General features: G+C 37.0%; 1 protein-coding gene and 1 pseudogene across 5 annotated transcripts; both read right to left on the reverse strand.

Moving 5' to 3' along the window:
• Positions 1–4,440: 4,440 nt before the first annotated feature.
• Ythdf3 (YTH N6-methyladenosine RNA binding protein F3) lies at positions 4,441–42,681 on the reverse strand. 5 transcript variants are annotated; one of them, XM_020182297.2, is made up of 6 exons: positions 42,315–42,567; positions 41,845–41,869; positions 38,597–38,742; positions 35,328–35,413; positions 22,188–23,786; positions 4,441–7,400 (listed from the first exon to the last, which is right to left on the reverse strand). In XM_020182297.2, exons 3-6 carry the CDS (start codon positions 38,652–38,654, stop codon positions 7,368–7,370), a joined length of 1,776 nt encoding a protein of 591 aa, XP_020037886.1. In that variant the 5' UTR covers positions 38,655–38,742; positions 41,845–41,869; positions 42,315–42,567; the 3' UTR covers positions 4,441–7,367. The 5 variants fall into 5 exon arrangements, with proteins under 5 accessions (XP_020037886.1, XP_020037887.1, XP_073924700.1 ...); XM_020182298.2 differs by having other exon boundaries at positions 4,441–7,537; XM_074068599.1 differs by lacking the exon at positions 38,597–38,742 and having other exon boundaries at positions 42,427–42,681.
• A 6,585-nt stretch (positions 42,682–49,266) lies between these two features.
• The window catches only part of LOC109698225 (small integral membrane protein 12-like), a 30,442-nt pseudogene continuing 7,619 nt past the window's right edge, over positions 49,267–72,089 (reverse strand).

A 72,089-nucleotide genomic window follows, 5' to 3' on the forward strand; every position in this document is an offset into this window, starting at 1 on the left:
TGTCTAGATTACTATAATACCTAATGCAAAGTAAATGTTATGTAAATACTGTACTATTTAGAGAATAATGAAAAGGTCCGTACATGTGCTGTACAAATGCTTTTTTCTTTTTTTTTTTTTTTTTTTTTTTTTTCTTAAGCTGTTCTTAATGAGAGGTGTGATAGAACAATAATGCCGCCATTTTATTTTACTTATTTATTTTTGGTGGTGCTGGGGACCGAACTCAGGGTCTTGCACTTGCTAGGCAAGCGCTCTTCCACTGAGCTAAATCCCCAACCCCCACAAATGCTTTTTTCTAAACAGTTTCAATCCACAGTCGATAGAATCCTAAAATGTAGAACCCATGGATTTGGAGGCTGACTGTACTAATTGTGATCTCAGCAGTGAGTGCTCTCCAGAGGACACTGAGACAGTTAATCCGGCAAGTCCAAGTATAAATAAGCTGAATGTGTTTGTTGGGATAGTAACTTAATATTAACATGCAACAGTATTACATCAAAAGCATTTGTTTATTTCATTAAACTTATCTCAAGATATCTGCCTTAGAATACTACTAGGGCACTTAGAACTGCCATTATTTTGTGAATACTAAATACCTTTCCCATTTAAAGTTGTGCAATTTCAATACCAAAATATGAAGAGAACACATGAGCATTAGTGTTTCCACACTCTGAAATGTTATTGGTCATAGGAGGAGCTACTGATTTTTTATATATTCAAATGACATGCATTTCAAGTAAGCAAAGCAAAATGTTTCTTCCTCACCTTCCATTTTTGGTTTTTCTTCCATTGTTTATAAGTTTCTCTACACTATTGTTCCTCTATATTTGCTTCCCTTTTATTCTAATTCACCTTTCTTTTTGCCATCTGCTGTAGCAGGATAAACTAGAGTTAACACTTTACTTTGAAAAGGGAGAGCTGACAGCCTTGAAAACAATGAAAAATAAAAGTTAAAATAACAAAGATATAATGATAATTTAACAAAGCTTTATTATTCAGGCAGTGGCCCTCTGCAGGATCTCAATAAAACAATTACGAAGGCAGTCAATTTTGACTACAGCCTCTAAGATGCACATAAGCCGTAATGATTACTATAAAAAACCTTCAATGGCAATCAACAGATCTAAATTCTCCATAAGAAACAGAAGAGGATAGTTAACTAATTTTTGAGGGTTTTACATGGATCAGAGATGGTGAACAACACATGATGAATGTTACCTCACTTAATTATTCTGAAAAGTTCTATTAGCAGTTTTCTACCATTCACTTTTTTAACTGAGTAGGAAATCCAGGCTCAGAGCTAGTTAAGTAGTGAAACCAGGATTCCAGGACAATCTATCAAGACTCCAAAGCCCATGCTCTTGGCCTCTATATTACACAACAACCATAGAAGAATTTTAAAAGAATTTCACCAGCATTGTTAAGTAAAATAAGTTAGGCACAGAAAGACAGATACTGCAGAATCTCACTTGTAAGTGGAAGCTAAAAAGTTGATCTCAAATAAGAATATACAATAGTGGTTGACAGAGTCTGGGAAGGATACAGAGGACCAAAGGATGGAGAAGATGGTTAATGAGCAGAGGTGCAGATGAACAGAAAGATAACTTCAGTGAACAGTAATAATTTCAAAATAGCTAGTAGAGATTTTGATGCTCCCATCACAAAATAGTTAAATTTGAGGTGATATATCTAATCATTACACACACACATCTCTGTACCCCATAAGTATGTACAAAATGTCAACTAAAAATGTGTATATATATATATATATGAATATATATATGCATGCATATAAGAATTTGATTTTTTTAAAAAGGATGCCATGCTACTGAAAATACTTTTTATTGGGTATACCTAACCATAATATATTGTGTAGCCCCTACCTAAGTCTTTCTCCCTCAGCCAAAGCTATATACGTTAAGATCCACATTTTCCCACAAGATGTGTATCTTAGCTACTACATCTACAATCCCTTTGTTAGGATTATTCTTCTACACACAATTAATTCAAAAAGTAGGTAGGTAAAAGTCTCTATTAAAATTCCTCTAGGATTTCCACTGTCCTGTTGAAAAAGTGGAGAAAGGAAGGTGTTTCTAAAAAGGAAAAAAAAAAAAAAAAAGCAAAAGGAAATGAACTGGCACATGAGTCTGCTGGAATAAGCATAAATAAAAAAAATTCTGGTATTTGCCCTTAAAAACACAAGGTTGCAAGAGAACATAACTCTCAAGTGTGGGCTGACTTCATTAGGGAGCTAAGGCAAGGATGATCATGAATTTGAGGTCACCCTGGGCTATATAGAGAGACCCTATGTGTTAATCAGATGTCTCATTGCTATGATCAAATACTTGATTGGAAGGACAGTCTATTTTGGCTCATGGTTTCAGTCCATCATAGCAGGGAGGGCAGGGCAAATTGAGACAGCATATATCCATCATGGCAACCAAGAAGCAGAGAATAAATGCACTTAGCAGGCTTCTTCCTTCTTTCCCTTGTATTCCATCCCCCCACCCCCACCTACTGAGCAAGTCTTCCCCACTTAACCCTCTCTGCAAATGTCTTCACAGATCCAGAGGAATGCTTTACTAATCCAGGTGTTTCTCAAGTTAAAAACCAAGATTAAACACCAAAAAAAAAAAAAAAAAAAAGGACTAGCATAGTGGCTCAACCCCTAGTAATGCAAAAATAAACAAACAGTAACTTCACAGTGGAGAATTCTGACAAAAAGCCACCCCTACCAGGTGGTTAAGGTTATCAGTAGTCATATAATATTGATAGCATGTATCCTTGATATGTGATGGAAAAACCCTTTATCTATGTGGTCTCCCTCCAAAAAGCTCATATCCCATATATCTAACCATAAGAAAAGCACCAGCAATATTCCAAAAAGCATTCTGTAAAGTATCCAATCTACCTTGATATCATCGAGGTCATCAAAAACAAGTCCAAGAAACCATTACATCTCAGGAAATTAAGGAGATGACAACTAAAAGCAATGTGGTATTCTTGATGGAATCCTGGACCAGAGAAGGATTATTAGGTAAAAATGAAGACAAAATGGAAAAAATATGCATTTTAGTGACTGATGAAGTATCAATACTGGCAATTTGTAAGATGTAAGGAATAGGGAAAGCTGGATACAGGCTACATATAAACTCTACAATCTTTCCAATTTTTGTATGTGACTATTCTAAGAAATACTGCTTGTTTTCAAAAAATAAAAGGGTAATAAGAAGTGGCAGAAGAAAAAGCTGGAATTTCATGTTCTGCTTATTTACACTCTAAACAAAAGGCATGATTACTACTAAAAATCATTTACTTTCAAATGAACAATTATCATTGCTAGAATAAATTATAGCATCCAAATCTAATTATCAAAAATCATGTTAAAAAAAACAGAACACAAATAATATTAGATGCATCCTACCTCCTTACTTCCATAAGGACACTAATGGAAATGATTTGCTGGTCATTGTCAACTCATCAGTTAGATGTAACTGAAGTCTCAAATTTTTAGGTCTTTCCCCGAACAGTAAATTCAGGTCTCTTAGAAATGTATTTCTAGAATGACATTCTGATAACCTAAATCTTTCAATGTGTTTTATGGAGAGGCAAGTGGGGTGGCAGGAAAGAGTAGGGAACACACCAATGCAGTTAAATCATATCTTCCTTGTATATTTTTACAAAAAAATTTTTTTTCACTTACATTTAGTCCCAATGTTATACAGGTTGCTAAAATCATAGAGCACATGAATTCTGACTTTGGTGCACTACTATAAACAAAGCTATCACTATCATATATAGGTAATAGTATCTTGATGAAATGTAAACCTTCCCTTAGGGAGATGACAAAAGTAGGCTGATGCTGTTGTAGTGTGGGTCACCTGGGACACTTCTTTAAAGACCATGCTCTAGACACAGTCAGTAGTTCTGTATGCATACAACTGGTTTTGATAGCACAAAGTAAATTCTTTGGTTTTTTTCCCCATCTAAACAAATGCTTTAGAGAGGTAAGCAATGGTCAATGCATCAATCAGAATTGCCATGATCCTACTGATATAAACTCTATTAACCCTAAGAAGTAGATGAGAAAATCACTTCTTGGGACCAAGAGTGGGGGTTATGGTTATTAGACAGCTCATGCCAGTACTTCCTCCTACTACATAAAAATAAACAGGCTCATTTTTTTCTCTCTTATTCTAAGTTTAGTAATAAAAACATACAATTTAATACTGATTGCAGTGGATAAATATTAAGACAACCGGTTATCCTCCCTTTTCTTTAATTCATCTACTTAATTTCAATGACCAACTAAAATGAATGATGCAATCTCTTCTGTACTTGAAAAATATACCAATCAGGAAATCCATAAAAGTAGGTGAAATGTTATGATTTTTAGCAGGCAATACACATTTATATAGATAAAATGGAAAGAACACAGAAAGGAGTGAACAATTTTTATTGAAACCCTCAAAGATTAAAGAGGACCAAATGGTGAGTTTGGGTACCATAACAGAAAATCTCACCTAACTGTACCATCATTCACAGGAATGAACAAACCCAAACACGACAAAATTCAAATTTTCATGTAACTGCTACAAGTGAATGTAAATGAACTAATCATTTCATCATAACCTTCCTTTAATCATATGAAAAAGGGAATTTACATAGCATAACAAGATATGTAAAACTCAATGACAACACAATTCTCTTAAATCTCTCAAACTTATTTTCAAAGGATGCAGAATGCACTTGAAATGATTAAATGACTTAAGCTGATTCTTGTTTTTTTTTTTATTGCAAACTGTTTTGACATCAGCTTAACCCCCATGCATGGTACTCAAAAACAACACAGCTTTTGAATTAGAAAGATCACTGAAGTTAAAATGAGGAATTAAGTACTAACGAGGCTGAATTTTTTTAAGGAATTCTCAAGTACCAATATGTATAGAGAAAGAATACTAATTTTGGTTACATTTTTTCCCCAAACTGTTAAATATACAAACCATAATGCCTTTTAAAATAAAAAACCCATGAGATAACTTTATAAGAACCATTCAAATCAGAAATTGGAAAACCATTAAGCAAGAAATTTACTAGGCCAATAATGTCTTAATTTATGATTACACAAAATTTGACCATGTATCTCCTCTTGTAGAGACCAGTATTATCTATCTTTTGGTCCCCAAAAGAAACTTTCTGTTGGTTGTGCTCAAGACAACCTGTAATAATTTCATTTAGAGGAAAAACATCTTGTAATACAACTAAGTGACCAAGAAGGAAGAGGAGGTTGGTGCTTTGGGGAAAACATAAATGAGAAAACCACAAATTTACCAATTAAAAAAAATTTTGTTTGTTGTTTTTTTTCCCCCAAAGGAATGCTGCACCCATTTCATTTAAGATTAGAAATCCAGGTTAAAGGCACTGGGATGTACTCCTTACCATGAATAGACTCTCAATTACACTTGACATGTCTGAGTCTATTGAAATCAGCCTGCTTAATGAGTATTTCCATGACATTTCTTACATAGAAACCTAATGTAAATTAAACAAGTTTGAATCCATTTATAATGTAACTAGTTTTATAAAAATATCCAGAGTTGCTAATAAAGCACCAAGAAAAAGAGAACCTCCAGGGGAGGACTTAGCTTCTTCCTACAAGGTCACCCTTTTACAGTTTTCTCTAATAGGACCTCCAGAATGACAACAGTCATCTTTGACATGCCTACGTACACAATCTTAGGGATATAGAACATTGCTATGGTGACTAAACCCAAATGCCAATTTTCATTATAAATAGTTAAGAGACAAGATTTCATGGCTTACTCTCAAAAAGGTAAAATAGGTGCAATTTTCCTTGAAGAAATTCTTTATTTCATAATATACTATTAGTATTTAGATGTTCCCTTCAGTAAACATTGACATTCCTAAACTGGGACTACCAAAGAACTGTGAAGGAGCTACAGTTATCTTCAAATACTGTATCCAAGTGAAAAAAAATACAGTATTTGGACATTTTAAGAAAACATTGTACAAAAATTATATAAATGAAAGCCTCAAAGAATATCTGTCACTAGGCTTTTGAGTTGAAGTAACCAAACACCATAGCAAATGAAAACATTTCTAAACATGATGTAAACATAAATGGAGTAATGGAAAACATCAAGGTATTCAAACCTACTGTATTGCTATTTTCATCCTTAATATATCATTCTATATAGCTTTCTCCTTTTGGAACAGTAATCAGGGGGGAGGACATTATTTTCATAACCTTATGCCATCAAATCAGTTAATACAGATGCTTGACACAATCAATTATATAAAATCAATTTGTTTCAAGATACAAAATTAATATTGATATGTAATTAATGAAAAAAATAAGATGTTAAAAAGATAACTATAAGAATACCCAGATATATGCTGTATTCCCACTTATATAGATCTGATCAATAAAACATCAACACATTCACTTAGATACTGATTTAATTCATGGATCAAGGCCATATTTTCAAAGTATTTTAAAGATGCCAGGATACTGCAAAAGCTGGAGAAAAGAGGTGAGTAACAGTATATGCTTGCTAAACAAGAACTATGTTTATTTAGCTAGTGAATACTAGAGTAATAAATTTTTACTTCATGATAGCAGTCAGGCTCGCAAACACCCAGAAATAGGAATTAAGGGTTTTAAATGTAGTTATAAAGGTCATAAAAAGTCTGATTAGACTGAGGTACATTTACTCAAAATTTTGAGATTCATTAAGTGGTAGCAAACAAAATAATTCCTCAAACAAATGCACATTTCTCAGTATACATATAACTGGGGGAAAGACAGGAGAAGAATGTGCATTAACTGGTGAGGTCCACCAAGCTGCATATCAATATTCCATTACACCAAACAGTTTGAAGACAAGGGAAATGTTCTAATATAATTTCAGATTATGTTTCATTTGGCTAAAATAGAGCTTAAGGTTGCTTTGCCATATTAAAAGTTTACTACAATAATTTTCACATAAACATTTAGACTTGAACTCCAGGACTAAATATGGCATGATTATTTTGCTTTTAATCTGTCAAACAGCTATAAATTGACAATTTAAAAACTACAACAAAGAAAATTTTGAAGCAGTGTGACTCTTACATCATTGAACCACTTCTAATGGTTAACTGTTAGTATTTAACAAATTCAAAGAGTTAATGAATCCTTGCATTCATTCAGTCTTCTGTGCCTTAGCTAGGATGCATAATTACAAAAGACAGCAGATACTGGTAAAAGCTTCAGGACAGAAAGTGCTTGACGAAGTTACAGTTCTCAAGTGTGTTTGGTGAGAGTATAAGGGCAGATGCGCTGATGAAAACCATTACAAGAAGAGTCAATTTTGTGTTAAAGTGTTCCAAGATGTCACCTTAAGCAGAAAAAAAAAAAAAAAAAGCTTTAATAATGTCTTCTTTGACTTATTAGGCATTTCCAGAGTCTACATCATTAGTGTTGTAATTTTAATAGGACATCTTCATATGGTTATTGTTTGTTTCTATTTCTTTCCTGAAAGAAAAATATAAAAAGAATTAAAACAAAATACTATCATTCTTTAAAAATTTAAATTATATGCACATACATTGTAAGAATCATCTCTATACAAACTTTTTTCAGATAGTAATTCAAAGAAAAATTTACTGTACTGCTATCATAGTGGGATGATTACCACAATTTTAAGACTCCAAACATAAAGGCCTATGTTAGAAGAGTTTAGGTCCTTTCCAGAGCCCTACAGTCTTACAGGATTTGTTTAAGGTGAGAATATTATACTGTCTTTTGAGTCCTTCCAATGAATTTGATGGTGACATATAGCAATTTGAAAACCATTTGGCTGAGGTGGAAGATGAAAGGTAAAGAGTTGGATTAAAGGTGTATAAAATTAAGATCTCAGTATTAATTTAGAAATAACTATGATTAAAAATTTCCTTCAATTTTCAAATTCACCATATTGTAACTTTTTACATCATAGGATGGTCTGAGCTGGGCATCTGTTACTCATGCCTGACATTTAAACTACTTGGGAGGGTGAGAACAGAGGATCACGATTCGAGGCTAGCATAGGCAAATAATTTGAGAAATCCCAGCTCCAAAATAACCAGAGCAAAGTGGACTGAAGGTATGGCTAAAGATAAAAGCAATGGCTTTGGAATCCTCCCAATCTCTACCTTCCAAGTTTCTGGAATTATAGACTTGAGCTATCATGCTCAGCCCTCAACTCAGAATTTTCTTAAATCCTATTATAAATGATCTATAAAAAATGAATCTAAAACAAAAATACAAAAGAGTTAAAATGAAGACGTCAAAACAAACCAAATGAGAAAGACTCATAGAACTATATAATATTAAACAAAATGGTCATAAAGGCAAAAACCACTGTTGGTGATAAAAATTATCACTACACACTAAATAAGAACATTTTAGAAAAGCTATAAAATATTAAACTAAATTGGCAAGTTTAGTTATATTAAAAATTCATAGAATTACAAGGAGAAGCTGAGGTATATGTTGCAGCTGACATCAAAATTACATGCACTGGCATGCTGTTAAGAACTAACAGAAATAAAAGACTGCATAAAAAGGGTCTGTGATCCAGTACGTCTGGGGAACTAAGCCCCTAGTGACAGTTCAGAAAAAGACACTGCAGACAGATGTGTTCTCTTAGATTTCAAACTACCAAAGCAACTCACAGAATTTTTACTTTCAGGGCTAGGAGTGGCTCAAGTGGTACAATGCTTGCCTAGCAAGCATGAGCTCTAGGTTTAATCCCCAGTACTGCCAACATTTTTTTTTTACTTTAATGACTGGCACTTCAAACAATGATTTACAAAGGAATTCCTCCCCTCACCCTTTCCGATTAGTATTACTATGCCTCTACCGGCAAAGTTTAAGATTTGAAGGCTACAGTGTCTTTTGAAATGAGCAGTATAAGGTTTTTTTCCCCCACCCCAAACAAAGCAAATCACTGGAGACAACAAAGATCCCAGAGCCAGAACTTGGCCTATGGGCCAGGAGGAAATTTACTGCCAACTCCTATCTTTTTGACACAGATGAGCTAAGACTGCACTGCCCTTCAAACAAGGAAAGATGAACAATGACTTTCTTCAATGTCCTAAGAGGGACCTGAAGTTGTCTTTAACAGCAGAAGTAAATGACTTATTTTCCTTTTAATCATCTGAAGGTTTATCACCATTACCAGTATTTCAGTAACCAACCTGAGCCCACGAATGAGCCACAAGGGAAGAGTAACTAAATTTATATGGAAACACAAGAGGCCACGAATAGCCAAGGCAATACTCAGTCAAAAGAACAATGCAGGAGGTATCACAATACCTGACTTCAAACTATATTACAAAGCAATAACAATAAAAACAGCATGGTACTGGCACAAAAACAGACATGAAGACCAGTGGAACAGAATAGAGGACCCAGATATGAAGCCACACAACTATAACCAACTTGTCTTTGACAAAGGAGCTAAAAATATACGATGGAGAAATAGCAGCCGCTTCAACAAAAACTGCTGGGAAAACTGGTTAGCAGTCTGCAAAAAACTGAAACTAGATCCATGTTTATCACCCTACACCAAGATTAACTCAAAATGGATCAAGGATCTTAATATCAGACCCCAAACTCTTAAGTTGATACAGGAAAGAGTAGGAAATACTCTGGAGTTAGTAGGTATAGGTAAGAACTTTCTCAATGAAACCCCAGCAGCACAGCAACTAAGAGATAGCATAGATAAATGGGACCTCATAAAGCTAAAAAGCTTCTGTTCATCAAAAGAAATGGTCTCTAAACTGAAGAGAACACCCACAGAGTGGGAGAAAATATTTGCCAACTACACATCAGACAAAGGACTGATAACCAGAATATATAGGGAACTTAAAAAACTAAATTCTCCCAAAACTAATGAACCAATAAAGAAATGGGCAAGTGAACTAAACAGAACTTTCTCAAAAGAAGAAATTCAAATGGCCAAAAAACACATGAAAAAATGCTCACCATCTCTAGCAATAAAGGAAATGCAAATTAAAACCACGCTAAGATTCCACCTCACCCCTGTTAGAATAGCCATCATCAGCAACACCACCAACAACAGGTGTTGGCGAGGATGCGGGGAAAAAGGAACCCTCTTACACTGTTGGTGGGAATGTAAACTAGAACAACCACTCTGGAAAAAAATTTGGAGGCTACTTAAAAAGCTGGACATCGATCTACCATTTGATCCAGCAATACCACTCTTGGGGATATACCCAAAAGACTCTGACACAGGTTACTCCAGAGGCACCTGCACACCCATGTTTATTGCGGCACTATTCACAATAGCCAAGTTATGGAAACAGCCAAGATGCCCCACCACTGACGAATGGATTAAGAAAATGTGGTATCTATACACAATGGAATTTTATGCAGCCATGAAGAAGAACGAAATGTTATCATTCGCTGGTAAATGGATGGAATTGGAGAACATCATTCTGAGTGAGGTTAGCCTGGCCCAAAAGACCAAAAATCGTTATGTTCTCCCTCATATGTGGACATTAGATCAAGGGCAAACACAACAATGGGATTGGACTTTGAGCACATGATAAAAGCAAGAGCACACAAGGAAGGGGTGAGGATAGGTAAGACACCTAAAAAACTAGCTAGCATTTGTTACCCTTAACGCAGAGAAACTAAAGCAGATACCTTAAAAGCAACTGAGGCCAATAGGAAAAGGGGAACAGGTACTAGAGAAAAGGTTAAATCAAAAAGAATTAACCTAGAAGGTAATACACATGTCCTGTATAGCTATGCCCTGTATAGCTATCCTTATCTCAACCAGCAAAAACCCTTGTTCCTTCCTACTATTGCTTATACTCTCTCTACAACAAAATTAGAAATAAGGGCAAAATAGTTTCTGCTGGGTATTGAGGGGGGGGGAGAGGGAGGAGGAGGAGTGGGTGGTAAGGGAGGGGGTAGGGGCAGGGGGGAGAAATGAACCAAGCCTTGTATGCACATATGAATAATAAAAATGAAAAAAAAAAAAAGAATCCAGAGCATCCAGAAAGAAAACGAGTGGGAGCCCTGGGAATACAATGATAATAAAAGAGAAATGCTGATGGAAGTAGTGAATACTTGGAAAAAAAGGAAAGACAACAAACACTTGAGACCAAACGCACCATACACACACACACACACACACACACACACACACACACACACACACACACACACACCAAAACAAACGTTTCACAGCCTAGAAACCTGATCTTCAAATTGAAAAGTTCAGTATAGGAATTAAAGAAGCAAAGGACCACTAACCCTTATTTGTGGAGAATATAAATTCCAAGAAATATCTCAGAGTAGGAAAAAAATTGATAAGCACAAAGAAAAATGTAAACAAACAGTGGATACAAGACAAATGGAACATTCCAGAAATAAGTAAAAGAGTAAGTGAAGAAACCAGGTGTGGTAGCATAAGCCTGTAAACCCAAAGGGTGACAATTAAATTTTAAAAATTCACTAATTCTTTGACAACTCCTCCTCCCTCCAAGAGGTGAGGTTTGATTTTCTTCCTCTTGCATATATGGGCTGCACATAGTGACACAGTGACTTGCTGCTGTATACAGAGTATACAAAAGGAAAAAGAGGACACATACAGAAACTTAGCAGGCACCAACTTAAGTAATAAAAGTATCACTAATAACAAGTTAGATATGATGAAATAGATTTCTGTAGTGTTCTTTCCCAAAATCCATAAGCTTGATCTAGTCTTAACAGAGCACAAAACAAGCCGGAAGCCGGTGGCTCACACCTGTAATCCTAGCTACTTAGGAGGTATAGATCAGGAAGATCGAGGTTTGAAGCCAGCCCAGGCAAATAGTTTGAGAGACCCTATCTCAAAAGGGTTGGTGGAGTGGCTCAAGGTGTAGGACTGTGTTCAAACCCCAGCACCACACCCCCCAAAAAAAGCACGAAGCAAACTACATTTTATTTACAAAACAAAACAAATCAATAACAACAATGACAAAAAGTCAGTACTTTTCAAAGAGTTAATAAGAACAAAGAAGAAAAATTGTAACAGACCACAAGCAACTAAGAGGACAAGGCAAAGAAATATAATGCTTCGCCCAGGTTGGGTCTTGAAGAGAAAAACACACTAGTGGGAAGATGGGAAATCTGGGAAAAGAATGTAATACACTATACCAGTGTTAGATAAACATACTAGCTGGCAGAGTGACTCAAGTGGTAGAGTGCTTGTCTTGCAAGAGTGAGAATCTGCGTTTAAATTCTAGTGTCACCAAAAATTAAATGTATTATAATTATGTGTATGTTAACATTAACAGAAACTGAAAAAAGGCTACAGAGGCTTTGTTGTATCATCTTTGGGACACATCTGTAAGCCTGAAATGTTTCAAAATAAGGCTGCTAAAAAATAATAACTAAAGAAAAATATAATCCACAAACAACTCTCAAATATTTTCAAAATATGGAAACATGTACATTTTCTTTATACCATTATGTTAATGGTTGCCCTACTTTACCTCACTGTATGAGGATAAAGTGTCACTTAAATTTCAACCAAAATTTAAAACCAGTAAATGTATCAGACTATACTTTTAAATTAAAAAAAAAAAATGCTAATGTGCATGTTTCAAGAAAAGACAAAGTTTATATATGAACCATGACTAAACTTAAAACATCTAATAGATGTTAATGACTTACAAGGAATGAAATCTCTACATGTGGCTGACAAGACTAAAAAAATTCATGTCCAAGAGCAGTAACAAATGAATAAAAACCCCAGCTGCTCAAAAGCCTACACATGTGCTCACAGACTTTAAAGTGCTATCAACTAAGAAAAGCTTCTAGCATCCTTTGTCCCAATGACATGACAGGTTCTTTTGCATTAAGAAATCAATGAATATGAAGAAAACAGACATTTCTCACTATGAAACACATATTAAAACCATACAGTCATTGAGGGAAAGAACAATGATTGGAAATAGAGGTTATGTTTTTGGACATGAACTCTTCAAATGTTTTAAACTTAAATTTCTACTTAAATGAAACTATATTCTTCTTGTTCTTCTCTGCATTATTATAATACAGAGCTACTTAAAAAGGCCCCAGTGACTATGTTTGTATTTATAAAGTAAAGAAGTATTTCAGGTGTGAAAAAGAATAGATGCAGTCTGCTAATATATAAATTATTCACTTATGCCAACTAAAGATCAAACTAAAAATATACCATAGAAAAAAAAAGTGTTCAGAAGTTCAAATAGAGAAAAATTGTACAAAACAATTATGTTAGTTTAGGTGGTTCAATTAGACTAAGAACATGGTTATGCATGGTTGTGTGGTCTCTCCTGCAATCCTAGCTCCTCGGGAGGCAGAGATCAGGAGAACTACAGTTGGAAGCCAGCCTGGGCAAATAGCTCACAAAACCACATCTTGAAAATGCCCAACACAAAAAAGGGCTGGTGGAGTGGCTCAAGTGGTAGAGTGCCTGCTTAGCAAGCATGAAGCCGAGCTCAAAACTCAGTACCACTGGAAAAAGAAAAAGCCAAGACTTGGGACTAAATTCATGTTTTGAGTTGTGTTCAATAAAGTAATCGCACTTGTCGGTTTATCTGGTTACTATATATGTCTTGCTGTTTTGATTAATTCTTTATTAAGTAATACCATATTAAAAACAAAACTGCAATAAAAAAGTAAAAAAAACCCATAAACGATCAAAAGAAATAGAAGCATTTCAATATGTAGGTAACATAATTTTAAGTAGAAAATCCTAAGGGTGCTGTGTTGGAATTATAAGAACTAATAAAAGAATTTAGCAGTGTCACTGGATATAAGAACGTGTCACTGGATATAAGAACATATTAAAATTAAAGAATTCTGTATCTATAAACTGACAGTACACAATTAGAAAATAAAAACTGATAATTCCATTTACAAAAATATCAAAAGTAAAATAATAATACATCTAACAAAAAAATACTGAAGCCTATAAAACTCTCCTGGCAGGAGATATGTATTTGTCTTTGCAAGAAAACTAAGTTCTACAAAGTAAGGCCAAGTTACCTTTGATGTCTACTGGTAATCTCTAATATTTACCTGCTGAATGAATGCGGGAACACATGTTTAAGAAAAGGGGATGCAGGATCTAAACATATGATGATACAGATTGATTTTGAGGCAACTGATGCTCTTAAATCCAAGCAAAGGAATCCATATGTAATTGTATTTTGGATAGTAGACTTTGGATCCTTTACCACAAAATAAAAAGAATTAAATTATTATATTCCAGACTATCTTTTTACAAGAATTGTTTATTGGCAGCTTTCTTATATGCTAGTCATTTTCTTACAGATTCTGTAAATTTTTTCCTCCATTCCTCATTTATTTCAAATATAACAGAAACCACATCAACACTGAGTTGAGCAAATGTGTGTGATACTAGAGTCAAAACATCTTGCAATAAATTCAACATTTTCTCTCAGAAGAGAGTAACGTAAACTTCACTCAGAAATTAGGCAGCACTATAGTCAGTAAAGTTAGGTGGGGATTTTTCTACAATTAAAAGAGATTACTCAGCATCTGGTAAATGGCATCTATTAGTTAGATATCAATAAGCAGAACTGTATGCAAGCAATGGTACTTGTACTCACAAAATGGAAAAATAGTAAAATAAAGGTTTTACTAGCATACACAGAATTACACATTTAAGTAAAAACATGATGCATAGTTTATATAAATATATGAAATAGCCAGTGTGCTTGTAAATCCAAGCACTCTGGAGGCTAAGGTAGGAGGATTGAGGGTTTGATGCCAGCCTGGACTATTGTGAGTCTCAAAACAAAACAACAAAAAAACCCAAAACAACCACAAAATATGCAATGCCTAGGATTAAATTTAAAGATAGAAAAATGTAACTTCCTTGCTTAAAAACTTTTAAAATGACCCGACACTACAACACTTAAGATCCCTGAAGGGTGGAATTTTCTTAACGAGCTCTATTTCTTAGTTCAAAACTATATGCTGAATGAAGACTTCATCAACTTGTGATTTAGTTTTCAAGCTTTCTCATTTTCTGTCCTGTCCCTAAAATTTTAAATATTCTAGAGTACTTGAACATACCACAATGGTCTATGTTCCGAATACCTTTCTTTGCTTTACTATGAAATCCTACGTATCAATCGAGACCCATCTCAAAACCTCACCTTGAGTCCTTGATACTTCAAATCAAAATTACATTAAATAGGGATAAAAATGAAAGTTTTAAATTAAATAAGGCTTTCCTATAATTTTTCATTTAAGAATTAAAAATTAAATATCTGATAATCATGAAAAATATTGTCCAGAAATTCAAATCAGGTACTGTGATTCAATATAACTATATGATCTGTGAAAAGGTTTAAAAGTAGTGGTGGCTGGCAGTTTTTGACATGGCTCCCCGCAGTCTCTGCCTCTTGGTATTCATAGGCTGTTAATCAACCCTCCTCTCCCCAAGTGTGTGCTGGGCCCAATGAATGACTGCTTCTAGTCAACACAACTGGTAAGGTGATAGAATATCACTTTAGAAACTAGATTACAAAAGACTGATTCTATCCTGCTGGCTACTGCTTCTTCAGCTTGCTCACTTTGTCTATTGCCCCCTTGCCTGCTACTCTGATGAAGGAGGCCTCCTGTGTGGGAAGGTCCATGTATGTGGCAAGAACAGAGAGCAGCCTGTAGTCAAAAGCCATCACTGAGGCTCTCAGACCAATAAGCCTTCAGGAACTAAATTCTGTGAAAAACTTTCATCTGAAGGCAGATCTCTCATCAAACAAATCTTCAGATGAGACCCTAGACCTAGCTTAGGACTTGACTGCAACCTTAAGAGACTCTAAAGCTAAGAATCCACCCAAGCTGTGCCCCAATTCCCAGAAAAGAGAAATTGTAAAAAAATGTGTTTTCAAACCACAGTAACATATACACACATACAAAATGTGTTTTAATCCACTAAATTCTGTATTATCTGTTAGGCAACAATAGGTAACTAATTCACAACAGAACAGCACAATCAACACTCATCTGATACAAAAGTAGCAAAGGCCTTGAATGTGGATATTAGCATAAATTCGGAAATGTCAGGGAAAGGAGCTGTGATGCCCTTCCCTAACTTTATCAATATTCATTGTATGGGGTAAAATACACAGATGAAAAAATGTGTAAGCTACTCTAAAGAATGAGGTAACCTTTGTTAAGTACATCAATTTACCATTATAGAAGAATGAATCTAGTATTTAATAACTCTAAAATTTGTCTCCTGAAATATTTTCTTTGTTGAGACACATTTATTCAAAGTTAGGAAACTGTATATCAAATATTTAGGATAAACTATTAAGAAAAAAGGAATAAGAGTATTCCCAACACTAAGGGAGGCAGAGGTAAAGGCAAGAGGATAGTAAATCCAAGGCTAGTCTGGGCTACATAGCAAGACCCTGTCTTAATTTAAAGAAAAAGGATTAATTCAACATTTCAAATTACTTCCGAAAACCTAAGGCATTTTATATCCATATAAAAGTGAATTAAATATATGTCACCATGTATTTGCTGAAGCAAATGATAAAACTCTTAATTGAAATTCTGTTCAACTTAATGATGACTATTCACAGTTATAGTATGGCAGAAATCTCTCTCCAAGCTGTATAATTAAATTGATGAACTAAAAGTCATTCATTTACTAAAACTCATGAAATTCTCTCAATCTGAGGGAAAAAATCAAAACAGATAACATAAAATGTTAATCGAAGCATCTTTCCAACTTTGGCTCACAATGAATACTACCAAGTTTAATATACAATAAAAATGATCTTGACTACTAAAAATACCCTTTGATATTTTTATCAGACAATTATTCACTTCAATAAGTAATAGCTTATGGTATCAGTGTGTTACATCTTGGGCCTAAAACTGTTTTCCAGAGAAATGTTCTCTAATTTTAAAGTGAAGATCAAAGGGAAATTAATTTGATCTATTGAACTTGCTTTTGTTAATCATAATCAACTTATTCAGCAACAGAAAACTAAACTACAGAAAAGTTTATGAAAGGGTAATCAAAACTTCAAACCACAGTAGTAAAAATAAGTATAAAGGGCTGGAGGAGTGGCTCAAAAGGAAAAGAGTGCCTGCCTAGCAAGCGTGAGGCCAAGTTCAAACCCCAGTGCCACCAATTAAAAAAAAAAATTGTCAGAAAAACAATCATTATTGTCATAAGTGTAATTACTACTGAGGTAATTTCTTACATTTTAACATAAATTTGCATACCTTGACAAGCACCTAACATCTCACCTTAGAAACAAAGTTTTTCCAAACACAAAAAAAATATATTCTAAATGAACATTTAATCTTTGGAAAATACCCAATAATATAACAATAACACACATGACTAAAATACACAGAAGAGTCTATAGTTTAATTGTGAGTTTACTGTTAAGTATGCCTTGCTTTTTTTCTTTATAAACTGCAGGGCTTCATCTTTTTCTGGTGGACTAGGTAAATGATCTGTTTCTGAAGTTCATCTCAAAGTGATAGGCAACTGAAAAGTATGTGGAACTAAAGACTTATTAAACTAAAAACCTCACTCCAGATTACATTTCCTGGTCAATAAGGATTTATAAGAGTAAAAGAATATAGTAGAATCTAAATGATTCATTCAGTGCAATTTATTTTCAAATAAAAATTTGAGCCAGGCACCAGAGGCGCATGCCTAGCTGCTTGGGAGGCAGAGATCCAGATTGTGGTTAGCCCAGGCAAACAATTCATGAGACCCTATTGGAAAACGTCCAACACAAAAAAGGGGTGGAGAAGTAGCTCAACTTGTAGAGCACCTGCCTAGCAAGCATGAGGCCCTGAATTCAAACCCCAGTACACCACAAAAATAAATAAATAAAAATAACTATTATCTTCAGGAAGGTGAAAAAATAACTGCATGTGTTTACCCTTCCTCCCCATTCTGTACTAACTAGAATTAAATCTTTTATTACATTATTTGAATGAACAAATAAATAGTACAACGATTAAACCAATAAAGAAAAAATTGTATAACATTCAAACTTTGCAAGAGAGATCCTTCAAAGCATTCATTTCACAGTTGTTTAGTTAAAACCTCCAACGTGCTATGCGTTTTTCTAGGTGCTAAGGAACCAGCAGAGGAAAAGTTAATACTATTCTCATAAAATTTATATTCCAATGTGGACAAAGATTATCTAAAATTTTTATTTTTGTTTTTAGAGTCCCTCACTTTGCAAATGTCAACAGTTCCCAATTAAGGGCCCATTTTGTTTGTTAGGTTTGAAGGACCAGACAGACTATCAATAAGTAGACAGAGCAAGATACCAGAAGTCCTCAGAGGCAATACAAAGAATGATGTAAGAAATATTTGCTCTATTATACCAACAGTTACTAGGCACTATTATTTTTTCTTGAATTCCCTTTTCATTCTGCTAAAATACTTCTTTGACTCTTAAGACTATGTATGACAGGGCATAGTAGCACTTATCCATATCCCTGCTACTCTAAAGGTAGAGACAAGAGGACTGTGATTCAAAACCAGCCGGCAAAAGTTAGCAAGACACTATCTCAAAAACAAGGCAGGTGGGGAGGTAGGGAATAGGGGTTTTATGGGAGAGCAATGCAGGGGGTAAATCTAATTTAGATATACAGATATACTACAAGCACAAATGTAAATATCACAATGAACCCCTGCTGTACAACTATTATATGCTAATAAAAAAATTAAATTAAAAAAAGCCAGGTATGGTAACCCAGGCCTGTGCTCCCTCCCATCTACTCAGAAGGCAGTGCCTGGTCCCTAGCCCATGCAGTTAGCAAGATACCCTGTTTGGGGGTTAAAAAAAAAAAAAAATGAAAAAAGGATTGGAGATGTGGTAGAGCATCTGCTTTGCAAGTGTGAAGCTCTGAGTTCAAATCCTAGTCCTACCCCTGTCAAAAAAAAGAAAACAGAAGGTATGGCTGAAGAAGGAGAGCACTTGATAGGCAATTTAAAGACAAACTATGTAGCTAAATTCTTATAATCCTGAACTTTATTTTGCTCCTCCTTCCTCATTTCACTGGTGTAAATCAACAGATGTAATTCTATGTCCATGCTCTTCCATCTCAAAAAAGATTTTACATTTGAGTGTCCATGGTTGCAGAAATGAGAGTAGTGTTTATTCTGATTCTCCTTACTTTGTAGGTAGTTTTTTGCCTAGAAGGCTTTTAAGATTTTTCTCATTCTCTCTCTCTTTTTTTCTTTTTAATCTAAAACTACCTTGCTGATCATTTGATAAAATCACTCATCTGAAAACATGTACCTTTTGCTCTGGAAAGTTTTAGTCTTCCTACTAATCATTTTTTCCCCTGTATTTTTTAAACACTTGTTTGCAGAAATCCTAGGCCACTTCTCTTACCATATGTGCAATATGTGGATATTTCACTTTTTGTATTTTTATCTCTTTTGTTCCACATTTGGAGAACCTCTTTAATCTGAACTTCCAAATCATCAACTAGATCTAGTATATATTTTATATTTTAAATTATCTTCTGCTCCTTGATTTATTTCTTTTAATGAGTTTGGTTTTTGGTTCTTCTTTCATTAAGTTTCATTTTTAAAATATATGAAAATTATGTGTTCAAATCAAAGAATGAAGGTCAATACAAATACTAACTGGCAAGGATTTCTCCTTTAGTTTTAAATTTCACCAAAACCCTTCATTCTGAAATAGAGGTCATAATATTCTAAACTTTAGATAAGGAGGTAGGATATGTCAAATTAGCTCCTGCATAGGAGACTTTTTGGATGGATAAGCAAGCTGGAGGACTCTCATTGCCAAAATAATCAAGAGAGGGAAAAATCAATTAATTAAAACAATCAGGAAGGGAAAAAATTAGTTAATAAAAAAAAAATCCAGCAAAGATAAAAGGTGAAATTAGCCCTCAAAATCCTTGTCTATTATCATAAACAGGCTCAAAATTTTAAAGAAAAGAAAAGTCATGTGTGGCAGTATAAACATCTATAAAGCCAGCTCTCATAAGGAAGCCGAAGGATGGCAGTTGGTGGCTAGCCTAAACTACACAGTGAGTTCAAGTTCAGCAGCCAGCCACACAGGGAGACCCTATCCCAAAAAAATCAATGGATGAGGATGTAAATGCTCAGTGGTACAGTGTTTGCCTAGCATGCACAAAGCCACACAGCATTAAGTTCAACCCCTAGCACTCTCCCCTTTACCTAACCTCCCGCAAGAAAAGGTAAAAACAAAGCATGAACACAAAAATGAAAGAAAGAGTCATAATAGCCAGAAACCTAACTGTAAAATTCAAAACTATAAAACTTACATTAAAAAAAAAAAGGAAAAAAATCCTGCCCTATTTGGGGAAAGCAAAAATTTGTAGTCAGACTAGTATAAGCCTTCTAAATTTATTCCAAATCATTTTAACTACTCTAGATCCTTTGCCTGGTCACAGACTGGATCCTCTATTATGAAGAAAGGACTCTGGATCAACTATTAGAGTACTTTGGTTATATAAGAGAACATCCTTATTCTTAGGAAATACACACTATAGTGTTTTGGAGAAAAGCACCAAGATACATGGAACTTAGATTCAAGTGATTTCAAAAACAATTTGGGAAGAACAAACAGATTAACAGATTAATCTGGATAAAAGATATGAGTAAATTTAAAAACACACTTAGGAGGAAAGTGGAAGTTGTTTACAATGAATTTATATTAGCCACACAGATAAGAAGGTAGGGTGACATGCAGTGAGGAAAGTTTTGGTATCTCTGGTTGGGGTTATAAGCAGAATGTAGGGTACCCAGGACGTCATGATGTGATTTGTTTTTCCCTAACCCTTAATGCTGAGTAACTTATCAGCCACCTGTGTCTCCTCTTTCATTAAACGCCTATCCATATCTTTTGCCCATTTTTCTTTTGGGTCCTTTATTTTTCCCTTTTATTTTGGTGTGGAGGTTTTCTGTATATATATATACACATACTTTATTTTTTTTTTTTTTTTGGTGGTACTGGGGCTTGAATTCAGGGCCTCAGGTTTGCTATGCAGGTGCTTCACCACTTGACTCACTCCACCAGCCCTGTTTCATATTGGGTTTTTCCAGATAGGAACTATTTGCCTCAGGCTAGCTTCAAACTGTAATCCTGATCTCTGCCTCCTGAGTAGCTAGGGATTACAGATGTAAGCCACCAGTGACCAGCTGTATTGAGTCACAATACTAATCTTTCATCAGTTGTGTTCAAATTTTGTTCTGATCTTTTTTTTTTTTGGCCGTACTGGAGTTTGAACTCAGAGCCTACACCTTCAGCCATTCCACCAGCTCTCTGTTGTGAAGAGTTTTTTTTTTTTTTTTTTTTTTTTTGATATAAGTCAAGAACTATTTACCTGGTCTGGCTTCGAACCACGATCTTCCTCAGGAATTCTGCCTCCTGAGTAGCCAGGATTAGAGACACAAGCCACAGGTGTACTATCTATGGAAAATTCTGCTACTTGTCTATCCCCTCCATTCTCTATCCACCTAAAATCAGGACCCCCCCCCCCAATTTTATGTTAGTTTGGAACAGCAACATTCCCTGTTCTACCCTGTGATCAAATTCTAGCCAATGACACAAGGATGTATAATGTGTAATTTCAGGGATGCTCCCAGAGTTTTAAGAGGATGAAATAACAAAATGAGAAAGCAAATGCTACAAAGTCTAATTCTAAAGCTTATGCCCTACCAAATCTAACCTACTTTCTTAAAGTCAAATCTTCACTATATTTTTGTTACAAATGCCTGGATTATGCAAATTACAAAAGTACTCGTTTTATTTAAAAAAATCTATTTTCTCACAAATGTAAAATGAGGATAGTCCAACATTTATTTTAAAACTATCTGTTCAAATTTTAAATATATTTTCTCAAACAAATGATGTTCAAGATTAGTAAGCAGAAATGATTCAGATGGGGCACACTTAGACCTCAGTAAGGGTTTTTGTAGAGCTCTGTTTCTTAAGTGGCTGAGTTCCCTCAGAATGTTCTTTAACTTAGAATGTAATATCAAGAAGCATTAAAGGATACCCTCTCCATACACTCCACTCCTGAGGAAGCCCCCAAACAACAATTGCTGTGCTCTTACCCTACGCATGGCTTCCTCCTCTTCTTGACGCTTTTCGTAATGTGCAAAGTCATCAAAAATTGAGGTGGTATGCTTGAAAGTAGCAATTATTTTAAGCACTTGCTTCGCTTTTTCTAGGGGTACTTCTTGAGTGTCCCTTGAATTGGTTACTGGTTTGTTGTCATTATTTTCTAAGCGAATATGCCGTAATTGGTTATTGGGAACATCTTTGACAAAGATCCATTTAACTTCAAATTTGCCCTTCCACTTATCCTGAGACCAGACACCAGCATATGCATTATAGTCCACAACAGACTTCATTTCAGCCACTCCACAAAAATGTCCACTGCCATTCACACTGAAGAGTAAATAGAGTGGGCCTTTCCCATTTAAGGAACGGTAGGCTGCATCCAAACGCTTATTACCATGCTCAGTACTACACCAGATAGAGTACTTAATGGAACGATGTATGTCATCCTCAGAATAGCTTTTAATTATAAACACACGTCCATTCTTCAGGTTCCAATCAAAGTCTTTGGGATTATAGTTGTTTATGGCCTTTAGCTTTTCCAGCACTGGATGCACCTCTACACTAGAAGGTGAAGCGCTGACAGGTACGACACCTAAACCAAAGTTTTCACCACCCGCTCCATTGTTCTGGTTGAAGCCTGCTCCCCTGTTCCGAGGAGCTACCCAGCGATTCTGCAGCTGCTGTTGTTGGGGCTGCACTTGGTGAGGCTGGGCCTGTGGCTGAGGTCCTTGTTGCTGCTGTGGTTGTGGTAGCTGAGGCTGCTGTTGAGGCAGTTGGCTTTGCACCAATGGTGGTGGTTGAATTAATGGCTGAGGCTGCTGGATTATAGTTTGAGGAGGCAGAACTGGTTGGGTTGGTGGAGCCTTTACCACTGACCCCTTTTCATCCCAAGTTCCAATATTCATGTTGTGTTTTATAGGAGGTGGTGGCACAGCAGAACCCCCAATTCCCACATTGCCCTTGGGTTTAAGTTTCGGTTGAGGTTTGGCAGGCTTTCTGGCAATAGCAGCCCAGGAGGTTGGTTTAGGTGCTGCACTGCTAACTGGGGGCACACTATTGGTTGCAATGCTAGTCATACCACTGCTGCTCAAGGCTGTACCTACAGTTTTTGTCACTGCAGCTGTCAGGTCACCACCAATTTTCAGTCCAGTCATGCCTTGCTCAATACTGCTAATGCCAGGCACCTTACTCAAAGTATCATTGCCAAATCCAGCCTGTCCATCAGTAATAGCTCTCCCAAGAGAACTAGGTGGATAGCCATAACTGCTACTATAAGCAGAACTTTGTGTTGATTGTCCCTGAGATCCACTTGTCCCCCACGTAGAGAAATCAGCATTACCAGGAAAAAAGTTAAATCCATGTTGACCAAGAAATGGAGGGGTATTTCCTAATGCCCCAGGTTGACTAAAAACACCATCTGGTATATAATGATGTTCTCCATTACTCATTTGTCCATAGGTTGTCAGATATGGCATAGGCTGGTCTCCAGCCGTGGACCATGCTGCTTCCCCAAGTGAATATGGAAATCCAATGGATGGAGCATAGTAACTAGGCATATATGGATCTGACATTGGTGGATAGCTGTTACTCTGCAAAATAGAAGACCACAATCAGTAGTGAAATGTCTTCCTAACAGGATGGGAGAGAAAAGCATCTGAAAGACTAAAATCAGTTTTAAATAAATGAAGGCAATCTACCTATACTAGATACACAAATTAAAATTTCAAATCACATCTTATCAGCAGAAGTTTTCAGATGAGTATTCTGGGTTTTTTTGAGAAAAGGTCTCACTATGTAGCCCAGGTTGGCCTTGAATTCACAAACCTCCTGCTTGAGCACACCCCCCTGCCCAGCACTGGAATTATAGGCATGAACCACCACTCTCAGCTGCAGATGAGTATTTATATTTTTTAACACAATATAGGGATTTTTAGGAGTGAGGGATACAAGTGGAATTGATATTGAACTTGATTGCTTGAAGAATCAAGTTCAATTGAATTGAACTTGATTGCTTGAAGAATCAAGTTCTCTGCCACAATTTTACAATACTGCAATTTCTCCAAAAAAGCAGATTTATCTACAGATACAAAATTATCATTTATAGCCATCTATATTTTAAGCTACTGACATGTTAAAACACTTACATCCAAAAATTAAATAAACCTGAAAACACTATCAAATACAGAAATTAAATTGCAGTCATTCTGTGCAGTCATTTGAATTTTGTGCTTTCATTAATAAAATGGAGAAATCTACATTCGGAGAAGAAAAAAGATTCAAGATTCTGCTGATAGCATGATCCCACATTGTTTTTTTGTTTTGTTTTGGTATTTCCATTTAGAAAAGGAAATAGAGGCTGGGAGTGGCTCAAGTGGTAGAGCACCTGTCTAGCAATCTTGAGGCCCTGAGTTCAAATCCTTATCTTGGTTTCTTAAGGTTGGGTTGAGATAACAGAAGACCTTTTCTCTACTTCCCAAATTTTGTACAAAACTTACAACTTTCTTGATCAGGATGTTTTAAATTTAGAAACAGCAAGTTCTTCATTTTTTCCCAGAATTATGACAATCAAATAACATTATTTTGAATACTAAGTAAGCATGCATTGAGTAATTTCCAAAAAGACCAAGACATCAAATTCTATTACTAAAAACTGTTACAAACTAATGCAAAAATAAAATATTTCAAGGATTTCCCCTGAAAATGAGTTTATGTCAAAAAAAAAATCTGATTAAGATTTTTTTTCAATTTTTGCTTTAGGTGTGATTTTTAGACCTTGGACAGTTCTTTAGAATTTGCAGAATGGTGCAAGGTAAAAAAAAAAAAATTGAATAGGACAATCAGTACCCGCCCCCCAATGGTCAATACTGTTATGGTTGACTATCTACTAAATTTATATATACATTCTAAGTTTCCTGGAATCAAGTTCTTAGCTCAATTATTTTCTGCTGCTACATTTTGGAGGACTATTCTGTACCTACTTTTTCCAAAAGAAAGTACTGATGTACCTTCGATAAGGCTGAAGGTGTTCCTCAGTGGTAGAACATTTGCCTAGTTAATATGCATGAGGCCAAGTTTAACCCTCAGTCCCACACAAAAACAAAGGTAGTGTATCAATATAAATGTGTGACAACATTGCAATATGCTACATGGAACTCACAAACATCATTAAAAACTGAAATGTTTTATTATTACTACTTTTCTCTTAGTGCTGGGGATTAATTCAGGGCTGGTCTACCATTGAGCTATACCCCCCCCCCGCCCTTATTACAAATACTAAGTTACTTGTAACACTTCAACTATTGCAACTATTGCAGAACAGTGCAAGGTAAAAAACCACTGTCTCTATTGAGAAAGTTAATGTAATATGGTGTCTTTTGAAGTGATTCTTTGATCCTCTAACTAAAACTAAAATAACTTCAGAATCAAACAGAGGTTACATTTAAGTTAACAACTCTGGCCAGGGACAGTGGCTCAAGTCTATAACTCTATAATCACAGAGGCCAGTCCAGGCAAAAAGTTTGCTATACCCCATCACAACCAATGGCTACATGCTGTGGTATGCCTGTTATCATACCTATACAGGGCAGCATGAACAAGAAGATCTAGTCAAGGCCAGCCAGGGCCTAAGGCAAGATCCTATCTCAAAAACAACTAACAACAGGGCTGGTAGAGTGGCTCAGTGGTAAGAGCACCTACCTACTAAGCATGAAACCCTGGACTAAACGCCCAGTGCTGCTCAAAAAAATGACAACAACAACAAAAACTCTGAAGATCTACTGGGTATTACTTATAAAACTGACTTTAAAAGGACCAATTTTATAATCCTAGTACTCAAGACAATTCCAAGGTCAAGGCCAGCCTGGGTTTCATAACTCTCTCAAATCCAAGACAAAAAAAAAAGTGGGGGGTAGCAGGTAAATAAGGGAGAAAGATGAAAGGGTGAACTTAACGAAGATACATTGTAAGCATATAAGGAAGTGTCACAAATCCCCTCAAACACTAATAAAAATGTTGGGTTTTTTTTTTTTTTTTAAATAAAGAAAAATTCACGGACTGGGGCATGATTCATGTGGTAGAGTACCTGCCAAACTACCAAATACTTAGTTCAAACCCCAATACTACAAAAAAGAAAAATAAAAAACCCAAATCTGTCACTTGTTATTGTGTAAAGAAAAACAAAAAAATCATAAAATGATTTTTCAAATACATTTCATATTAAGAATATATTACTGCATTCAAAACTATAAATTCATGTGTTACAATTTGCTAATTTAGTTACATACATTCTTCAGCTTTACTGAGTAACTGTGATTCAAAATATACTCAAATAAAAAAGATACATATAGTCAAAGAAAACTCACAATATTAATATGAAGTGAACCACTACAATAGCATCATTTCAGGAATACTGACAGTTATATTTAAATATGCCTACAAAGAGAAGCCTGAGGGGAGCTCAACTATATAAGGAATGGTTTTTAAAGGGAAAAAAAAATCTTGAAATTAATGAGTAGGCTTTTCATAACTATTTGAAAGTAATTTAAGCAATTTCCTTTCAAAAGTCAAGGCTTTGGTTTTGGCTTTACTAAGAACAGAGTTGCAGGGGCTGGGATGCAGCTGGGTTGGTAGAGCACTTACCTAGCATGTACCGGCCCTGGATTTGATCCCCAGCATAGCAAAAATAAATAAAATTTTTTTTTAAAGTTTTAGTAGAGCTTACATTGTAATCTCTGTATTAAATGCAAATTAATGTATGTTTTGCTGAATGTAAGACAGGTTTTTTCAACTGCCAACTAAGTGAAATGAGAGGAATGCACCTGAGTATTTATTGAAGAGGAACAAAATTTCTACTCAGTGATAACGGAAATTAACTCAAAACTTAATCCTACCTTTTCACTCCAAGTTAGTTATGAGATAAAATTTATATCCAGTCCATCTATTCATCATTTGGAAATTGTTCAGTAAGTGAAATCTTATTATGTCTTTGAAAGGTATACTACCTTTAAACACAGTGATGTGAAATGTCTCACATTTTCTCCATACTCAAAGAGCTAAATTAGAAGAGGAAAACGAACAGTAACATGCAAATGTTAAAATGGTACAATAAGCCAGGTCCATGCCTATAGTCCCAACACTCAGGAGGATGAGGTGGAAAGACCTTTCACATCCAGGAGTTTAAGATCAGCCTGATCAACATAGTGAGACCTCCATCTCCAAAAGAAGAAAAGAAAGGTACTACTCACTGGTTATAATTAAACATATTCGTTAGAACAGATCCATAAACCCTTTACCTATAGCACAAATACTGAAAAACAATCTGGAGAGGCCATCTAATGTAAGGTTTAAGTGGAGTTATAAGAATCCAGGTTCTATTGTCAGCCCAGATACTTACAGCCTATGTGGAAGGTAACAGGTAACTTAAACTATAAATTGTTTTCCCATCTCTTAAAATAAAGATATCACACAATCTCACTTCTGGATATTTACCCTCAAAACTTTTAATCACTATGTTGAAGAAATGTCTACAATCTCGGGCTGGGATGTAGTTCGGTGGTACAGCACTTGCCTAGCATGCGTGAGGCCCTGGGTTCGATCCCAACACCAAAAAAGAAAAAGACAGAAAAAAAAAAAAATGTCTACAATCTCATGTTCACTGCAGTACTGTTTTGATACCCAAGGTAAAGAATCAACCTAAATGTCCATCAACAACTGAATGGATAGTCTGGCACCGGTGGCTTACACCTGCAATCCTAGCTACTCAGGAGGCAGAGATCAGGAAAATCTCATTTAGAAGCCAGCCCCAGGCAAACAGTTCTCAAGACCCTATCTCGGAAAAAAAAAAAAAAACCATGATATAAAAAGGGGTGGCAAAATGGCTCAAGCAGTTAAGAGCACCTGCCTAGCAAGCATGAGGCCCTGAGTTCAAACACCAAAAAAAATAAAATAAAATAAAATAAAAGTGTGGTATATACATACAATTGACTAATACTCAAAACTGAAAAGGACATCTAATATGCATTGAATTAGAAAACATTATATTAAGCGAAAAGTCTGGCACAGATCACAAATTCTCATTAAAAGCAAACTACTCACAGAAACAGAGAATAGTGGTTAGAGAGACTGGGAAGTACAGATGATGGTCAAAGGGTATAAAATCTCAGGAGGAATATGTTATGTGTGGTTTTTTTTACTTACACAAAATATAATTAATATAGTTAATAGTTAACATAATTTGATATCTTTCAAAATTACTAACAAATTTCAAGTTCTCTCCTCACCAAAAAAATGCTAAAATATTTGGGGTGTGTGACAGATTAACTAGCTTGATTTAATTATTTTACATGGGAAATCATAACATTACTTTGACTCCCATGAAGTTTTGCAATTACAAATAATCCAAATTGCCCCTGAAGGTCAACACAAAAGTAAACTCAAGAACAGAAAAACTTACAAGTGAAACACGTATCCTCTATCTGCAAGTTGACTTGGGTTACACAGATATGTGTATTTGTCAAATCATCAACAGAATTCTTGTGTTTGTACATTTTATCATGTAAAAAATTTACTTCAAAAGAAAAACAGTGTGCTGGCAGAATGGCACAAGTGGCTAGCAAGTGAAAGGCCGAGTTCAAACCCCACTAACACACACACACACACACACACACACACACACACACACACACACAAATTTAACACTACTCAATATGAACTACTTAGGGGAGTTTATCAAGTTTGTAATTCATTTTGAAATGCATAAAAGAAAAACATTAACAAAAGATAGAAGGAGGGAGAAATATTTGATAAAACATGATTAAATGTTAATGGCAGAATCTAGAATATATATACATGTGTTCACTATAAGTATCATACATTATTTCTTAACATTTGAAAATCTTTGCAATAACCTCCTAAAAAGGGAAATAAAAATACACTGTCTAGGACACATGTCTAGTTTTACTTATTAATGCAGTTAAATTTATCTTATACCATGTTTGTCTGGTTTTTTTTTTAATCAGTAATGGTTTGATAGTCTTAAAGACAGAGGCTCAATTCTTCACACTCCAACTTCCTATCTGAGTGATCTCATCAGATCATTTAATTACTTCTTTGTTTATAAAATGAGTATATGCCTTCTGCTCTATTTGTGAAGATTTTCTTGATGGTGGGGACTGAACCCAGGGTCTTGTGTATGCCAAGCCCTTGTCTACAACTGAATTATACACCCCCAGCCTATGAAGATTTTTTAAAAACTTCTTTGCTAATTGCAAAGCACTGTAAGCAAAATACAGTATTCTACAGTATTCAAGTCTAGTCTTTTACCTTAAGGAATTTTCCCCAGTATAAACAGCAAAATTTTTTTAATGATTAAAATAATTATGATTCTTTAGCTTTGTTATTCAAAACAATTCTTTTTGCTTTTTGCAGGGGGGAAGGTACTGGAATTTGAACTCAGGGCCACACACTTGCTAGACAGGCCCTCTACCACTTGAGCCACTCTACCAGCCCTTTTTGTGATGGGTTTTTACAAGATAGACTCTCTAGTACTATTTGCCCAGGCTGACTTCAAACCTGGATCCTCCTGATCTCTGCCTCTGGAATAGCCAGGATTATAGGCATGAGCCATGGCATCCAACAAAACAATTCTTTTCCTTTTAAAGAAAACTTAAAAATAATAATAAAAAAAAGTTCATGGATATTGTTCTGACCTTAGAACATTTTAATACAACTCAATTATAACTTAATTGAGTTTTTCAGTTATAACAACTTAATATACATTTTTATTTCATATATATCCAATAAAACATTTGGAAGGCGGGAGATGGCTCAAGTGGTGAAGAGCTGGCCTAGCATGCACAAGGCACTGGGGTTCCATCCCCAGTACTACCCAACCTCCCCAAAAATTAGATGTTTTAAAAGATCAACAACAGCATTTCGGCACAGAGAAAAATGAAGACTGTTTGCAATTAAGAAACTTCGAAACTTCTGTGGCACAGTCTGTAATCCCAGCACACGAGAGAATGAAACAAGTTTTCCAGGACAACCTGGGCTGCACAGCAAGACCCTTTGCCTCAAATAAACCAAAATAAAACAAACAAATGAACAAACAAAAAAGCTAATTTAATTTTAAATTAAAATTTTAAGTAGTGTTCAGTCTGTTTTTAATGACTGTATGATTTCTTCTATTACTGTACTTTTCAAATAGTATAACTTATGATGGGTTTGCTGGTATATGCCTGAGATGTAAGCACTCAGGAAGTTAAGGCAAGAGGATTGTGAGTTCAAAACCAGTATAGGTGCTAAAGTGAGATCTAGTCTCAAAAAGGAAAAAAGATTTTAAAAAGGGCAATTTTTACAATTAGTCATAAACATGTTATAAGAAAAAAAAATGTGTCATATATAATAGAATCTGAATGCTTCATCAAATATAATACGCTGTTCTCTAATTCTATCAGATAACCTAACCCATTCACTCATTTTAATGAATGCCTACTCTAAGCAGGATACTATGCCAGTCACTGGGAAAAAAAGAATGAAGAACAGTCTCCTACTTGGAGCACTTTACTCATGTAAAGTGAGAAAGACATTTATTTACTGATATATACTTTACTGAATTACAGAATACTTTACATTCACATTTTCAGGAAATACTGGTAAGCTGTATTTTCCTAAGCTTACAAGAGATGAAGTAAAGAAGAAACTGGAGCCTTTTAAATGCACTGATATAACAGGTATCCACTCTTGTGAACCTAAGATAATTTCTTTTTTTTGAGACAGGGTCTCGCTATATAGTCCAGTTTGTTAAACTCACAAACTTCCTACTTCTGCCTCCCATATGCTAGAATTAAAGGTATGTGAAAACATGTCCAGGAGGTAAATTTTTTATTAACATTAACAATGACACAATCAGACTTAGATTTTAAGACTGCTGAATGCCAGTATCAAGTTAGCATTGAGGAAATCAGTTACTCCAATAAGGTCAATAGACACTGGTAAAGAAAACCACAATTAACAGCAGTTATGGCAGAACAGAAAATAAAATCCAAATACTATTTTGTTTTCTAAATTCCCTATACTTCTCTGATACACATACCAGATTTATGTACAAATTACATGGCATCTTACAGAAAACTGAAACAGGAATTTTTAAAATCAACTTTGTCACCAAGTTATTCTAAAGAACTATAAAGAACCAATTTTAAGAACTGAACCACTGACATTTAAAATTACAAAACAAGTGGTAGAATGCCTGCCTAAAAATACAAAACAGGCGCGAGGTATGGCTCAAGTAGTAGAGTGCTTACCTAACAAGCCCTCAGGCCCAGTACCACTAAAACAAAATTACAAAACCACCATAAGAAACTGAATACTACAGGGTATAGGGATGTAGTTCAGTGGCAAAGTGCTCGTCCAGCACGCTTGAAGTCTGGGTTTGAGCCTCACATCACACACAAAAAAATACAAATTAAAGGAAAAAGTAAAAACTTATGCTATACAGGACTAGAAAGGCCAATAACACATCCCTAGGTTGGCTCTGAATTAGATCTAACTATATAAAACAACTTAAATAATTACCCAAAGTTATTATGCCCATTTCCACAAAAACATTCATTTTTGTTATTTGTAACTTCAAAATCCGATGAATTTAATTTTAAAAGTTACATTTCTTTTTCCCATTTTTTATTTTAGCTAGGTAGTTATGAATCACTTAAGTTCTTACATAATCTCCCTTTAAGGGTAAAAATAACTTTCAATTTTTCTCTACAACAACCACAGTTTTCAACTTCTATACTATTAGTACTCTTCCAAGTACATGCCTTGTTAGAGAATCATTTTTGGTTCATCCTAGCTATTCAGGAGGCAGAGATCAGGATTCGAAGACAACCTGGGCAACAGTTCATGAGAATCTATCTCAAAAAACTCATCACAAACAAGGGCTGGTGGAGTAGTTCAAGGTGTAGGCCCTGAGTTTGAGCCCCAGAACTGCAAAAAAAAAAAAAAATTTCTGAGGGCTGAGGTGTAACTCAATCTCAGCAGTAGCACATGCTTAGTATACATTTGGCCTGGTTTCAATTCTCAACACACGTATAAAAGATTTTTAATAAAAAATGATTTTTTTCACAAAAAAAGTGAAATCTAATGCAGAACTCCAATACGTAAAATGGACAAAACGCAGAGTTGCCATACCAATGGGATCTAAAACACCCTCCCCTGTTCTCCCCTTGTCAGCTTCTGAAATGCTTGGGCAGAATGACAACAATCTTTCAGATGAAAACTTTTCTTGGGACCAAAATCCTTCTAAGCCCTTGTGACAAATAAGGAAGATATGTAAAATATCTGTTACCAAGTAAAACAAGTGAGACAGTTCTTTCAAGCACCAATTCCCAAACTGTCTTTTACAATCCACAAAAATTTCTTAAAGAGTGACCAGCCAGGTGCTGGTGGTTCATGCCTGTAATCCTAGCTACTCAGGAGGCAGAGATCAGAAAGACAGTGGTTCAAAGCCAGCCCAGGCAAATAGTTTGTGAAACCGTGTCTCGAAAATACCCATCATGAAAAGGGCTGACAGAGTGGCTCAAGGTGAAGGGCCTGAGGTCAACCCTAGTACTGCAATAAAAAAAAAAAAATTTTTTTTAAGTGACCAAGCCTAGAGATGGCCCTAACAATGTATACACATGTAAGTAAATGTAAAAACGATAAAATAAAATTAAAAAAAAAAAAAAAAAGTGACCAAGTCAGAGGAACTTCGTATTATATTCTCATTTTAGGAATTCATGTTATATTTTAATATAAAGTAAAAATATCAAATACCAAAAAAAGGACAATTGTTTAGACCAATAAATTTCCTTTAGGTACCTGATCATGGAATCCTTTGTTTTGTGGTACGGCACTTGAACTCAGGGCCTTCACCTTAAGCCACTCTGCCAGCTCTTTTTTTTGTAAAGGGTGTTTTTGAGATAGGGTCTCACGAGCTGTTTGCCAAGGCTGGCTTCGAACCACAATCCTCCTAATCTCTGCCTCCTGAGTAGCTAGGATTACAGGCATGAGCCCCAGTGCCCAGCATATGGAAGCCTTTTCAAAGAAACATTTACTATACCTCATAATATTAGAAAGCCTCAAAAAAAAGGAAAACAGTGTCATAAGGGATATTAACTGATATTAATGTATGAGCCAAAACATTTTTAAAAAACTGTATTTAAAATGTGCATATTTCACAACAAATGATCTTCTACTTTTCAGTGATGTATTTTTTCATAGCCCTTAGGTAAAAGAGTAAATTTGTTACTGAGATCATAAAATTTAGGTTACAAAGGCATGGACTTGCTTTGGTACACTGTATGCACATAGGGTTATTATAATGAAATCCCCTTGTATTAATGAATGGTGTATTAAAAATACAGTAAAAATGAAAATTCTAAAAGCTATGAAGAAATAAAATGTGGATTACATAAATGTGAGATCAATTTTTTCATTCTTTAAAGAGTAGACAAACTTTTACAGGTTTTACCACCAGTTTTAGTTCTTTATGATTTACTTATTCCTCTCCAATGTATGCTAGGGATATAGCTCAGCATAAAGAGGTTATGGAGAAATGACCAAGAGGTAGATCAGGTTGAACACAACCATAGCTCGCCATAATCCAAAAAATATTTCTACATTCCACAAACTGTTAACCACTTTTTGTTCAAATTTTCTCTGTAACTGCACCACTAAGATCTGTAGTGATATTTGGCTCCTTATTCTTTCATTATTTTAAAAACTAGGTTAACACTTCAGAATACATTTTCCTCTTTTTTTTTAAAGCAAAACAACAAAATCAACAAGTTTCATTCCAGATTACTCTAATGAAACTGACTTATATTGAAATTTTATTTTTAAAATTTGTTTATAGCTGTGACATATTTTTAAAAACAGGAATGGATGAAAAAAAATGGCAAACCAATACCAAATACCATTATCTAGTTTTTCAATGTATGAATTACTCATATATACAAATTCAAAAAAGCTAACAGGGGTTAGGGGTGTAGCTCAATGTTGGTAAAACAGAAAATACTACATTTAACCAAAATTTTCATACACACTAACTCTCCACATTAAAAATCACTACCTAATTAAGCCTTCCTATTTCCTTTGGTTGCCAAGATACGGCAGTGACACTGAAGATTAAACTAGGGCTGGAGGAGTAGCTCAAGTGGTAGAGTGCCTGCCTAGCAAGCACGAGGCCCTGAATTCAAACCCTAGTACCAACAAAAAATAAAAGATTAAACTATCTCAATGTTCTGATGATATACGAACTTCTATGTAGAACATGCTTGCAATAGTGACTACTCTGTGAAACTTGGTGGGGGGCAGGGAAGAAAAGAGAATAATAAAGCATCAACAGCATTGAAATACAAAACATCTGTGAAATTAGAAGATTAACAGTATGTATTGAAAGCTGCTGAATAATGGGGGTGGAAGGCAAGGAGTAAGAGAAAATAATGGAAGGGTTTGAACCAATGAAAGTAAAGTATACTCACAGCGGGGATACATCAAGAAACCCCTTTGACCATTAATTTAGGAATTAATAACAAAAGACAGGACTGCAAAATAAGTATAGTATACATGGGTTAGGGAGGTATGTGTGGAAGGGGGGATGAATGAAGGAGAAGGTGAGGGAATATGGTTGATAGACTTCATATACTTATATGAAATAGAACAGTAAGATCTCTTATAATTGCTTTAAGTGTGGAGAGGAGAGAGTCAAGGGGGAGAGACAGTGGGGGTGATCTAATCAATGTACAATGTAAGCCTATTCGGAATTGTTACAACAAATACCCTCACACAGTGAATATATCCTAATAAAAATGGAAAAAAAAAAAAACTATTTCAATGTTCAGAAAAAAATCTAACCTTAATGCTCATCTTTCAAATCTTTAATGTTTTATAACCTAGTTTTAGCCACCTACAACCTCTGGAGGAAACTGTCTTCGGCCATAAACCTACAAATATTATTCACCACATGCAGGCACACTAGATGAATTAACTCATGTTACGGTTAGTCTCTTCAATTAAAATATCTAGCTGAAAAAACAAGTTAATACCAAAATAAACTTTAATTTTCTAAAATTTAAAACTATCAGAAAACTTACCTGATTTGTCTGGCTACTTAAGTATGGCTCAAAATCATCATCATTTACAGCATCTTTTTGATGAATCGAACCGTTTTGTACTGAAACTAAAAAAACATTTATATTAGAAGTATTGTAATTGTCTTTATGAAACTTAGTCAGCCTAACATGTTTAATACTTTTCAAGCCAACTCAGAATGAGTAACTCTTAGTTTTATTTTTTTATTTAACAGTGCTATTAAGACTAAGTATTATTAACAAATAAATTTATTTATAGGAGAAAACTAATTTCTTAGGATGCCATTAAAACAAGAGACAAAGGCTGTCAGAGTGGATCAAAGGGTATGAATGCCTGCCTACCAAACTTAAATTTCTGAGTTCAAGCCCCAGTGCTGCCAAAAAAAAAAAAAAGAGAGCGAGACAAAGGGTAGATGGCTACAGGCTATGCGAGGGAGCTAGCCAGTAAGTTTTATTTTAAATACAAATATTTATTTGCCATAGAAAACTTAGAAATTTTGTGATGTATAACCCCAAAATTATGTAAACACAAACCATATAAATACTTCCCCTTACCAAAAACTTCAATAACCCAATTTCAACACTGTAGTTAAATAAAAATGTTGGAATGGATTCCCTAATCCGGTAGGTGAATTTAAAATAACTAGTGAAGTAGTATTGTAGACAATAGACAGATTCCTGAATGTTCACTGCCTTTAAAAGTCTCCCCAATCGCCCAGGCTGGTCTTAAACTCAGGATCCTACTGACTCAGCCTCCCAAATCCTGGAATTAGAGATGTGCACTACCACACTTGGCCTTGAAATAATTACTTTTGATCTCAAGTTCCAGTTCATGTATTCTATGTCTCCAAAGAAGGCAGCTAACCCTCACTTGAAAAAACACTAACATGAATAAAGATAATTATGAAAAATATAAATAAAGAAGGCCTTAAACCAGGTGTGGTGGCACATGTCCATAATCCCAGCACACAGAAGGCCCAGTCAGGAGGATCTTGAGGTCCGGACTACACAGTGAGTTCCAGGCCAGACTGGAATAAATAACGAAACAAAATCAAAGGCCTTAATTTTAAATCTAAAACCAGCCAGGCTCCAGAGGCTCACACCTGTAATTCTAGCAACTCAGGAGGCAGAGATCAGGAGCATCGTGGTTCAAAGCCAAGCCAGGCAAATAGTTCAGAGACCCTATTTCAAAAAAACCCAAAACACACACACACACACACACACACACACACACACCACACACACACACACCACACACCACACACACACACACCACACACCACACACACACACAAAATGACTGGTGGAATGGCTCAAGGTGCAAGCCCTGAGTTCAAGCCCCAGTACCGCAAAAATAAATAAATTAATTAATCTAAAACTATGAAGACTAACTGGGGATGTACAGCTCAGTGGTAGAGCATGCGCTTAGTATGCAGGAAGGCCCTGGGTTTATTCCCCAACATCAATAAGAATACTTTTACATGAAAGCACAAATACAATTAAGACAGCAAAAATAACCATGATTACTGGGACTGGGGCTGTGGCTCAAGTGGTAGAGCACCTGGCTAGCAAGTGTGAGGCCCTGAGTTCAAATCCCAGTACCACAATAAAAAAAAACTGAAACATACAAAAAACAAGTCAGAGAATAACTTAGAATGTCACATTTGTTCCATAAATGCTCTACAAAACTATACTCTGGACACTGTCTTAGAGTGGCTATTTGCACAAAATACAAAAGAAAGTCCTTAGGGCTGGTGGAGTGCCTCAAGTGGTAGAGCACCTGCCTAGCAAGCCTAGCTAGCTGAGGCCCTGAGTACAAGCCCCAGTACTGCCAAAAAAAAAAAAAAAAACACCCTGGATTTGAATTCCAAGTCCACTACTGGTGAGACAGCTGATCTCCAGTAGTGACTTAACCTCTCTAATCCTGATGACTATTCTGTTCATGAAATTTTTAATCTCATCTTAGTATTAAATGACAATTTTCAACAATCTTGGATATTATTACACTATATATTACAAAAGCCAAACAGGACTAAATATGAAACCACAAAACAAAAACAGACAAGTGTTGTTAGACTAAAACTTGATATGGCAGCACTACATAAATATACTTCTGAAGCATGAGACAAGAAAAGCTGAAAGTTTCTATTTGATATCTGAAGATTTAGTGATCAAAACTACATTACAAAATATTACAATTTAACATCAGGGGTGAAGGGTTTAAGTGTGTGTTCCTCTATAATATCAACATTTTCATCACCTCTTAATTTTGCCACGAGTTTAAATCACCTAAAAAGTAGTATTAGTTAACAGTGGCTTGGAAGAAAAGGTAAATTCCTTGCCATTAAATGAGCAGTAGTGATCACACAAAGAAAATGCAACTCTGATTCCTCAAAGTAGACCTCTAGAATACTACATCACTCCTTAGAGGCCAAAAGAGTCACCTGAAGGTCAATTTCATCCTGAGTCCACTGTAGTTTAACTGTATTTGGTAAGGACTGCACCTGACCTAGGTTTGAGCTAAATGTACCCCCCCACCCCAGAATTTAAATATGTTAATAGCCACTAATAACAAAAATAGAGAGGTTGCCTTAGGATATATACAATGCCATTTTAAGGGTTGATCTAATCACTGTACCACAAAACATTCTGGTAGTGATCAAAGATAGTAATGTAGCAGTGTGCCCATGGCTCATGGCTGTAATCCTAGCTACTGGGGAGGCAGAGATTGTAAGAAGGCCAGCCTGGGTAAAGAGTTAGCGAGACCCTGTCTCCAAATAAATGGACTAGAGATGTGGCTCAAGTAGTAGAGTGCCTGCCTTGCAAGCATGAAGACCTTAGTTCAAAAAACCCAGTCCCACAAAAAAAAGGAGGGTAGTGATGCATGGTATTTTGGGTCTCAAAAAAAAAAAAAATTCACCATTGGTCTATTACACTAGCATATATTATAATACTTAAAACAGCTAATTATTTTGAAATTACAATCCTACAATAGCAACTAGAACCTCAGGTATCTGGTCCATACTGCTAACATATTTAAAAAATACCTACTTAAAAGACTACTCCAAGTAAGGTATTAACTAGCCCTTGAGTTTCAGAAGCACACATTTCTTAAAGAAATTCAACTGTCTTATAAAGACTTTAGTTTCTGAACATTATTTAATGACCATCTAATGTTCTGGAGACTGAAAGCCATTAAATAGCAATGAAATCCAAGTCAGTGCCACAGACTGTAAATGTTCTTCAGGGGGAAAAAAGAATGGATGACTTACATGATTCTTCGCCTGTTTCCTCTGCTCTATGAAGCAGAGTCAAATCAAGATAGAACATGGGCCTTAGAAGCCAGGTGATTCTTTGCTCTGGTCCTGACTACATCAAGTTAGGAAAGTCAACAGATGTTTGCATCATGTTTTCCCACCTACAAAAACAGTGACAATACCATGTACCCTCTATCTCCTTACAGGAATGTTGTGAGGATCAATAATAAAATGAAGCCTAAAATAACAACAATAAAGAGTTTTAAAATCACTTGGGGGAGGATAACAGGAAAATTTAACAGAATATTGTCAAAATATTTCTACCACTTTTCTTAAACATTAAAATTTAATCAAATTCAACCTAATTCCTTTTAAACTATAGCTATATAAAATTATGTATACAATCCCTCTGTTGGAAGGGGAAGGAGAAAAGAGGTGGGGAAAAGATACTGTCTTTTCCATGTATTGCTTACTTACAAATTTAAGGGACAGGATAAAGGAGCCCTAAGATAGCATCTGATACTTTCATATGTAGTGCTCACAAGTAAAAGCACAGCACCCTTTATTTTAGCAAGCAAAAACTCTACATGCTAATAAATAAAATATAAAGTCAGTATTAGATTATAAACCAACAGATAAATAATTATCCTTCAATTTCAACTATCCTTGCCATGTATTATAAAGAGTTCTGACATTTCACATAGGGACAACCTATTAAACCAAGAATTGTAATACTTCAAAAGCATTTTTACCTCAACAAAGAGAATGATTAAAGCCAGGTATGAGGCTAACACTGTCAACTAAAGGTAATTCAGAAAACACAACATCTAAATTCATAATAAGTCAACTGAAAAATATTGTACTTGCAAAACTGACACCAACTTCTCAGGTCATGTGTTTTCCATAAGTTTGCTAAGTTCTGAATTAAAGATTACTATTTATAATTTTAGAATACTGAGGTTGAGAGCAAGAAAAAATAGCTATAAATTTGGATGAATAAAAGCAAACAGAATTATTACAAAACACTTTCACTAGTTTGAATATCAAGTCAGCTAAGGCAAGAATTTTTCTCAAATACACAGCTACTTACATTGTTATTTCATGGCTGGCCCTGACATGACTGTTTACTTCTCAACAAATGCATACAAATAGAAGCAATGTACATGTGCTTGTACATTCTACCACTTTGTACATTCTGCACTTGTACCATCTACCACTTTAAAGCAGTTTACATGACTACCAAGACTCTTAGGCCAGTAGCTAGTTTTTTTTCCCTCAGAAGGGGAGAAGAAATCCAGCAAATAAATGGCTACTAGCACAAGAAACTACTGTAATTAAAACAATAGGATTTATAGCTAGAATTGTGATTTATATTTTATAAAGGGGAAATTGTGACAAAAAAGGTATAATTGTGTTCAAGCTCACTTAGCAAGTCAGTAGCTACAAGAAGTATTAGACCTTAGGACTGCAAAAAAATCCCAATCATCCTATCCTTGAATAAAATTGTGAAGTGAACAAAAAAAGAAAAGAAAAACTTTTGAAATAAAGAAATATTCAAATAAATGGCTTATATTTGTATACAAAATCAGATGTGATACTTATGGGTTAAACATTTTTAAATAACCAAAACCCATTTAGTCATTATGTGATGTTTGTTAACTAATTTATAATATCAGTAATAATATGTAATGTAATTAACTGGTAATTTATATCTATACTATCAGAGGTCACTTAGGCATATCTAAATGAAATAATCTTGTCCTCAATCAAGTTTATAGGACTATATCACTAGCTTACAAAGCTCTAGTTGATCTATTTTGTTTTATCAAACAAGTTAAATATTTTATGGAATGTGTGTACTTACCTTAAAGCAGGCAACACAAAATACTTAGTATTTCATAAAGCCTTGCAAAATGCCACCTCCCCACAGATCTAGGATAAAATAATTTATGCTAGGCAATAAAGACCACAAATTTCACAGATCTCCAAGTCTATATGCCTCCTAATGGGCATACTAGCAAAAATAAGAAACTAATGGATCATTTCTTTTAAATTTATAAATTTTAATAACTCATTTGAACACTACCCAATTCTGAGGCTTATGCTTGCAGCACAGAAAAAAGCTCTAAAAATAAAGTTGAAATTCTAAAAATTAAAATTTCTAAATGTTTATACACTTAAAGAAAACATCTTTAAAACAAAACAATAGATTTGTTACTTAATACAGTGCCATGTATTGGGCATGTACAAGTTCTTATGTAAAAATGTAGAACAACACAAGAAATTAATTTGTGTGTATGTACTCCTTTTCAAATTGGCCAAATTTATAATAACAATTAAGAACCCTAAGAAGAACTTAAAAAACACTAATAAAAACATTGAGCTTACATGTAAAAAGCTATCACGAATCTTATTTTCTAAGTGATACTTTATTACTAAACAAAGAACAGTATTATTCTATTTAGTGCCATTTCAAGCACTATTACAAAATGTTATCAACATATAATCCACTGTAATGTTATTTAATTGGCACTATCCCAAGAATGCAGTTACTGTGCTACACTAATGTCATGTGATTGTCATGTTTCAATCAGCTGACTACATTGTTTCACATTAATAAATACAAACCATGCCCAAGTTTTAATGCTTTACTTGCAATGGTACTTTTACTTTACTGAAGCTTAAATCATAATCCTAGCAGAGATACAAATTATTTCCTTCTTAGTCCTTGTAAAATACCAGATTGAGTCACACCTTGTAATCAGGATTATATAGCAAAATTACATGCTTGTCCAGTTACGAGTTCCTTCGTGTTGTTGCCTTAGTGCATTGACTTCTTTTATCTTCATTAATGTGACATGGAACATCACGTGAACTGCAAGCTTCACGTAATCCAGACATGTCAAACAAGTCCACTTTCAGAACATACTTAACTTGTATGTATGCAGAAATTTTGCGACACAACTTACATAACCAGATAAACTAGAATACTAAAGAAATACCACTACATTCACAAGGATACCTATTTAACTGAACTAACTACAGCTCAGACAGCTGTTTCTTCTACCAGTTCGGTTTCCTTCAAAAGTGGCTTCAGAGCAAGGACCTAACCAAAGTTTTGGCTGTCTTAGCTGTGATGGACGTTTTTCTGATCCTATATTAAAAAAAAAAAAAAAAAAGCAGAAACAAACAAGAAAACCTGAACACAATTACAGTTCTCAACACAGAAGTAACAAACAAAAATAGCCAATATCCAAACTCACCTTTATTTCCTTGCCCTTTAGGTCTCTGTGTAGCAAGATGAAAGGTGGGGTAAAAAGGAAAAAAAAAGAAAAGTGTGTTAACCAAAAACAAGTTATTTTAAACAATCCGCGTAGGAGCAAAGCCCCCCACACCTCCGCAGCCGCCCCCCGCGTTTAAACCTCCCACCGCCACTCGCAAGCGACCGCCAGGCACGCGGGTCTCGGCCCCACGCGGGCCGCGTCCTCGGGCCCTGGGAGCGCTCGGAGCTTCCGTGCCCGCACGCGGGGCCCGCCGTCCGTCCGCCGCACCGCGCCCGTCCTCGGCTCCGGCGCAGGGGCCCGCCCGTCCGGGCGGCCGCACCGCAGCAACTTGCGCCCGGGCACCGTTATGGAGCAGGCAGCGGCGGCGACGGGGAGGAGCCGGAGCTCCACGCGAGGGTGGAGCTCTGGGGCTCAGGCCTTCGCGGAGCCTGGGGCCTCTGCTCCCTCACCTGATCCACGCTAGTGGCTGACATGCTTCACCGCAACCCGAGAGGAGCCGCCGCCGCCGCCGCCGCCGCCGCCGCCGCCGCCGCCTGGGCCTCTCTCTCCCCGTGCACTCACAGCAGTTGGCTGCCGCCGCCCCCGGCGAATGATTGTTCCAGCCGCCGCCGCTGCAGCCGCTCGCTGAGAAACCAGAAAGCGGGCCTCGCGCTCGAGAGTCGGCGGAAAGGGCCCGTCTCTTCCGCTTGCACGCTCCTCTTCTCCCTCTCGCTCGCCGCTTCTCGGGTCCACAATGGCGGACAGACCCCGTAGTCTCACTTCCGCTCCGAGCTTCCCTGACCTTCCGCTCTCCACTCTGACGTCCGCACTCACCTCGCTCTTCCTCCCCCGCCCTCCCGCCACCGACCTTGGCTCCGCCTCCGCATCGTCACGTCATCGGAGACGCGGCCCGCGGGGCCGACGCGGGACGCATGCGCCGTTGGGGGGGGAGGGGAGCCCCTGGGCTTCGGGCGGGAGACTTGTTTCGGTCTGGTTTAGGGATAGTGGGACACGGCGGAGCTGGGACCGCAGAAAAGTGTCCAGAGCCTATTCCTGCACACCCTGGGCAGGAGGTGGCTCCTGGCTGGGAAAGTAGAGCCCGGTCAAAGGGGCACTCGGCGCCCTCTTTGCGGCTGGCGGAAGGGAGGCCGGGAGAAACTCAGCCGCCGCGCCCGCCCGCCCCCGGGAAACCGGCTTCCGTGTCCGAGTATCGCCGGAGCGCCAGAGGCCACAGGAGGGCTGCGCGGGCGGCCAGGTGACTTAGCCGCCCTCGAGACAGCGTTGTTGGGTTGTCCCCACATGCCAGCACGTGCAGCGAAAGTGGCTGGCACTGACGCACGTAAGAGCAAATATGTGGCGCCAACTGTGTTCTCACTCTTCAAAGCCTAGGAACATCAGAAATAGCTTAATGCAACCCTGATCTTGAAGTCGAACTTGGCTACCCCACTTACTTGCGTTTATACTTTGTTTCCTCGCCCCTTAGTTTGCATTTTATGAATGAACAAAGTTGCCTTGGAAAAGAGAAACAGTTGCAGGAGTTTTTCCGCACTTAAAGGAAGGGAAAGTTAAAACTGTTACTTTTTAATATATTGACAAAAACCAAAGGAAGCTAGCTCATTTGCAACATGTTGACATTTTTATTGACATCTCTTTTGCAATAAAGACAATTCTTTGACTTTCAGGTGTAGTGCAGATTCCTTGTAAAGAAATAATTTCACTTTCCAAGGCCTTTGATATTTCAAAGACGTCTAATTTAACTGCTAGTTCAGGAAGTATAAAATTATAAAATCACAGGATTACAGAATTATGCAATATTATAGAAGTGCGGAATGACAGAACTGAAACATCTTGAGAAGCCACTTTTCATATAAATAATAAAGTAGCATTTTTAAGTTCTAGTCAGCCAACTTCCCTTGCTCTCCCATTCTTTGACACAGGTCCCAGACCAAGCACCCTTGCATTTCCCAAGACTCCCATCATCCTGTCAGTTGTTGCTTTTAATCTTTCCAATTTCTCCATCCTCCACTTCTACAATGACCAATTTAGTTTTCAAGAGATTGCTGGCACAGGCACTGAGCTGAGGGATTCAGAGATAATATTCAAGAGAAAACATATGAAAATTTGCAGGCCTGACTTTGATCCTTAGAAGCACAGCTTTGGAATTCAGTCAATCTAAGTTTGAATATTGGCCAAGAAATAATTTATAACCTTGGGAAAGTCATTAAACTTAAGCCTCTCATGAGTAAAATAAAGCCTTAAATGTACAATTCATGGCACAGTAAGCTTTCCACAAATTGTATGGCTATGTACAGCTAAATCCAGATTCCATTGGTAAATGATTCCCAAAATGAGAATAAATAGCTTTCATTTTTTTGAGTATTCATTAAATGTCAAGCGCTGTAATAATCATTTAAATCCTCACAGCACTTTGTGGGTTAAGTGCTATAATAAAAACTGACATAGTGAAGGTAAGAAATAAACCCAAGCCAGATGCCAGTGGCTCATACCTGTAATCCTAGCTACTTGGGACACTTAAATCAGGATTGTGGTTTGAGGCCAGGCCAGGCAAATAGTTCCAGAGATCCTATCTTCAAAATTACCAAAGCAAAATGTACTGAAGGTATGGCTCAAGCAGTAGAGCACCTGCCTCCCAATTGTGAAGCCATGTTCAAACCCCAGTCCCAACAAAAGAAAAAGAAATAAACCCAAACAACACAGCTGATTAGTCACTGTGAGAGCCGAAATGTGTAGTTTGACTCTAGACCTTATATCTAGCCACCATATAATACTATTCTAATGAGTTTCTGCTGTCTTTCATTCTCACCCTTTAGTCAGACTCCCTATGTCCTTTCCTCCTAACAATAAGGTTTGAAGTTGCTGAATAGAGTGCTAATGACCCTCTGATATAAATTCATCTAATTTTTTCCAGTGCTAGAAATCATACCTAGAGCCTTCAGCATGCTAGGCAAGTGCTCTACCACAGACCTAATACACCTAACCCTCTAACAATTTTTTGAGGTACATCTTAGGAACTACTTAAAACCATCTCCAGTGCCTCCAACAGTCTGTAGATGATGTTTTAGAAAATGCTGCTAGATTGTAGACAATATTGTACTGTCCTTCAAGGTTGTGGGTATATCAACCTTGTGGTCAACACAGTGTTGTGTAAAGCTTGGAATAAAAAGTCAGGCTGGATTTGGGACCACATTTGCCACTCAGCCTTGGTGCTCTTATGTAGTGAAGTTCCATTCTGCAGAACGGTAGGTAACTTCTGGTTGACTACTTGTTTACATTCAAATTAGGCTTAACTACAAGTGGCATCAAATTCAAAATAACAGGAACTTAAGATAGTAGGCTGTTTTTTCTCAAACAGAAGTAGTCCAGAGGTAGTCCAGGGTGTGAACTGTTATAGTGGCAGATATCCAGGCTCCTTCTGTTACCAAACCAGACCTCATTTTGCTCCTCACATGTGTAGTATGCCAGTAACTGAAATGACAAGTTTTGTAAAAGACAAAGTTTATTCACAGCACGGTCCAGTTTTGGAAATGAGAGAGCAGGTGACAAACATACTTCCCAAAGGATAGGGTTTCTGAGTATTTATGGGATTAAAAAGGTAGGTGAAGCTGGAAGCTGGCTGATGCCTGTAATCCTAGCTACTCAGGAGGCAGAGATCAGGATGATTGTGGTTTGAAGCCAGCCCCCAGCAAATAGTTCTCAATATTCTTCCTTGAAAAAAACCCATCACAGAAAAAGGGCTGACTTGTCCTAGCTACTTAGGAGGCAGAAGTCAGGAGGATCACAGTTTGAAGACAGTCTGGGCAAAATAGTCCCAGAGACCTTATCTGGAAAAAAACCATTACAAAAAAATGGGCTGGTGAAGTGGCCCAAGTTGTAGGCCCTGAGTTCAAGCCCCAGTACCACTAAAAAGGGGGAGGGGAGTGCTAACTTTAGAGTGACTCAAGCTGTAAAAGTGACTGCCTAGCAAGCCTGACACCCTGGGTTGGGGGGGACGAAGAAGAAGAAAGAAGGTGGTTTAAGCCATGAGGAAAGGTGATAAGAGGTAAGAAAAAGTGAAGCGATGGATAATATATGCATGCATGATCATGCTCAGAAAATGGTGGTGTTAGCATGCTCTAGGGGTAGAATATTGACCTCCTGAAGTCAAAAGTTCAGACAACTCTACAAGCTCAAGTGAGGGTCACTGCTTTGAACTATTCTCACATTTCTGAAAAACAACTTAGGCAACATTACCATCTATAGCAAAGCTAATGGGAGTACATAGTTTAGCAAAGTGTGTTAGTTTTCCTTGTGAGACAAAATACCTGAGAAAACAATTTAAGGGAGGAAGGATTTATTTTGTTTTGTAGTTTCAGTCTATGATCAACTAGATCCATCCATGGGTGAATTGATAAGGTTAAAGACCTCATGATCCCATCACCTGTCAAAAGCCAATATGCTGGCAACCAAGCTTTTGATACATGAACCTACAGGGGACATTTTTAGATTCAAGCCATAACACTACATGACCTCTAAAACTGATGACAAGTAACCTAAAGCATGTGAAGCTCTAAAGTTTCCCCCTTAGTTTTGTTTCTAACCTGCTGTTCCTCAGTCCTCATGCAGACACTTCTACCTATGGTCCAAGATAGCTGCTCTGCTTCCAGCCATTATTGTCACATTCCCACTGGCAGAAAGCAAGGTAAAAAATAAAAAATAAATAAACCCACATACCTTTCCTGTAAGAACATTTGTAGAAAATTACATTTCCCACTTCTTGTATCTCCTACTAACTAAAACATAGTTTTCTGTAAATTTTGTTGGAAAATGTATTCTGAGTGGCCATGTACTCAGAAAATCAAGGAATGTACTAAGAAAGAAGAGGGAGAGAATAGATGATAAGAGATAACATTGTTCACAGATTCACTTTGTTATCTAGTAGTTTTTAATTTTCTCCTGGGGGGGGGGGAGGGCAAGTAGAATGATAGGGTAAATTCAACTGTGATATATTGTAAGAACTCTTGTAAATGTCACAGTGTACCACCAATACAACAACAATATGATAGTTTTTAAAATGATTTTTAAAAATAATAAAATAAACTTCTTGAATTTCTACCAGTATTTTAGCCAATTTTTTAAGGCTTACATTTTTTTTTTCTTGGCAGTACTGGGGTTTGAACTCAGGACCTACACCTTGAACTACTGGACCAGACCTTTTTTGTAATGGGTTTTTTTGAGAGGTCTTGTGAACTGTTTGCCCAGGCTAGCTTCAAACCTGGATTCTCCTGATCCCTGCCTCCTGAGTAGCTAGCATTACAGGCATGAGCCACCAGCTCCTGGCTGATTGATGCATCTCTTAAAAGACGTATCCTTAAGTATTGTGTTATGCTTAAGGTACAACTACTAATAGTTAAGAAGGACTCTGAATAAAGCCACAAATAAATAAATAAATAAACCTGTTTTGAAACAAAGAAATTAACAACTTTCTTATTCATTCATTCTGTGCTCACTGAAGGGAAGTTTATAGTGACAGAAAAGGCAGCAGAAAACATGACATAGCCTAAGTTTCCTTTAAGCCGTGTTTCTCAGCATTTCCCTGGTGCCACAGCAGCTTCTCCTAAGAATTTACTACAAATGTAGATCATCCCAGAACATAGTTATTGAATTAGAGACTCTAGAATTAGTATCAAAGTGTGTATGTGTGTGTATTTTTTTTTCCAGTACTGGGGCTTGAACTCAGGACCTACACCTTGAGCCACCCTTTTTGTGTTAGGTATTTTCAAGGTGGGGTTTCACAAACTATTTACCTGGGCTGACTTCAAACCATAGTCCTCCTGATCTCTGCCTGCCAAGTAGCTAGGATTACAGGTGTGAGCCACCAGCCCCCAGCCCAAAGTATATATTTTAAAACACAATGACAGCAACAACAACAAAAAAAGAGCACTTCTTTATTTTGAAGTAATTTGGGGTTTACAGAAATGTTACAAAGATAGTACAGACAGTTCCTGTATATCCCTCTTGCAATTTCCCCTAATATTCACTTCTTACGTAACCAGGGTGTGTTTGTCAAAACAAGGAAATTGCTCTTGGTACAATATTATTAACTACAGACTATTAGTATTTCTATAGTCTCCCTAATAATGTTCTTTTTCTGTTCCAGTGTTACACCATGCGTCCTTAACCTTCTCCAATTTGTCTTCCTTGGTCTTTCCTTGTCTTTCGTGATAATAAAAATTGTAAGAGGCCATTGTTTTAAAACAAGGGACCCCAAAAGACCAGATTAAAAATAAAAATGGAACCACTCATGCTTAAATCCCACATCACAAACTGATACTAAAGTGTTTATTTTACCCTCACAGAAATCAGCATTAAAGATAACAGCAAACTTTCCTAGGCCAGTTTCATTGCCATGATAATGAAGCTCCCTCAGCTTTGACACTTATAGAGAAAAGATAACCCAATGTTAAATGAAATTTCCTTCCTTCCTTGTTTATTTATGTTTTATTTGTTTGGCTTTGGTTTTGGTTTTTGACATGGGGTATCACTGTGTAGCCCAAGCTGGCCTCAAATTCATGTTATTCCTGCCTCCCCAAGCTACTTCCTCCTCCTCCTTCTCCTCCTTTCCCTCCTTCCCCTCTTCCTCCTCTTTTATAGTTCTCAGAGAGCCTAATCACCAGTGGCTCATGCCCATAATCCTAGCTACTTAGGAGGCAGAGATCAAAAGGATCTCAGTTCAAAGCCAGCTCCCAGCAAATCCTGAAAATAGCCAACACAAAAAAATGACTAGCAGAGTGGCTCAAGTTGTAGAGTGCCTGCCAAGCAAGCATGGAGCCCAGAGTTCAAACCTCAGTACCTCAAAAAAAAAAAAAAGTTCTCCAAGTGGAAAACAATGATGTTTTCAAACAAATCTACCAAGCATCTGTTCCTCGCTTGCCCCAGGTGTATAACCTGAATATCCAAGAACAGAAAAACACTAAGCTGACAGGACAGGATTTCAAGAACAATAAGCACAAAGAATCAGCCAAACTAGTAAAGAGAGCCGGTTTCCCAAAGCAAACTTGAGCTGTACATTTAGGATCCTTCCTAAAGGCAGCACCCAAATCCTAGCCATTCTCAGTTGAGGCCAACCCAATTTCCTCAGGGAGACTGACAGCCAAAGTCCATTTCATAATACTCTTCCCAGCAGTGGATCCATAAGCTCAGAAGTCTAAGCATTTGTGGCCCCCAAAGGACAGATGTGGCCTTCTTTGAGACCCTGAACTGCTACTGTGTCTGCCTGGCCATAAAGGAGCAGCAGTTGCGGGGCGGGGGGGAGGCTGAGAACTGCAAGAAAGGTCAGAATAAGCAGGAAATAGAATGTAGTGTGGTTTGGGGTCTGGATTGGTGTGGTAGCAAAATCAGTCATGGCCTACACAAGAACCACTATTAATTCTTTTCTAGGCAGTTTCTATTCAAAAGAGTATTGAGGCAAATTTGAACTTGTCCCTGATGCTCTTGCCCAGCAGCAGTTCTTCTGACTTTTAATATTCAGGGCACTCTGAGATGCTCTTTCCTCCACAGGCTGGGGATCCTTTCCTCTTATGAACCATTCCTGGTGGTAAACCACAGCCCTGACCACAAAGGCCACAGGAAATGTGTCATAGAGAGCATAGGTATACACCACCGTGCAAAACACAGGCCACGTGACATCTCAACCCGTACTCCTCAGTCTGGCTTACATTTTCTGCCAACTAGCCTGGTTACTTGCAGCCAGTGGGGCATAAAGGGTTATTTTTCTGTTGTTTTGTTTCCCTTTCCTCTCCTTACAAGGGAGGAAAGTTTGTGTCAAATCCCAGGGAGAGAAGAAGTTGGGGAATTAAAGAGGAAACAAGGTTGGCCATGAATGAATGAGTTAGTAAATGGTGAGCCTAGGTAATAGGTCCCTCAGGATTTATTAGAAATTTTCCATAATAAAAAATTTTTCAAAGAATAATCAGGTTATAAAAACAAATATATTATAGTTAATTCTTGTTTTCACAGCCATTTGGCTCTATAATGTCATTTCAAAAACTGAATTAGCTACCACAGAACTATTGTTCCCAGGAGTGATATAGGGTTATGTTCCTTCAAGCCTTCTAGTCACAACATTTGTACCCATGGATCAATTATGTAATCATATTTTATTAGTGTTTCTGTTTAAAGACATCTTATTTAATATAAGCTGTTGATTCACTAACATTGAACTCATAAGTCAACAGCCCTGTAACCCCTGCCTGAATGAGGCTTACCTAACATACTTATTTTCTCTATAAGCACATCACAGCCTCTTGGACTAGGATAAACAATGAAATCACCAAAAAGTACAAAGACGTGAAAAATGTGGCACTAAATACAACACAAAAAGGAAACTTGTTTATAGCATATGATCTAAGACACTTCTGCAGGTTGGCTCACACCTGTAATCCCTCCTACTCAGGAAGATCACAGTTCAAGGCCAGCCCTGGCAAAAAGTTCATGAGACCCTCATCTCAACCAATAGGTAAGTGTGGTGGTGTGCACCTGTCATCCCAACTACACTAGAAAACACAAATAGAAGGATCCAGGTCTAGGCTGGCCTGGGTTTAAAGTGAGACCCTATCTCAAAAATAACCAATATAAAAAGAGTGGTTCAGGTAGCAGTATGCCTACAATGGTAAATGTGAAGCCCTGAGATCAACAACCACAGTACTGCAGAAAATTAAATAAATAATAAAAGATCTAAAATAAGACACAACATTGCCTGGTTCACCCCATGTGCAAACAAGCTCTTTCTTCAGTAATACAGAGGCTTTGCCATGCGTATATATGTCTGTGACCATGAAAATATTGGAGTGTTGATTTGGGAGCTGCAAATAATTTTTAGTTAGCAAGTACATTTATGAATACAGAATCAGCAAATAATGAGGTTCTGACTGTATTTAAATTGAAAAGCATATTGGTTGACACAATGTAACTACAACTAAGTGTTCCTTCTTGGTAATACTGGATCATTTTAACACATTTTTTATTTTAATGGACACATCACAATTGTGTGTATTTACAGGGTATGATATAACATTTCTTTTTTTTTTTTTTTTTTGCTTTTTTTTTCTTTTATTATTCATATGTGCATACAAGGCTTGGGTCATTTCTCCCCCCTGCCCTCACCCCCTCCCTTACCACCCACTCTGCCCCCTCCCTCTCCCCCCCACCCCCTCAATACACAGCAGAAACTATTTTGCCCTTATCTCTAATTTTGTTGTAGAGAGAGTATAAGCAATAATAGGAAGGAACAAGGGTTTTTGCTGGTTGAGATAAGGATAGCTATACAGGGCATTGATCACATTGATTTCCTGTGTGTGTGTGTTACCTTCTAGGTTAATTCTTTTTGATCTAGCCTTTTCTCTAGTTCCTGTTCCCCTTTTCCTATTGGCCTCAGTTGCTTTTAAGGTATCTGCTTTAGTTTCTCTGCATTAAGGGCAACAAATGCTAGCTAATTTTTTAGGTGTCTTACCTATCCTCACCCCTTCCTTGTGTGCTAAAGCTTTTATCATGTGCTCAAAGTCCAATCCCATTGTTGTGTTTGCCCTTGATCTAATGTCCACATATGAGGGAGAACATACGATTTTTGGTCTTTTGGGCCAGGCTAACCTCACTCAGAATGGTGTTCTCCAATTCCATCCATTTACCAGCGAATGATAACATTTCGTTCTTCTTCATGGCTGCATAAAATTCCATTGTGTATAGATACCATATTTTCTTAATCCATTCGTCAGTGGTGGGGCATCTTGGCTGTTTCCATAGCTTGGTTATTGTGAATAGTGCCGCAATAAACATGGGTTTGCAGGTGCCTCTGGAGTAACCTGTGTCACAGTCTTTTGCATGTATACAATGTGTAATGATCAGATCAGGATAATTGGCATATCTATCATCTCCCTATGTTGTGAACATTCAAAGTCCTCTCTACTAGGTTTTTAAAAATATTCAATTAATTATTGTCAGTGTTTCTCATCCAAATGCAACCCTGGGACTATTAACCATCCTTCCTCCATCCCTTCCTCTTCCAAATACTGGACTACTATGCCAGGACCACTAGTTCACACCTGTAATCCTATCTACTCAGGAGGCAGAGATCAGAAGAATCAAGGTTCAAGCCAGCCCAGGGAAATAGTTCTTGAGACCCTATCTCAAAAAAACCCATCACAGAGCTGGCAGAGTGACTCAAGTGGTAGAGCACCTGCCTAGCAAGCAGAAGCCCCTGAGTTCAAAGCCCAGTGCCACCAAAAAAAAGGGGGGGCGGAGGGAGGGGACTGCTAAGCAAAATTTTATGAGTACTATGGTTTTGTGAGTTAAGTAAATTAGAAAATTATGTGTAGACTAAACAAATATATCATATGTAGCCAATTTAAAAATGTGTTAAGTAAAACAGAAAGTTATATTTAACCTCTTAGACTACGAGAAAAGCAGATTTAACCTAAATGTTTTGAAATTACATTTTGTTAATACTAAATCTGGCATAAGCTCAAAAATGAACTATGTGTTATTAAGTGAGATTTGTACACTCTTGAATTTTATATATCTATCAAATGAAAGAGGTTTTTTTTAATTTTTGTTTTTTGTGGTACTGCTCATTATACTCAGGGCCTCATACTTTTCATTCACCACTTGAACCATGTGCCAAGCTCTATTATTATTTTAGTTGTTTTTCAGGTAAGGTCTTGTATGTTTGCCCTGAACTAGCCTTAGACCATCATCCTGCTGCCCACAGCCTCCTGTGTAGCTGGGACCACAGGTGTGCACCACCACTCCCTTGGCTTGTCTGTTGAGATAGTATGGTCTTGCTAATTTTTGTCCAGGATGACCTTGAACCACAATCCTCATGAATTCCACTTCTCTAGTAGCTGAGATTACAGATGTGAGCCACTGTGCCTCACCTTCAAATAAAATATTTTAAGAAATATTTTAGCCTGGGCACAATGGCATGTGCCTATAGTCCTAGTTAGGGGAGGCTGAGGCAAGAGGACCACTTGAGCCCAGAGTTTCAGAGCCCTAATTAGAAAAAACAAAGCAACACTCTGACTCTTTGAAAAGAAAAAGAAAAAAAAAAAAGCAAACAATTTAAAATAGAAATGTTCAAGAATTCCTGTTGTATTTTTCACAGGTAATTTTTTTGAAATTAAAAGCTTCAAATGAAAAATCATTGATATTTCTACAAAATGTAGATAAACCATAAAATTAGATTTACATGGTAGGAGTACAAGCAGACCATGCTTTTAAAAATCATCAAAATATCAGAAAAATCACTGGATTTTGAAAACATCAAGTATACTAAATATTGTTCGATGAAACTGAGCATTTAAAGTTCCTAAAACTGACCAACTTGTGCATGTTAATAAATTTGTATACCCTTTTCTCTTATTTATCTGACTATTGTCAGTTCATTTCAGAGAACCTTCAAGGGGTAAAGGGAAGCACTTCCTTTTGTACCTACATGATTAAGATAAAACATGCCTATATTAACACCTTTAGTTGGGCTGGGCATGGAGGTACATGCCAAATATCACAGCACTTGGGAGGCTGATGCAGAAGAATTGTGAGTTTGAGGCCAGCCTGGGCTACAGGACAAAACACTGCCATATTAATTAATTAACTAACAAACAAATAAATAAATAAATCTTAGTTGGATAGTGATGTATAGTTTTTAGGACTATTTTGGCATATATTCTATATGAACATTATCTTAATCCTGTAAGGCAGGACAAGTAATATATACCTGTTTGCAAAAGAATAAATTTAGACTTAGTTGTAACAGTAAATGAAAGAATGGTGCAACTAAAATTAGAAGCAAATTTTTGGATGGTTAGTCCAGTTTTCTGAACAAGCTTTAGGTAACTTTTTGGAAAGGCCTCTCCAGGCTTTCCAAAACAATAAAATTCATGTACTACATGCCATAGGAGTTTAAGAAATCGGTAGCAGTGGACCTTAAGGAGTGGATGACATTTATATGGGCAGTGAAAAGGAAAAATCTAAGTAGTGGAAACACAGTGAGAAGAATCATGAAAACAGAAACTCAGCACTGATGTTATGGAGAAAGGGAGGTGGCAAGAATCCTGCAATCAAAGATTTGTGAAGAAATGCTAATTCCCCAGGGTAACTTTAGGAGAAATTTGGCAGAGATGTCTCTTTCTTCTTACTCTGACCCCTTGTACCTCTGAGAAGGAGTAAGATACTAGACAAGAGAGCTCTATCTCAGGGTCACAGGAGCATGGCCAGGGGAGGTGAGCTTAAGGCCCACTTCAGTGCAGCTGGAAGGTGAAGAAGAAAGGTAGTTGTTCTTCTCTGCAGTTCCAAACCAAAGCACTGCTCAACTCTTCCTGTGGCCAGAGTGGCCAATGGGCTGCAGAGAGGAAAAGGATCAAATGCATGTAACTTAGAAGACAGAAGCCAGAGGGGTCAATTCAGGGACTGCAGCTCCTTTTGCCACTATAATAGTGACAGTGCACTGGTAAAAAGGAGAGTGATATTGGGCTGGCAGAGTGGCTCAAGTGGTAGAGTGCCTTCTTACCAAATGCAAGGCCCTGAGTTCAACCCCAGTAAAGCCTCCCCACACCACAAAAAATAGTAATAGATGAATAATTGGCAGTGGTCCACACACCTGAACAAGAGAATTACAAACTATAGTAATACCTTGGGGCACAAAAGGTGCATTTAAAAAACTTAAAAATTTTTATTAGTATATTTCATTATGACATTTTCATATATATATATATATAGAGAGAGAGAGAGAGAGAGAGAGAACCAAATTGAGGTTTGGTTCATCCCCTCCACTATTCTCCTTTTTTTTTTCTTTCTTTCTTTTTTTTTATATAGTACTGGGGCTTGAACCTCACCCTATTGCCAAGTAGGCACTTTACCACTTGAGCCATTCCTTTAATCCTGTTTTTATGCTGGGTTTTTCAAGATAGTATCTCATGAACTATTTGCCCTGCTGGCTTTGAACCACGATCCTCCTAATCTCTGTCTCCTGAATGGCTAAGAATATAGGTATGAGCCACTGGCACCATTCTTCTTCTTGTCAAAGTAATTTCAAGAACATATTCATACATACATAAAATATCCAGCCATATTCACTGTCCTTTACCCTCTTCATTTACCCTCCCCTGGAGCTACTTAGCAACTCAGGTGAAAATAGATTTGGGAGCAACAGTTCCCATAATTCTGTACAGCAGTGCTCAATATTTCAATCCTTATTCTACTTTCAGGAAAGGGCAGCTGGCAGAGTGGTCTATTTATTTGTGCAGGCTGATCTGCATAGAATTCCTACTTTGCCTATTGACATTTTCCCATTCTTCAAGGTCCAACTGTTACATTTCCTGTAATGGCTTCTCTGATCTTGCCTGTCAAGATTAATTATCCTATCCTCCCAACTTTCTGAGTACTTTTCAAACAAACTATTATATCATTCTAACTCATAAATATGATTATGAGTGCTTATCATATGGCTGATGTATGCTAAGTAATTTACATATGTTAATAAACTTAGCACTCACTGCAAGTATATGTTCATGAAACAACTGACATTTGGAGATGTTTGGTAACATGCATAAAGTCACCTGGGTACTATGCTGATAAACACTCTCATGTTGGTGAGTAATGGTGTAACAAGGACTCTAATGATAAGAATTCTGGTGTAGAGATTATTGAAGGTTTCACAGGGCCAGGGAGGTGATATATAAGAAATTAAGAAAGCAGGCTCTGGAGTAGAACCCCCTGAGTTTGTACCCTGGCTTTAGTATTTAGTGTGACCTTGGGCTAATTCTTTGCCAGCTCTGTGCTTTCATTTTATACCTGCCTCTTGAGGTTCTTGCTAAGATTAAGTGAGCTATAAGTATGTGTAATGCTTGACACTGTCCCTGGCACATGGTAGGCATCAAATAAATGTTGTGGCTATCACTGTAATCATAAAATATTAAAATGTGCCAATATATCTGGCAAGAGCTCCAGGATTTTACTAAGGAAATCCGTGTTCATGTCCTGCTCAGGTTTGAATATGGTTTGTCTCCTCTGAAACTCATGTTTGGAATTTGATTTCATTGGAGCAGTGTTGGAGGTTGGACCTAATGGGAAGTGTTTGGGTCAGAGGGGTGGAATACTTATGAAGGGATTAATGCTTTCTTCCAGGAATTGAGTTAGCTGTCATGGGAGTCTGGCCTTCTTTCTCCCTTCCAGGTTCACCTGCTCACCCTTTCACAGTTCACTATGAGTTAAAATAGCACATGAGCCTCACAAGATGCAGCAAACCAATCTTGGATATTCCAGTTTCTAGAATCATGGCCAAAAAAATCTCTTTTCCTTTATAAATTATCCAGTTTCAAGGATAACATAAAAATGTAAAAGACAAAAAAAAATCCAGTTTCAACTATTCATAAAAATTACAGCAGCCAAAAATGGACTGAGACAAGTCCCAACTCTACCTTTTTAGAAGGCATGTGTGGTACAGGTATTTAACACTCTCAATGCCACTCTGTTAAGTTTTAAAGTAAAGGACCATGGATTACAGTTGTTTTGAGGATTGAATGAGAAACTGCATCCAAAGATACTTTGTTTGGGTTGGGGATACAGCTCAGTGGTAATGTTCTTGCCTAGTATGCATGCACCCCCCCCAAAAAAAAAAACTTCATGAAGATAAATTTTATGAAGTTTTGTAAGTGCATTATAAATATACCAATAGTATTTATTATTTACTAATCTTTAAATATTTTGAGCATTGAATATGCTGCTGCATACATAGGTCTAAAAATTACTAAATCCAAAGTGGGAAATGGGTTGGCATTGTAGCTCAAATGGTAGAGCGCCTGCCTCTGCCTCACAAGCCTTAGGCCCTGACTTCAAACCCCAGGAACACATCCCCAAATTAAAAAAAAAATTATACAGTTAATGATAACTAATTGGCATATTTATTATTTTTTATCTCATTTTATGAGATGTTACTCACTAGGTGTTAGCTCATTGTATATAAAATAGTGACCATTGCTATTTTAACTATGACACTTTAGTCTTAAAGTCGCTAGAATATAGCTGCTATAAGTTGAATTGTTCTCCCTCAAAAAGAAAAAGACACTGAAGTCCAGAGCTGGGGTGGTAAATCGGTGGTTGAATGCATGCCCAAGGCCCTGAGTTCAATACTTAGCAACACTCCTAGAAACTTTAGGGAGAGGTATATTAAAGTTACAATGCCCCATACCACAGAGTGTAAGCTTATTTAGAAACAGGGCTGTTGCAGATGTAATTAGTTAAGATGAGGTCATACTTCAGTACAGTGTTCCCTTAATCCAATGTCTTAGGTGTTCATACAGGAGATGCAGATACAAAGGGAGAATACCACAGGACACCATGTGAGATTGGAGGAAGACTGATGGGCTGTAGCAGCAAACCTTGAGACCTCAAGGATTACCAGCAAACCATCAGCTAGGAAGAGGCAAAGAGAAATTTCCCCCACTGCAGGTTTTAGAAGCAGCATGGCCCTGTTTATACCCTGGTTTTTGACTTCTACTTTGTGGAACTGTGAGGCAATACATTTCTGTTTTTCCAAGCCTCCTAAACTGTAGCATTTGTATTGGCAGCCCTAGAAAATGAATGCAATAGCTTATTAATCTTTTTTTCAATGATATCATATTGTCTTAATTTTTTAAGAGGATATATTTTGGAAACTTAAAAAAAAAAAAAGTCAGATACTGGTGGCTTATGCCTGTAATCCTAACAACTCAGGAGGCAGAGATCAGAGGATCAAGGTTCGGAACCAGCCTGGGCAAATTCTTCCAGAGACCCTATCTCCAAAAATTCATCACAAAAAGGGTTGGTGGGGGTGGCTCTAGGTGTAGGCCCTGAGTTCAAACCCCAGTACTGCAAAAAAAAAAAAAAAAAAGAAATCACAAAATAAAGTGAGAAATAATAACAAAATACTACACTGGACCAAACCATAAGTTCAGAATTCTATGAGAGGCAGTGAAAATAGTGAGAATATGTGGATTTTTTTTTTTGAGAATATGTGGATTTTTAATTACATATCTGCCTTCAACTCCTTGCTGAGCTATGAGCCACCCAACAGCTGTAAGTAAGTTATTTAACAGTTCTTCAGTTTCCTCATTTATCACACTCACCTCAGGGTTGTTTTGAAGCACTTGTCCAATGCCTGGAGCCTAGCAGGGCCTCACTCAATGACAATTCTCTTTGAGATGCCAGTGGATGTTCTATACAACAGTATTGGAATTGCATTTTTCTACATTCTCACAGGAAGAATATGCAAATCATCCTAAATTTTCCTATAGTTAACCATTGGAAATTTTTCATTCAGGAGTTGTGCTAGTCAGTTTTTCACTGCCATGACAAAATACTTGTCATAAACAATTTAAAAGGAGGAAAGATTAATTTTGGCTCACTGTTTCAAAGGTTTCATTTAGTCCTTAGTGGACCGGCCCCCCTGCTTTGAGCCTGAAGAGAGGCAGAACATCATGGCAGACAGGACATTATGGAAAAGGGCAGCTCACATCATGACCAGGTGAAGCAGAGAGACAGACAGGAAGAGGCCAAGTCAAGATGCAATTCCCAGGGCCAGTCCCCGGTGACCTACTTCCTCCAGGTACACCCTTAAAGTTTCCAGTACCTCACAAAATAATGTTACCAGATGTCTGCCAAGGCCTCAATACATGAGCCTGCAGGGACATTTCATATATAAACCACAACAGGAGTCAAAATTTCCCTTTATGACTATGAAGCAAAATACTGACATTACAATATTTATCAATTTCCATCCAAACCCTTTCTTGACATTTCCTTTTTGCTTCTCAATCTTTTTTTTTTTTTCATTTTTAACAGGAAGTTACACTCTTCTGTTTGTACAAAGAAGGAATATCGCTTCAGAAAAAAAGAAGGGTGGAAAGAGAATTCCCTTCCTGGCTTTTGAGTTTTAGGAAGCAGAGGCATAAAGATAAAGTGAAGACAGTGAGATTAAAAAAAAAAAAAGATAAAGGAAAGAAACTAAGGAATAGATAAGAGAGTTGGAAAATGTTAGTAAGAATACTTTCCTCTCCTCTATTTTGTTTTTCACTTCCTCTTTTTACATCTACACCGTCTGCAAATGAGAATACCCAAGGTTAAAGAGTCTGGCAGGAGAGCATAGGAGAGCCCTGGAGAAAGAAGCTGCAGTGGCCTGTGCTTGGGTCCCACTTTCTTACTTCCGGGGGCCAGAGTGGACTTGGAGAAATGGCTTCTGCAGTAAACGCCAGAGCACATCTAGACAGCCTTGTTTGAAGTTTGCCAACCCCAGTTGCAAGTCCCCGGTAACAGAATGAATTCCACCAACCCACAAATGAAACCAGAGAGAAGTAGGAAGTCTCCAGGGAAACATGGTTGGAGCACTCCAAACGGTCACATGACAAGTGGATCTCTCAAGTAACAGAAAGGGCGGGTGGCATTGAGGATAGAGCTTCAATACGTTGGCTCCATATAATCATGAGAGAGAAAAAAGAGGAAGTTACTGACCTAATTGACCTAGACAAAGTTTCTACCAACCTCTAAAATGATGCCATGAAACAGAAGTTTAACTGTAGGTATTAAGATATATTTCTTGCGTATGTGATTTGTAGGTAGAAATTCAGGCCTACTATACCCAATTTATATGTTTGCCCATGAAGCTCAATTAATTCAATTAGTGTTTACTGACTGCCAATCTGTGCTGGGCAGTGTGGTTTTCTACAAAGTCTAGTGGGCAGGCAGTTCTTAAAAAATAATTGCAAGTCAAGGAAATGTTATCAAAAAGGAAGGAAGTACAGCAGAGTATATTGCAAAAGTCTTTAAATTTTATAGTGGTATCATATGATAAATGCCTCCTGGAGGAAATTGGGTTAAAACTGAAACACAAAAATAAGAAGAATCCCCAAGTTGAAATGTGAAAGGTAGAATAGCAGAAGGAAAGAAGGAAGAGCATGTTTCAGAACTGAGAGAGCCAAATCCAGTACAGCTAGAATCTAGAGGTCAAAGGGAAGAATAGTGACATTTTATTATATTATTTTAGATATTGTCTTACTTTTAGATTGCTGTTATATTATTTTTTTGCTAGGTAAATTGGCTAAAATATAAGCTAAAGTAACATATTTAGGTTAAAAACAGGGAGAAAAAGTATAGCTATTATTTAAAATGGCATTCTATCACAATGCTCCAAATTAACTTGCAATAACTGAGAGTTGGAAAGTAAAAATATTTTCACTCTTACACTTTGTGCCTATTTCTAGATATTATCTGCAGCTATACATTGTGTCTAGATGGGGGTTCTCTTAAGGTTTAAGGGACTAAATGCTCTATAATTATGTCACTTTCTTTCACAACATTTTATGGTGTTTACAAGAATAAATAAATTCAGAACTTGATTGAAACCACTTCCATTGGAACTCATTATATTTCAAATGTTTCATTGGATCAAAGTACAACAATTTATTTCTGGGTTGAAGGTCTCTAGTAACACATTTATTTTGTGATATCTGTGTGGATTGGACATTTACAGTTTAAAATGCATTCTGACATTACACTGATAAACACCATGGCTTATCTAAGGGTATATGTTCTATAATGTTGCTGAGTTAATTTATTCAGTCTTCAACTATTTTTTTTTTCTTTTTGGCAGTACTGGGGCTTGAACTGAGGGACTCACACTTGCTAGGCAGACACTCTACCACTTGAGCCACTCTACCAGTGCTCTTTTGTGTTGGCTATTTTCAAGTTAGGGTCTTGTGACCAATTAGCTGGAGCTGGCCTCAAACCCTGATCTCCTGATCTCACTCTCCCAAGCAAATAGCTAGGATTACAGGTGTGAGCCACCAGTGCCTGGCCTAAGTCTTTGACTTTTGATTGTCCTTGCTTCCTAAGGGATCAATCTTGTACTTTCTGTTTGGATATTTCCTGCTTTTTTCCCTGTGTTCCACAAAGTGTTAGTTTACCAATGTTTATCTATTTTACTATTAAATGTCTCTCAAATATGTCACTTTCTCACCATTCTCACTACTTCTTTGGTTTCTGTTCCCGTCGTTTTCCACTTAGACTGATACCGCTAAACTTCTGCTCCTAGCAACCATCCTCCACCGCTGTTTGACTTTCTGATTTTGTTGCCATACTTCCCTCCTTAAAAATCGGGTGCCAGTAGTAATCCTGGCTACTCAAAAGGCAGAGATGGGGAGAATTGTGGTTCAAAGACAGTCCAGGCAAGACCTGGGTTCACAAGACCGTACCTCAAAAAAACCCATCACAGAAAAGGGCTGGTAGAGTGTGACTCAAGGCGTAGGCCCTGAGTTCAAACCCCAGTACCACAAAACAAACAAACAAACAAAACTGTCATGGTTACCCCTTCACTTAGAGCAATTGTCTTTAAACTTGTAACCAGAAAAACAATTTTGAGCATCCATCCCTATTGCAGACCAAGTTACCTTTATTTCATATGCATTTGTATTACTGTATTATCATTGGGTGTAGCAATATAAGAAGAAACTTTTGAAATATTAACTAAAGTAAAATAAATAGAAATTATATTTTCCTCACACTAGAATATCCACATTAAGTTTGTCCACTCTGTAAACATGTCATCTCATGTTCTTCTCCCTAACTCTCACAAACTCATATGCACATATGTTCCTACCTTTTAGCCACAATGGATCTCTTCTAATGCTCTCTGAGTGTACTACCTTCAGTCTTATTTTTTGGTTTTTTAAAAATATATTTTTACATTGATCTACCATTTGACCCAGCAATACCACTCTTGGGGATATACCCAAAAGACTGTGACACAGGTTACTCCAGAGGCAACCGCACACCTATGTTTATTGCAGCACTATTCACAATAGCCAAGTTATGGAAACAGCCAAGATGCCCCACCACTGACGAACGGATTAAGAAAATGTGGTATCTATACACAATGGAGTTCTATGCAGCCATGAAGAAGAATGAAATGTTATCATTTGCCGGTAAATGGATGGAATTGGAGAACATCATTCTGAGTGAGGTTAGCCTGGCCCAAAAGACCAAAAATCGTATGTTCTCCCTCATATGCGGACATTAGATCAAGGGCAAACACAACAAGGGGATTGGACTTTCAGCACATGATAAAAGCTTTAGCACACAAGGGAGGGGTGAGGATAGGTAAGACACCTAAAAAATTAGCTAGCATTTGTTGCCCTTAACGCAGAGAAACTAAAGCAGATACCTTAAAAGCAACTGAGGCCAATAGGAAAAGGGGACCAGGAACTAGAGAAAAGGCTAGATCAAAAAGAATTAACCTAGAAGGTAACACACACACACAGGAAATTAATGTGAGTCAACTCCCTGTATAGCTATCCTTATCTCAACCAGCAAAAACACTTGTTCCTTCCTATTATTACTTATATTCTCTCTTCAACAAAATTAGAGATAAGGGCAAAATAGTTTCTGCTGGGTATTGAGGGGGTGGGGGGAGAGGGAGGGGGTGGAGTGGGTGGTAATGGAGGGGATGGGGGCATGGGGGAGAAATGACCCAAGCCTTGTATGCACATATGAATAATAAAACAATAAAAAAATATATAAAAATATATTTTTAAAATCTTTCCCTCTACCTGAAAATCTTTTTACACTTCCATTCTCTTCAGCTACTTCATTGACTAATTAATACAGATCTTCCAGGCTCATGCTTATTATTATCCTCAATGATACCTTTTTTTTTTGTGATACAATGAGAAAAGTAATTAATATACTCATCCTCAGAACTAAATTTTAAGCTTCTTTAGGGTAGAGGAGATCTTTGATTCAACCTTCTGTTCCCATTGCCTAACATGCTGTCATGAAATTATTTAATAAATATTTTGTAAACAGCACATAGTAGTCCTCTACTGTCCTCCCTTGTATTGATTGTTTAGGATCAATGCCATGATCCTTAAAGAAATCCTTGTTTGTTTGTTTGTTTTTCAGTACTGGGGTTTGAACTCTGAGCCTACACCTTGCTCACTCCACTATTCCTTTTTTGTGTTTGATATTTTTGAGATAGAGTCTCAAGAACTATTTTCCTGGGCTGGCTTCAAACCATGATCCTCCTGATCTCTGCCTCCTGAATAGCTAGAATAACAGGTGTGAGCTAACAGGACCTGGCTCCTTGTTTTTGTTAGGGTATCATCCACAAATTTTGCTGAAGTCTCTTACTAACCATGTATAGAAGATAGTTATCTTCCTCATTGAGTATGTGATTTGCTGATGCATGAAGTTTATTTCCAGATATAATGCCTGACTGTCAGCTCTTTAATGAGTAGATAATGAGTTTTCCTGATCCTTTAGGCCTAGGGCAGTATATATATGGTAGAGGTGAGGAACTTTTGATGTAAGATTTTTTATAATGCCCTAAGACAGAAGCAGAGCTGCCCATCCTAGGGATGCAGATGCTGGAGCACTGTATGTCACACTCCAGGATCCTGCATTCACTTTGGACTACTTGTTACACATTGTTCTGCTGCAGATCTTGTTTTATGGCATCAGGATTTCCCCTGACTCTAGGTTTCACTGCAGGTTGCAATTCTTTCCATGCTAGCATTTCTTATCCTTTTTTGTACATTACAAATAATTAGAGCCCAATACAAAATGAAGATTCTTGCCTCTCCCATTCTACCAGCTCATTCTGGGCCTTACCGGACTAGAAAATTTTTATAGATATGCATATGTATATGTATTCATACATATATTTACAGAGCATATTTGTTTCCTTATAGACCATTCTCTTCAGTCCAATACCCACTGATTGTATTTTTATTCTGTGGCAGATACCACACTAGCTTCTGAGAATAGAGTTGGATTAATTTCAGCTCTTGTATTATGAAACTTAAGTAAATACTTTAACATACCCAGGAGTGCATAGTGAATTAGGCAGACCAGTGATTGTAATTCACCATGAAATACAGAGTGGTAGACATGAAGTATAGCTGTAGATGAGAAGAAAGGAATGTTATCTCATTCAAAGACAACCCAGAAAAGCTTTACAAGTAAGGTAAGAGTTTTTGAGGATAAGTAGGGGCTCACCAGGCTGATGGGGGTTTATGTAAATTGTGTAAAAGTTTTGGGGGTACTGTAATAAGTAATGTATGAGTACCTCAGGGGATATATTAGAGCTTCTATATAAGGCGAAATACTAAATCTCCACTCATATGCCATTTCCCAGTCAGATTAGCAAATATCCAAGAATTTTACTAATCTTTTTAGTAAAATTTAATTTGATGAGGTTGAAAGGAAGTAGGCCTTCTACACTTCTGGGGGGAATGTAAATTAGAATAGTCACTAGGAATGTAATTTTGAAATAGCTATCAAAATAGCAAATACACATGTCTTCCAACAGTAGTACCCCTTCTGATACATGCACTTGCAAAATGTAACTTTTATCATCATTTGTAACACTGTTGAGACTCATGCCTCTTATTCCATGTATTATTTTTCATTCCTTTCTTATTGCTGAGTAGTATTCCATTATAAAGACTAAATACAGTTGTTCATTCATTTACCAGTTGATGGAGATTTAGATTTTTTTCCAGATTTAGGCTACCATGTATAAACTTTCATCTATAGATTTTTATGGCATTTTCATTTCTCTTGAGCAATTATGTAAGAATAAGATAGCTTGGTAGTATGGCAAGTACACATATTTAAGTTCATAAAGAAGTCATTGAACTTTTTTCTAAAATGCCCATACTCTTTTGCATTCTCACCAGAAGCTTGTGAGAATTTCTTTTGAATTATATCTGTCATCACTTGTTACTGTCAGTGCATTCAATTTTAGACATTCCAGTGGCTGCGTAAAAATGGTTTTATTTTTCCCTCCAATTAATGATGTTGACCTTTTTTTGAGATAAGAAACTTGCTAAGTTGCCCAGGCTCGACTGGACCTTGCTTTGTAGCTCAGGCTGCGCACAAACTCAGGATCCTCGTGTCTCTGCTTCCTGGGTGCTGGGATTATAGATGTTCCTCACCATGCCCCGCTGAGGGTTTTTTGATTTGCTTATTTGCCTTCCATGTTTCTTCTTTGGTGAAATGTCTGATCAAATCTTGTTTGCTCCTATTAAGTGGATTGTTTGTCTTTCCATTCACTTCTACAGGTTCTTTATATACTCCACATAGAAACTCTTCATCCAATATGTAGTTTGGAGTTTCTTCTCTCAGTCTCTGCATCTCTTCTCCTTTTCTTCATAGTAGTGTCTTTCAAAAACCAGATTTTTTTGGGGGGGGTGGTGCTGGGATTTGAACTGAGGGTTTACACCTTGAGCCACTCCACCAGCCCTTTTTTGTGATGGAATTTCTCCAGATAGGGTCTCATGAACTGTTGCCTGGGCTGGCTTCAAACACCAATCCTCCTGATCTCTGATCTCTGATCTCTGCCTCCTGTAGCTAGGATTACAGGTGTGAGCCACTGAGGTCTGGCAAGGCCTGAACCTTTAATTTTTATTAAGTCCAATTTGTCAATTTTATTTTTTATGATTCATGCTTGTTAAAGCCTATCAAAGAAATTATGCCTTACTGGAACAAGTTTCAATTTTATCAAAGAGAATGACCTAAAATTTTTTTAAAAGCTATATGTACATAGCACTCAAAAATTATTATTTCTAGTAAGAACAAAAAGAATTTTTTATTTTATTTTTGAATTACATACATTAATCATATGAGATTTCCTTGTTATGATTCCATACATATGTACAGTGTTCAAGTGGATTTAATTATTTAATTCTTCTTTGTATCACACTATGAAATGCTTATCTATATTTTAAAATATAATTTATATATAATAAATAAATTTATAATGTATGCACTATAATTTAGAAAATTCTGATTTTGATGATTAGACATAATATATATATTGTTATATATAACATATATATTATGTCCTTGAACAAATTACTCAGTCTCCTGGGTTTCATTATTCTCACCTGTAAAATAAATCGTTTTGACTATATTATCTGCCCAATTTACTTGGAAATTCTTTTTTAATTTTTATTTTACAGTGAAAATGTTAGTAAAGTTTATTAGGAGAGTACACTTTCAATAGACTGAAAGCAGGTAGAGAGGGTGGAGGAAGTTATCAGAAAGAAAGAGCGGTCAAGAATGAGAATGACTGAAATCTCTTTGATTATTTAATTTTCCTCCCAAAGATCCAGTTTTTGGCCTCTGTCCTCACTTTTAAAATGATATTAACATTGGACTTCTTTTATAGGTTCAAAAATATGCATGCTCTTGTAAACTCATCTCATCTCCCTTTGCCTGAAGTCAATCACAAAATCACAAAAGTATCCTTTGAGGAAAAAAGTTTTCTCCATTGAGGAACAGGAGAGACAAGGAGAACCTTGAAGAGATGATGCCATTATGAGTGTTTGAGGAATGAGAAGAGGAACTTAAAGCAGAGGAGAAAAAAATAAAAGAAAGTAAACAAACAAAAACCACCCAGACATGGGCACTAACAACAGCATTTAATTAAAGAAAGAAATGGCAGAAGTTGGTGTTGGGTTGGAGATGTAAGAGATTATATGACTGAATGTTTGTATCCACTGCCCTCCCCCAAACTCATGTTAAAGTCTTGACCCTTACTTTGATGGTATGAGGAGGTCAAGCCTTTGGGAGGTGGGTAGTTCATGAGCTCATGAAGTATCGCTTCCACCACGTGAGGATACAAGAAGTCAGCAGTCTGCAACCCAGAATGGGCCCTCACTAGACCCCAACAATGTGGTTACCTTGGTTGCTTCGAACCATGATCCTCCTGATCTCTGCCTCCTGAGTAGCTAGGATTATAGGTATGAGCCACCAGCACCTGGACTAATATTAGAAGCTTTGACCTACATGCCCTGGTTAATGGAAATAAGAGCTTGACATGGAGCTGAAGGCCAGACGCCTGGTTGGTGCTCTGCTGGGTGATGCAACATCAAAGGGAGCCAGAATGTGCTGAAAAAAGCTGACAGCTGGAGGAATTCATAAAGACCATGTTGTGTGGAGAAGACATTCACAAAAAATTTTGCAAATTGAAATGATATGACTTATTTCCAAAGATAAAGTAAAATAAATCTCCTTAAACCATGCAGACAGAGATTCTTTAACAGTAATCCAGTGTAGCTGAAGACGTTGAGAATGAACCAGGTAAGTATTGCTGGCCCTGATAAAATGGGTTTTGCATCCATGGATTGAAAATATTTGAAAAAAGATGTGTCTATACTGTTTGTATAGACTGCTTTTCTTGTCATTATTCCCTAAAAAATACCATATAACAACTATTTAGATAACATTTATGTTGTATTAGGTATTATAAGGGATCAAGAGCTGTTTAAAGCAAATAGAAGAGGGCTGGTAGAGTGGCTCAAGTAATTGAGTGCCTGTCTAGCAAGCATAAGGTCCTGAGTTCAAAGCTCAGTACCACCAAAAAAAAAAAAAAAAAGAAAAGAAAAGAAAAACACCCTGACAGGCATGGTTACTCACCCCTGTAATCCTAGCTACTCAGGAGGCAGAGATCAGATGGATCATGGTTCCAAGCCAGCCCAGGCAAATAGTTCTGCAAGACCCTATCTCGAGACAACCCTTCACAAAAAAGGGCTGGCAGAGTGACTCAAGATATAGGTCCTGAGTTCAAGCTCCAGTACTAAAAAAAAAAAAGCATATAGAAGGTGGTGGTTCATGTATGTAATTCCAGCTACTTTGGAGGCAGACATGGGAGGATCCAGAGATCAGGGTCAGCCCAAGCAAAGTTAGGGAGATTCAGTCTCAAAACAAACTATAAACAAAGAGCTAGGTACATGACTCAAGTGGAGTCATGCTTGAACCCCGGAGTTCAATTCCCAGCACTACTAAAGAAATAAAAATAAAGCATATAGAAGGATGTGTGTAAGTGATACGCAAATGCTATGCAGTCTTATAGAAAGGTTTGAACATCTGTAGATTGTGGCATGCATAGGGTTCTGAGAACCTGTCCCCGAGGCTACTGAAGGATCTCTGTACGGAAAAGTCCTAAAGTTGCAGAATCTTAGGCAACATAAAGTTTGTCATTTGCTCTTCGATATTCCAGAAATTCAGAAGTTTTGTTTGAAAATCCAAGAAGATATCTTAGGCTATCACAAGAGAATGCTCCCCCCCTCCAAGAAAAAAACAGATCCTCTTCAAGACAAAACTTCAGGAGAAACAGGAAAGTTTCCTCAACATCTTGGGGACTCAGTAGAATAAATTAAAGAACAACATTATAATGAATAAAAACTTAATTTCATCAACTTCACAACTGTGGTGCACTTTATGGCACCTTTTTGTGGGGGGTACTGGGATTTGAACTCAGGGCTTTGTGCTTGCTAACCAGGTGTTCTATCTCTTGAGCCACACTTCCAAGCCATTTTGCTCTGGTTATTTTGGAAACGGAGTCTAGAGAACTATTTGCCCAGGCTGGTCTCAAATCACAACCCTCCTGATCTCAGCTTCTCTAACAGCTAGGATTACTGTCACTCAGGCTATCTGCAAATATTATGATTAAAGAAATGTAGCTAATTTGCTAGTCCTTCTGTGACCTACTGCTGATCAGTTGTGCATCTTTAGTGACTTCCTCCTATTCTGAGTAAAGCTTAGACCCCTTTTGCTGTAGGCTCCTCTGGTCTCTGATCAGAAGATTATCAAATTCTTTGTGTTCTTTGTGGAAGAATCCAGACAGTGCACATGTATGTAATAGAGTTTGTTAAAGGTAAGGGAAAAGCATTACAAAAAGCAATCGTTGCCCTATCTGGCTAGGTAGGTCAGGTAGGATGGAAGTACACACTGAAAAAAAGAAAAAGGAAAAGGAAAAGGAAAAAAGAAAAACAAAAAGAAAAATGGAAAGGGATCACAAAAAGCAATGGTGGTCCTACCTCACCAGGTAGGCCAGGTGAGTTGGAGAAGCAGGAAGCAGAGAGAGAGAGAGAGAGAGAGAGAGAGAGAGAGAGAGAGAGAGAGAGAGCTGTCCCTGTTTCAAGACATTTTAAGCTGCAGATAACCTGTTTGAGGAGAAAAACCTGGGCAATTTCTGAGCATTAATAATCAGTGAGTAGGGAGGGGTTTGAGCAGTCCCTGGGCTAGGGTGGTGGTTTTGGCTAGGGTGTGATCAATATGCATGTTTCTTTCTGAAGGATAATGGAGAGTAGAATCACCTCAAGGCTTTTCATAGCATTGGGCTGAGATAAAGGAGTTTAGGGTGAGGTCTGAAGAGTCCCTGGAACTTTCCCTATTTTTAGCCTGCTTCACTTTTAGTGTCTCTTCACCTTACGGGTGAATGAGACTTTGTTGCCATGTCATGTAGATTGGAATTTCAGGATCCCAAGCTCTTACCTATCTATGCTTTGGAAAGAAATTAAAAAAAAAAAAGACTTGAGAATCTGAATCTGACCTTCAGCATACTTCTTTGGATCATCTATCTTCCTGGAGAGGTATTAACCATCATTCAGACCCAAGTTTTTGGTAGGCTTCTCAGTTTTCATAGATGATGTCAGGCCTCTGAATTGTCTGATAACACATGTAATTTTTTGTTGTTGCACCACTGGAGCTTGAACTCAGGGCCTCACACTTGTTAGGCAGACACTCTACCACTTGAGCCACTCTACCAACCCTTTTTTATGTTGGGTATTTTCGAGGCAGTGTTTCATTAACTATTTGCCTAGGCTGGCTTTGAATCATGATCTCCTTGACCTCTGCCTTCTGAGTAGCTAGGATAACAGGTGTGAGCCACCTGTGCCTGGCAACACAAGTAATTCTACATTTAACTGATAGCACAGGAAATTTGCAGTTCAGGGAAGGTTAAGCATAAAATATCAATTAATTGTTTATTGAAGTGTTATCAATGTCTTAGCTGAGAAAAATAATATTTTGGAAAGACTGACCAGAAAATGTAGTGGATGCTGTGGACTATTGCCTAGTTCCCCCACCCCCTTTCAGGACTGATATACCTGTTTTTACCAGCTGTGTACACTACTGATAGTTCACAGCCCATTCTAGAAATTGCCCTCAGTTACAGGCTGCCTTACCCACGGTCACCTGCTCCCTTCCCCAGACAGTTTTGCATCCAGTTAGTGGTTTCTTCTGTCTTCACTGCTGAAGGGCAGTCCAGTGCCAGAGTTGACTCTGGGATTGACTGAAGCCCATCCTGCTACTGCATCACAATTCAATTTCTTACTTACCTGACTAGAGGCATAGAGTGCACACACCAATAAACTTTCTGGCTGCCTATCCCTAGCTCAGGTGCTGTTTCTAGAAAACCTGAGCTAAGACACAGTCCAGATATCCTTTCAGAAATTTTACACCCACTTGGGCATGAGTTGATTGTAAGAGAGGTGGATTTCTTGGTAGTTTACTATTGGCCACCACAGAATTTCTTACTTTAAAATTTTCTTTGAGCAGAGTGATGTCATAAACAACTGTCTGAAACTTATCGTAATTTCAACTCTAAATTTGTCATTATTTCCATAATTTCACTCCTAGGGAGTTTATCCTAAGGAAATAGTTGTTCTTTGGTAGCCACGAAAGATTGATTCCAGGACCCCCATGGATGCCAAAATGCAAGGCTGATGACTCTTAAATAAAATGGCATGATATTTGCATATAACCCAGTTACATCCTCCCACATGTTTAAAATCATCTCTCTAGATTCGTTATGGTATCTTACACTATGTAAATGCTGTGAAATAGTTACTATGTAATGCTGTTTGGAGAATGACAAGCAAAACAAGTCTGTACCTTCTCAGGACAGGTATAATTTTATTTTTCTTAATAGTTTCAACCTGAGGTTGACCGAATCAACAGATGAGAAACTTTGGGGTTTTTTTGTTTGTTTGTTTGTTTGTTTGTTTTGTTTGTTTGTTTTGGGTTGTACTGGGGCTTGAACTCAAGGCCTCACACTTGGTAGGTAGGTGTCGAGCACTTGAGCTCCTCTACCAGCCCTTATGTATATTTTGAGGTTTTTTTGATGGTACTGAGGTTTGAACTAAGGACCTCACACTTCCTAGACAGGCACTCTACCACTTGAGCTATTCCACCAGCTCATATTTTATTGTTTATTTTTTGGCAGATGTGGAACTTTTAAATATAAAGGTATTTGTATTAATTGTTCTTGAATGCAAGGATGTATATAGATAATTATCATAACAGTTTATAAGTAAGGAAATATCAGAAACTATTAATATTTACTATATAACATTAATTAAATTTTAGAAATTTAATGATATACTCATATTGCTTGATCTCTCTGGGTTTTTTTGTTTGGTTGTTTGCTTTCTTGTTTATTTGTTTGTTTTGGTGCTGGGGATCAAATCCAGGATATCAGGTATGATAGACAAGCACTCTACTACTGAGCTAAATCCTCAATCCTGCATATATTCTTTAATGATAGAATTGTGAGTGAGTTTCATCCTAATGTACCTTTTTATTTTGTAAAATACATGAGTATATATCAATTTATAAATAGAACAGTTGCTTTCTACTTCTAAATGAAATATACCAGTTTTCCTGTTCACCTTCAGAAGTGCTCATAATATATACTGAGCTGACTTTTTTTTTTGACAGTACTGGGGTTTGAACTCAGGGCCTTATGCTTGCTAGGCAGGTGCTCCACCACTTAAGCCCTCCCTGCCCTTTTTTTTAGACTGAACTGAGTTTTAAGTAAATCCTGGTTCACTTCACATTTTCCTATTTTTCCTGATAGAAAAAAATTGATTTCTTCTAAATTTCCACTAGGTGGTGCTAGAGTAGAATTAATGGACTTCCCCAACTCCCCTCTATCCTCGCCACTAGTTTTCAAATTTTGATTCTGTTTTGGAGTTCAAGGTGTTATTTTTTTCCCCTATTAAGTCTATTCACTGTGTCCCTACTGACTAATTGAAAAGATCAACTCACTGAAAATCTAGTCTGATTTAATTCAATACAAAGAAAGTGACATCTGTTCAATATGGAAAATGAGTTGGCTTATGCCAAATGATAACATAAGCACTGTTTTTTTGTAAACATTTAATAAGACATATATCTAACCCTTATAAATGTGAGGCCCTTGGAAATAACTGAAAGGATATGGACCATAATTTGTGAGCTACTAATTTACAATAGTACTTTTAGAAATTTTGATCAGTACTTTTACAACTATCTTTTTTTTTTTCTTTTGCAGGATTGGGGTTTGAACTGAGGGTCTCATACTTGCTAGGCAGGTGCTCTACCAGTTGAGTCACTCC

This window comes from Castor canadensis, chromosome 3 (genome assembly GCF_047511655.1).
Source record: "Castor canadensis chromosome 3, mCasCan1.hap1v2, whole genome shotgun sequence".
Lineage (NCBI taxonomy): Eukaryota > Metazoa > Chordata > Mammalia > Rodentia > Castoridae > Castor > Castor canadensis.

Excerpts from the sequence above, each read along its gene's own strand:
- Ythdf3 (XM_020182297.2), bottom strand. The coding sequence starts at position 38,654 with ATGTTCTATCTTGATTTGACTCTGCTTCATAGAGCAGAGGAAACAGGC. Across the intron at positions 23,787-35,327 it reads TAAGTAGCCAGACAAATCAG|AGTAACAGCTATCCACCAAT; the intron begins GTAAGTTTTCTG and ends TCTATTTTGCAG. Across the intron at positions 7,401-22,187 it reads AGGAGGAAGCCATGCGTAGG|GTGACATCTTGGAACACTTT; the intron begins GTAAGAGCACAG and ends TTTCTGCTTAAG.